The sequence below is a fragment of the Lycium ferocissimum genome, chromosome 12 (assembly GCF_029784015.1).
Source record: "Lycium ferocissimum isolate CSIRO_LF1 chromosome 12, AGI_CSIRO_Lferr_CH_V1, whole genome shotgun sequence".
Classification (NCBI taxonomy): domain Eukaryota; kingdom Viridiplantae; phylum Streptophyta; class Magnoliopsida; order Solanales; family Solanaceae; genus Lycium; species Lycium ferocissimum.
In genome coordinates, this window is record NC_081353.1 from 24,925,123 (window position 1) to 24,997,211 (window position 72,089).

A 72,089-nucleotide genomic window follows, 5' to 3' on the forward strand; every position below is an offset into this window, starting at 1 on the left:
TCTTTCATACCCTCTTGGATGTCACAACTTGCTGAAGTGATGGCAGCAAGGTCGGCCTTCCGACTTAAAACATCGGCCACGACATTACCATTCCCCGATTTGTACTCCAACTTAATCTTGTGACCTGTCTCATGCTTAGGAGGAAAGTGCTTAGGTAGCTCGTCACGCATAATATCTTTGTTCTCTTCGAGCAATTTATCTATCCAATGTGGCAGTGTCTCTTGGCTACCATTATCTTCCTCCAAACTTGCTACGAATGTTGGCTCCTCTTTCTTGAGCCCTTTGACAAGCTGCATAGCTGAAATTTGTGCATGGCCCTGTCCATGCGACATAGTCACTGTTGGCACCATGCAAGCGCTTTCTCGCTCCATGAACGTTCGAGGTAGGGATCGATCATCGCGTGACAATGTCTAAAGAATTCTTGCCCTAAAACAATGTCAAAGATATCCATAGTAGTGGCGGTAAAGTTTGTCGTACCTTTCCAATCGCCCAATTTGACACCAACTCCATTCGCTACACCATAAGTATTTTTTGGCTTAGTATTCACGGTCTTAACGAAGGCGTTAATCGGAGCGAGCTTCAACTCTGATCCTTGTGCAGCCTCGGTCACAAAATTGTGAGTCGCTCCGGCGTACCACCAACTCGAGCAAGCTTGTTGTTTATAGTGAGATCCACGTATTGATTTTTATTCTCGTCGGGTTGGATGGGTTGCTCCTTGACAGCGCCACATATGCTTATCAAACTGTGTGGTGCCTGAACTCTCTCCTTGCGTCTGCTCCTTTCGTTTACGAACCATTGCATTGATGCTCTTCAAGTCGAGGCAATTCTCGGCTTCGTGTCCTCCACATATGTAGCATCCCTTTTTCTCGATCCGCGCCTTCTTCTCGATAGCCCCCGACGACCATTTGACTTTTTGCTATCGAACTTGTTGGCATTTGAGTCGGAGTAGCATTGTTGAGACCTCCTGTTTTTACCACGGCTCTCCCCACATCGGGGCATTGCTCACCCTTGACTCATGACCTTTGCCTTTGTCGCGTTTGTCATGCTTGAAATCTATCAAAGACTCGGCCTCGACTATGGCTTGGTCTATATTACTGACTTGTTGGCGTTGCAACTCTTGCTTAGCCCAATTCTGTAACCCGTCTATAAAGTGAAACAATAAGTCATCATTGGCGAGGTTAGGAATTTGAAGCGTAAGGAGTGGCGAACTCCTTGACATAGTCTCGTATGCTCCCCGTTTGCTTCAATCCCTAAGCCCGCGCCTTGCTCGTACAAGATATTACTTGAAAACTCGGTCGTTGAACTCATTCTCAACCGATCCCACGTGTTGATTGTGTGACCTCCGTCGAAAGACGGCGACCTTTCTTCTCCACCATAGCATGACAGTCTCTGTTAGGTACAACACAACGGTGTTGATCTTTGCCTCATCATCCCTCACTTTTCCATGCCTAAAATAGTTCTCCAAGTGCCAAATAAAGTTCTCCACCTCTTATGCATCACGAACCCCTTTGAACACTGGTGACTTGGGAGCCTCGATCTTAGCCTCCTCATCATAACAACATTGTTGGTCGCCTCGCCACTCCAACATCGATGCGCTTTTTCGAGTGCCACTATCTTTGCCTTCATGGCATCGATAGTACTCAACGCTTCCATGAGTCTGCATTCTAAGGCAGTGATAGTTTGCTTTACCACAATCCCCCTTCGCATACGCCCTCCAAGTCATTTCGGATGCTTTCAATTTCTTCAAGAGTATGCCAAAAAAACGCTAAGAGTGCCTCCACCTTGCCCAAACATCGTCAAATATATCGATGGCGTCCATCCCCACATTAACCTTCATAACCCACTCTTTACCGAGCGAGGCGTCCTCGGACAGGACCTCCACATCATCCTCATTCGCCTTAGTGGTAGATGGTTTTGGGATGTAAGCCCTTCATTCGATACAACCCTCCGGTGGCACCTCTGGCTCGGTGACGCGCAATCCCGTTTTTGTTATGGCCTTTCTTGCGCCAGCATCTGGATGACGTTGGCTTGGGTTTTAACGGCCGTTGATTTCTCCGTCGTTTGTCATTCCCTTAGTCGTAACCTTCGCTCTGATACCACGTTGTCACGTGCTTAGTCTTCAACTAAGCGCACATGCGGCACTTGGAAACTCACCCTCGTTCTTGCACAACTTGCTCACGATCTTGCTATGCCAAGTCAGCCAAGATTACTACACTCAAAATCGTTAAGGGAATAGTAATTGAGAAAGACGAGAAATTTGTTAGAAGGAAGCTTTTTATTATAAGGTTCTTCCATGCAATTTCATAAGGTTCTAAGGTCTTCTATGAGAAATCTCCATATTTCTCTACAACCTTCTCACATAAACTAGCCTCCTTTCCATGTAAGCATCCACATAGGCTTCCTACATGGCAAAAATACTTCCACGTGGCGCCTAGGTGGCATGATGATGTGGCGGGTCATCACACTTAGCTGATTAAAGCAGCCGATAAACATCAAATGTTGAAATTGATTTAACTAATAAACAAGCACGTGTTTAGATAAAATTGCCTAAACTAATAATAAACAATTAATGTGTTCTGTTAAAAAGTGCTTATAAGCACATTCCAAGTTATAATGACCTTAATGTTTACTTATAAAAATATAAATCAAGAAGTATCTTAACTATGAGAAGGACGAATGACAGAAATATAGCGAAGCAGTTAGAAATTTTGTTTTTGTTTTGGGGAAGGTAATTCAGAAATTATAAAAGAATTAATTACGAATAAAATAGTAAAATTCTTGTGGAACACGAGCACCTATCGACCAGCATAGTAAAGGTCAACAAACAACCAATCAACTAAGCCTCAACTCCAAAGTAGCTAAAGCTTGGATTTTCTCAGACCAAAAAGAAAACCTTGCTATCAGCTCAAAAGAAAACAGGATTCGTAGTACAAGAAATCACATTGAGGGAAGATCATTCTTAAAATATGTCTCACTTTTTGCTGTGAGTAAGTAGAACACTTTTTACATACCAGTTGACGTTTTCCACAATGGTACTCCATCAACATTTTGCATAAAATTCTAAAGGTTTTAAAGATCTTCTTTTGATGACTAATGTGAACGTTTATTAACAGATTAGCACCCAGAAAGTGCTATGTAGTTGCAAGGAAAAAACAAAGATACTTGTCAGATAACATTCTGCCATTTTATATATTTATTTATGTTTTTCGTTTGTTTATCTGTTCTTGTGCTTAATTGTTAGTAGTAATTTTTTTTTCTTTTAGAACACATCAGATTCTATATCACTACTACAATTAATTCAATGCAACTTATATATAATCAATAAACCTGGAACTGGAAGGAGGAAAGGGCAATGATGTCACTACCTGATATTTCCTGGAACAGACCCTAATTCAGTTAACTTACCTTGAAGTGTCTACAGAAATGGAAGAATCCTAAACGGCTCCATTCTTCTTAATTAAGATAACAGCAATTCAAAGAAATACACTTCCAAGGAATAAAAAATTTAGCTTTCTAAAACCCTACCAAATTGGATAATAACCTACAAATTGTACCTCACATGCCAGAAGTTGAAGGAATACTGACACTTGTACTTCTATACTTGCTGCTTCAGAGGTCTGTGAGGCTTTGGTGCTGAAATCACAAAAACAAGAAGTACTTTTAACTTTTCGAAGAGACAAAAGCAATTTAGGTGCTTGAACTGTGAAAATGCATTGAACAGACAGATCAACTGCAAGCATGCAAAAAGAGATTGGTACAAATATGTGCAACACATCAAGAACAGATTAAAACTCATCTCACCTATTTACCTCTCTTCCGTCCTTACCAATAACCCTAGTCCCTACTGATAGCAAAATGTTGTTTGTTTGTTTGTTTGTTTTTTTTTTTTTTTTTAACTAAAGAAGGAAAATTATTTGAGTTATGCTAGCACTAATGCTCATAAAATTAACAAGTGCCACAACAGCAACAACATTAGAAAGAAACATGCAACACATAAAAAGATGAATGAATATTCATTTCTGAACTTGATGAGAACGGCCTCAGAGTCTTAGCATGTGTTTTGAATGCATATTCCCCGTATAAGACATATATTCCGAACCAATGAAGAGCCTAATTACTACTCTGTAGTTGATAACAAATGAAAAAGAATACGGAATCAAAGTATGTTCTGTCATCAAACTTAGACATACTTATGTGGTGATGTGTGAATTGAGCACCTTCTCTGCTCTTCCAAACACCCCCCCCCCCCCACCCCCAAAAAAAAAAAAAAAAATTTAAAAAGGGAAAAGAAAACATTAACCGTTTCAAAGCTTGAATGAAATGAAACCTTTATAAGCTGAAAAAGATTAATTGCAGTCCACCAGTTACGCTCATCTTTCAGAAAATGGTGCAAAACATCATTTATAAATTGTTAGGACCCCTGAAAGTCATGTCAATTGTGGTACTGAAGGGGCATCGTTTCTACAGACACAATACTATGTTTATATGCCAGGTGACAGCAATTAAACCACTCTTCTATATTGCAAGATTGGGACAAAAACCTCAGTCTTAGAACTGTAATATGTGAGAGTTTTTCTGAATTAATTAGATACGAAGCAAGTATCTAATATAAAAAACTACCACATGAATCAGCCCTGATTTCATTCCAGGGTAATTTCTATCAGGATTTCTAAATCTATTGATTCAGTTGCCAAACCATCAAATTTGATGACAATGACTGAAGAAAGCAGATATTAAGTTCCAAGCTGAAAATCCTAGTCTGTCCGTCATCGTCCACTTTCTGTATAAAGTATGTCAAAGGATTACTAGCATTACAATGTTATGGGAACAGAGGTATACCATTTGGATTTCCTTGCTCATAGAAGCTCCGAAGAAGAGAGACTGCTTCAGAAGCCATTATTCCACCAGTGCATTTGAAACCCCTTCTTGATGAGGCAAATTCACTGTTAAAAATTGCAAGTAAAATAAATACCAAAGACCAGGAGGGTGGCAATGGTAAATGAACAGGAAAATTAAAAAACACTGAAAAATGCAGCACACCAACCACCTCTTTACCCTGCTGGGAAAGGGAGAGGGGTGGCTCTCCCTGAAGAAAGCACTAAACCCTTTATTTACACCTAAATACATGATCATGCAGCAGGTCTCCCAGAAGGAGCTGCTCCCTTGTTTTCCAAAATGGCTGGCTATGTCATTTACATTATATAATGATGAGCAAACATACATCTTTAGATGGATGCATTTCACATAATTCGGCAGGTAAGAATTGCTGATGGATGAAGAAGAGAACAGCAAATGATTAGGACGATATCAGGCCGGAGCAGTGTACTAATCCATAAGTCATGCATTCAGAATTTTCATTTAAAGGAACCCAGACCCTTTCTTTTCTTACCAAGAAAACTCAAGACTCTTTCTCAATTTCTTGTTTTTCACTGTTAAAGGTCTCCATAGACAACTTTGGATATAATTATTGTTTCATTAGAGAATAACCATTTGTTTAACACAAAGTTCAAGAACTGGCCAAAATTTTCCACTTTCAAGAAATCTCATAACTTTATCTCTCTAAACTTAGGCCAACCATCTCCATAGGTTTTGCATGAGCACACAGCTCATAGGCAGAATTAACTCGTGATTTCTGCTTCTGAGCTTTAGTTCCACTAGATCTCCAGAGGATCAGGATTTATAGATCACAGATTTTTTAGTGTATCTAACAGGGGCATAAACAATTGATCTAACAAAAAGCTACCAGTTATGTTTTGTAACTTTCCATTAATTTTCCATTTGTCGCTGGATGCTTTTTCTTGAAAAGCTGAATTATCGAGAATAAAATTCAGTATATTAGTATCAGCATGAGATCAAACCTAGCAGGAAGCTCAGAGCAGCTGGTATGCAGTGATAGTATAGATCCACAACCTCCAAATTTATCATTTCCACATCCATAATATGCCTCCTTTATTCCTAGCAGAAGAAACATGTTATGCTAGAGAAAGGTGCTAACGTTATATGAAGCAAGGCCAACAGATAATGAAATGCTTCAACATACCAAGATATGACAGGGCTGCTGCACACATTATACATGGCTCACAGGTAACGTACAGAGTGCACTTTGAGAATCTTTCAGAAACTTCAAGAGGTGAAAGTCCATTTTTCTGCCACTGTTCAACTAGAAAATCAATTGCTTCCATCTCTGCATGTCTTGTAGCCTGGATTCACAGGAATGCTCAGTCAGGTTTACATGATTAGAGAATAAGTGCACCTTAACACAAAGCCTTAATTAATTAGTAAGAGCCAACAGATTTAGCAATAAGAAGCAAACAATCAGGCAAGAATCAACTGCAATAACCTAATATAAGAAATCAATTTCAAAAACATATAATGGTTATATATATTCTTCTTGGAGGGAGATAGTAAAAAATCCTTGCATTGATCAATGTTACGAAAATCTAAAGTTGAATAATCACCTACGGCATGTTATGAGGCAAACAATATGAAGATAGTTATGAAGAACAATCTTTTTCAAGGGTTAGCTTTTGATACACACACAAAAAATAATATAGCCAAGTGCATTTCTAGAAGACAGCTTTGTTTTCTTTTGGATATACCCCCCGCCGGTGTTATCAAAGGTGAAAAGCGCAAAAGAGCTCTAATGATGTTGGGGCTTTAAGCGCAAATAAAGTGTGGCCTTTGATGAAGAAAGGCACAAATGGAGAAAAAAAATACAAATATATATATGTGTAGTCCAATACTAATAATGATAAGCATTAATAAAAAATATATGGACAAACAAATTGAGAAAAAATTACGATAAAGTGAAATATCAATTCTTTAGTGTCGCTTGTTCAGGATTATGCTCATTGGCAAGGAAAGTATGCCTTAGAGCCTTGATGACGTCACCGAAGCGCCCGCTAAGGGAGGCGAGTGCTCAACATGTTATGCGCCTCGCTTTAGGGCTTAAGTCTGCTTTAAGCGCGCCCTTGATAGCACTGCCCCATGCACCCCCACCCCTAGGCCAACATTGTGGTTTTTTTTTTTTTTTTTTTTCCCCTTGGTGACTCGAATCAACCTCAAGGTTGGAGGTAAACGGTTCTTTCTACTAGGATATCCCTCTATTTTCCATTTTTTAGAAAACACTTTTTGCAAAAGTCATGCTTTCGTCCAGCCTTCTTCTGGTGCAAGTAACATGACTGAGTTTTAGGAAAAACATTGAAATGCTTTAGAGGCTATATAATAATATTTGTACAGTTGGAAAGTACCAGGGAGGGTGAGATATCACTACTGCAAATACAACCTCTTTATTACAGCACATCTTTTACTTTGATACATTCATTACAACATGCAAGTGGACAGCATAGGCATATATGATTTATACAAATGCATACAAGATTATATATAGCATACATATTGATAGATTATATATAGCATACATATTGACATCAGGCTAGCACTGATAATCCAACGAAATGGTAGAAACCTAATAACCTTATTAAGAAAAATAGAGTTTAAACTTACATTTCTGGTTTCATTCGTTCGATTTCTTCCCGAGGAAATGACTTCCCCATCCTCAACAATTACGCAACTGGAATGAGGAAAAACATAATCAAATATGCGAACCGACCAAAGCACAACTGAAGAAACTTCAGCAGACAAGGACATCGGAAACTGCATCACGAGATACATGATTTAAGGGAAAAATTTTATTGCAGCCAAATCATGTTACGCTTTCGGATATGATTAGTCATCTAGAAAACTTTCACCATCTTAACCCAACCCCTCCTCATGCGGGCATATTCGAGGGAGGTTTTAATGGGAGGGGGCTTGACATTAGCAAAAATATTCCTCTACTATAAGAATGGGAAATTTTAATATGCATTCACAATGATCAACAAAGTAACACTCAAGGAGGCACAAATGCTGATGTCAACATGGGCCTAATTGAGGATGAAACCACCAAGGCACCTGTGCGTAAGGAGAAGGTTCTGTAGATGGAGTTCCTTGAGAGCAAAACTAGATTAGACAGAATTCATTTCCAAAGTACACAAATATCTTTAACAAGAATCTCACCCAACTGGAACTTCAAGATTGTCCAATGCATCTTTTGCCTGGTTGAGGAAAGAAGTATTAGGAATGTGGGTAGAATGGCAAAGAAAGCAAAAGGAAACTTGTAACTAGGTTCTATATATGGAAGAAGAAAGAGCACACCATACAGATTGCACAGATATGTGGTATCGAGTCAAGAGTTTTGGGCTACAAAGTCCTACCTGATTATTATACAGCTATTGTTTCATCATGACCCCAAGTGAAAGCCTTTTATCTCAGCTTATACCATTGTTTGTGAAGGAGACTTGCTTAAGATTGTATTAGTGAAACAAACTGGAATACAGTAGTAGAAACAACTATAAATGAACTTTATCAGCTCCCTAAATAATTATATAAATCTGACCTCATAATTTGAGTAATATTTATGCAACCAAACTTTCTTTATCCCAACTTAAACCACCAAAGAGATATATGAATAATGCAACATTGTACAAAATCCAGGTATATAAAGAATGTGAATCCTTCAATTTTATACCTCATTATCGATCCAAATGGGAAAAAGCATAATCAAATTGCTTGCTTTAACCTCAAAATTTATTTATCTCTTGCCGAGAAGAGGAGAACCTTTAATTTATAGCAGCAAAAGTTAATCCTACTCAAGACACGTCAAAAGTCATTACAGCGCAACAACGTGATACAGAATGAAAGGCATAGATCCTAAGATTGGAAACATATCTGTGACAGTTATGAGGAGAAAATACAAATATTAGCTCTAAACTCTACTGAACTAAGATTTGAAGCTAAAATAACCAAAGAGTAACCTAATAACAAGATCCTAAAAGATCAGGAAGACATATAAAATTCCTATCACTAGTACAAGTAGTAGCTTCTGATATTCTGAAAGATGCTACTAAAGCTGTTGCCAAAATCATTGGCAAGCCCGAGTCAGTTAAGCCCCTCATTGTTTTCCCATTTGGGTTTTATATAGTTTTCATATCTCATATTGACGGTTACCTGCTTGATGAAATTTTGCCCAAGAAAAGTTTATCAACTTCTTTTACTGAAGTTTAGTGGTAAAGAAGGAGCTTTTACTTGGGCTTTTCCATTCTCTGTGTTTCATCTATTACTTTGCTCCTTCAAATCATTGGTTAAACTTTCTTTTATTTTGCCCAAAATAAATTTCCTTTCCTTTTTGTTTACTAGTGATAGGAATATACTTACATCTTTAACAAACATGACTCAATTTACTTATCAACAATATAAGAGGTCCATATACCTGTTCTAAAGCAAGCTTCATAAATTCAAATGTCTCTTCCTTATAGTCTCTTGCCATCTGCAGTCAAATAAAACAGACAAAGGGTTTACAAAATACATTAGGGAAACAACATCTCCAGCCATTATAGGCATTTTCACAAACAGATGGTGTCCTACTATGAAATGTTACATGTAAATTAAAAAAAAAAAAAAAAAAAAAAAGAAAAAGAAAAAAGAAAAAAAGAAAACGAAAAAGAATGATTTAAATGGTGATTGGTATTCCTTCTCCTTCCCACCTTCTTCTCCGACACACTGTATACTCAAAACCTACCCCATCCATATTCGAAACTTAAACGTAACACCTTTCCATAAAACTCCTACAAATATGTAACAACAGAGAATAGCCAAAAAGAGAACCCCCCAAGGAATCATCGATGGACCTTGCGGAAAAGCTCATCTCATGCGACCTCTCTCGTCAGAAGACCTGATCTCCGAGCAAAGCTGAAAGGATCCAGTCTTCTCTCTCTATCATTTTCTTGATTATGAATTTGGATTATATCACTTTTCTTTCTCCAATTTGTTGTTTTTAGTGTAAAATTGTCCTTAAAATTGTCGGGCGATTCAAGTAATTGGTTGTTGTTTATATGTTTCTTGCTCTTGAGTTCACAAAGTTTGGTGTTGTTACCAGACAACTGACCCAGAGACATAGCAATAAGAATCCCTTATTCTGCCTTGCTCAATTATTCTGTTTATTATTTCAATTCATCATATTCTATTATTTTAATCTAGCAATTTAAGATTGAGACACTGTTTAGTCATTTTAATCTGCGTGTCCTTGAACCACATAAACAAAAAATAGTTTCAACTCACAATAAATGCTCAAATACCTGAAAACAGACGATGATGGTGGGTTAAAAACTTGAAATCGTGAAACTAGATCACCAGAAAAATAAAATAGATCACGATGCCAATTAGTATCAAAATTCAGTCATTCTGCAAAGCAAATGATTCAATAATTATGGCCTTGCAGCAAGCAAATCACGGGGCAAAAAGAACCAACCAGAGAAAGAGGCGTGCTTCGGAGATGAAAGCTTTATGCAAAGAAGGAAACAACAAGCCTACTCCGGAAAATGGAATCTGTTGCAAGTACGAAAGCCTGCTGTTTGGTATGCAGTAACTACTATCACTCAAGTAGACTTTTGTTGCACTTGCATGCGGTTGGTGCATTTAGGCGTCGGCGATAGTTATGCAGAGATTATAATGCAGTAAATCATTTATAATGAAGGAATTCTTATTGACACACGTATTCTTATTCCATATTATATCCTTCATAATAATATAATGTGACCATTATTTGATACTGTCAATTACACGCTGCATAAAATTGTGCAAGAACTACTTTTTCTCATGCGACAACCAATCAATTGCATAAGTTATGCAAGGACTATTTTCTAATCTATCTAACCAAGCCTCATATTATCTTATGCAAATTTCATTTTAAGGAGAATACATAAAGACTCCCTCAACAAGTCTCTGATTTTCAATGAGACACTTAAACTTTGCGGGGGTCCTATGACACCCATGAATCCATTTTAAATTGTATTAATAGCCCATTTTACGCCTACATGATGGGAGTGCTTAGCACTTCCAAGCAGAGAAAATTTTAAGCCAGAAGTTAGTCTAATTTCCAGTTATGTCATTAAAATAGAGGTCTATTATTGAACACAATCAGTTGCAACCATATAGCATAATGCACCAAAAAGATGATCCATTGTATGATTTGCCAACAAGAATTTTCAAATCAACGCAGGGCAGCGAAGTTCATGACACAGCGCGAAGCTAACACATACCTCGACCTACTACTAGACACAACAACAACAACAACTTCAAGTGAAATCACACCGTGGGTCCAGGGGAGGGCAGAGAGTGTCACGCAGACCGACTCCCACCAAGGTAGGACTACTGCTTTCCGAAAGACCCTACTACCAATAGAAAGCATAAAAAGGTCGATAAGGCCAAGAAAATTCAAAGCGATATGGAAATGAAAATAACGAAAGCGACTAAGCCATGACGTGAAGCGCTTTGGAAAGGGGCAGTGGCTATCACAGATCAAATAAGATAATCAAAGTACAGAATAACAGATAGTAGCAGAAATCAAAGCATAAGAACTTATATCGCAATAATGTGACTACTAATATGAAAGGGTAAACGATACTATCTACTAGCCTTCTACCCTAATCTGAGTCCTCCATACCCTCCTATCTAAGGTCATGTTCTCGTAAGTCAGAATCGCGCCATGTCCCGTCTAATCACCTCTCCCCAATACTTCTTCGACCTACCCTACCCTCTTCGAAACCATCCATGGCCAACCTCTCACACCTCCGCACCGGGGCATCTCGTGCCTCTCCTCTTCACATGTCCAAACCATCTCTGGGCCTCGCTTCCCGCATCTTGTCTTCCACCGAGGCCACCCCCACCTTGTCCTCGATAGCCTCATTCCTAATCCTTGTCACCCCGGTGTGCCCACACATCCATCTCAACATTCTCATCTAGGAAACTTTCATCTTTTCGAACGTGAGAGATCTTAATTAGCCAACACTCGCCCCATACAACATAGTCGGTCTAACCACCACTTTGTAACTTGCCCTTAAGTTGCCCTTAAGTCATGCGGCACCTTCTTATCACATAGCACTCCGGAAGCGAGCCTCCATTTCATCCACCCTGCCCCAATACGATGTGTGACCTACTACTAGACACATTTATGGCAAAATCACCCCACACGACAACCAACAACCTTTGATTACTTAGACTTCACAAAATAAGCCTAAATGTCATTGTGCCATTTTCTCAAACACATGGTGGGCACTATTCTTTGAGTGCTAACAGCTAAGACAATGTTTCACCCTCCCAAATAAGTGGGAATTATAGTTCATCCCAATACAATAACAAGCGACCAAGCAATTCCATGGAATAATTCAGATTTACACGTGAAATTTTTGCCTCAATTTTGGTTACTCAACAAACAGGCCTAAATCACTGTAGCAATTAATCGAACACATGGTAGGCCCTATTTATGGAGTGTCGAGAAGAGAGAAGAGTGAATTACCTGGTGGTGAAGTTGACCGGAGATGGTAGAAACAAGCAAGGCGTAAGTGCTTATTTTATTCTCAGAGTAACCATGTATATTGCTAAAATGTGGGATGATGTTACAAAAATATTTCAATGGAGTCAGCGGTCGTTTCGTTTAGTACCAAACTAAATTATTCCTGGTAGGACTAATTTATCCCATCCCAGAGGTGGGATAAAATAATTCAAAGTTTGACGGGATAAGTGGGATGTTAACTTTGAGCTTCATTTTATTTTATACCTTTTAACAAAAGGTATATAAAATTATTCTCAAACTTATGAGATATCATACCTTATCTTGCGTACCAAATGACTAAAGAGACTTATAAAAGAAAAGGGATATTTACAAAAATATACAACCCAACATAATATATTACACGTACATACACATATTTTTAGTTTACATTCGCATAACCAACTTTTTTTTTTTTTTTCCGTAACAGTGCTTATACACACGGTATACAACTTTATACGACATTATACAACGATATACACTTACGGTAAATAATGTGTCCATATTGTATAAAAGTGTATAAGAGGTGTTTAAAGAAAAACTGGAGTAAACTGGGTAACTAAGGAAAAACTGGACTAATCCTTGTACATATTCTTTCCCAGTATTTATAGATTTTCCCAAAAAAAAGATTGGATAGCACCCTTTCCTTGAATTTATCGGGTCATACCCCACATATATAGTTCTTCCACGTTCCTTTTTTATATACTCTACTACTTTACTTGTTTACCCTTTTTTTGTTTTTAAGGTTAACCGAACATTATATTCATCTCAAAAAGTTGTTACAAGTGATTGAGGGGGTTTAATGCTACAAATTCTTCCTAGTCTAGATTGAAAGCTAGCATAATCACCCCTACACATGGTTTAAGATGAAGTAAATGCTAAAGGTTTAAGGATATTTAACATTGTCCGAATCCTGCACAATGAAATACTAGCGTATACAAAAAGTAGCTTATGGTAAACATCCTAAGGAGGATCATAGACGGTGGTTACTCTCAAAGCTGGTAATTCTGCATAGTTGTAGAATCTTGAATCCGGAGAGCTGTAACTCGGTGATGCCAATTTGTCAGCCACTTGATTAACTTCTATGTAATAACAGTGCTTGATGTTGAGATCATTAAGCTGGAGCAGTGATCTAAACCTCCTTGGATATCGGGGAAATCTTGATACGGATAGTAATGCAGTAAACAATCAACTTAGAGCCACTCTCAGCCATAATGTGATTATAGCCATTCTCTAGACTAGACATCCCTTCATCCCAAACAGTAAAGAAGCTGCCTCAGCACAGTTACTAGTCCCTTCACCAAGAACTATTGAGAAAGCCATAATGAGATGGCCATTTGTGTCATTGAAGGAATAGGTCAAATGAAGATGTTGCAGTCTCTTGACTTGTCAAGAAACCAGCTTTCAGGTCTGATCCCTCAGGGCCTTGCTAATCTGACTTTTCTAAGTGTGTTGGACTTATCGAACAACCATCAATCTATCGGGGAGAATTCTGTCAAGCACTCAACTGCTACCAAGAGAAGTAAGACCGGTAGCCAATAACTCAGAAAGAAAGGTCCCTCTCCCTGTAGGTCGAGCCTCCTTTTCAGTCGCCCTCTCACTTCGTTCGAGCTGAATGAAATCCTCCCTCGTATCGTCACGACAACTCAATTTGTCCGGTAAACTACTTGGTGCTCCCCATGGTTTAGTAAAAGGGAGGGGAGATTTTTTCTTCATCCGGGGGTTCATTCATTATGAACTAAAAAGTGGTTGGCTGATTAGTGAGGTCTTAAAAACGTCATAGAATTCATGATCGGCCATTCCAAAGTGTTGATACATCATCCTATAGTGGAAATGTTCAATTTGCACATTCTGAGCCTACGGTTCAACAAATTCTATGGCAGCATACCATCGATTATCTGTCAGCTTCAATTTCTTCAGATACTGGACCTTTCAGCAAATGGATTATCTGGGAATATTCCACAATGCTTCAACAATTTTACCTTATTGTATCAAGATGATAGTTCTGGTGAGCCAATGGAATTTATAGTCCAAGTTTTCTATGGCAAAATTCTCCGTCATTATTCGTACATTGGCGATCTATTGATTCAATGGAAAACCCAAGAGTCTGGTACAATAATCCTTTATTGTATATGAAGAGGTATTCCTGAAGAAATAGCTGAGATGAGAGGATTGAAATCTTTGAATCTTTCAAGAAATGGTCTGAATGGAACTATCATTGAAGGAATAAGTCAAATGAAGATGTTGTAATCTCTTGACTTGTCAAGAAACCAGCTTTCTAGTATGAACCTTAAGGGCCTTGCTAATTTGACTTTCTTACTGTGTTGGACTTGTCAAACAACTACTTATCGGGGAGAACTCCGTCCAGCACTCAATTGCCAAGTTTTGATACATCATCCTACAGTGGCGATGCTCAACTCCGCGGTCCTCCTCTTCAAGAATGTCCCGGATATGCTCCTCCTAGCCCCCCTATCGATCGTGGCAGCAACACCAATCTTCAAAAACATGATAACAATGATGAGTTTCCATCTCTGGGGCTTTATATGTCGATGCTGTTGGGTTTCTTTATCGCATTTTGGGGGAATCTTGGACTGTTTAATTGTCAACCATTCTTGGAGGAATGCCTCCTTCACATTCTTAACAGACATGAAGAGTTGGCTCCATATGATGTCAACAGTCTGCTCAGCAAGACTCAAGGGACAGCTAAGGAATTGAATAATGTAGAGTTTCTATGTACTTTATTTACTTTAAGAGTTAACCAATTCTCTTTATATTTTTCCTCTTTGGAGGTTCCTTTCCTGTTGTTGTGGTTTCTATGTGTAACTCTTCTCTAAGAGCAATAAGCAAACATATAAATTCTCTGTCATCCCTTTGGATTTCTAATGTTTCAATTCCACCTTGGTGAATGCAATTGAAGACATACAGAAGTTTTAGAATTCTCATAGGGAAAATGCAAATTGCTAAGTATATAAATGAGAAGGATATCGGAATTATAAGCAGTTCCCTTCTGCACTTAAGGAGTCCTAGAAGGAAACCAAAGGACAAAAACAGAAGCTAGAAATGCTTGAAGCTTCATGAATTGCCAAATTAAAACCATACTAGAACCACAACAAATCCGAAAGAGCAAAAGCAAGGAGTCATTTAAAATTAATCAATCTTAGTTTCATTTTGCTAAATTACTACAGACAATTACTTTTAGAAACTGTAACTGAAAATGTGATTTTCTATTTCAAAAAAAAAAAAAAAAAAATGGAGGAGGATGGCAGAAGGTGTCAAAATCTCAAAAAGATTGCAACTTTGTCTTGTTCTTTTCTGCAATTTTAAGGCAAATTTGGATCATAATGGCAGGATATGAATCCAACACTCAAGACACAGGAAGTAGAAAGAGTACATAGGCTTGGTTTACAAATCTTGTGGTTGACACTCCTTATTAGTTGAGGAGAATATCAGCTAGGCATGGCTTTATGTGTTTGTTCATCTTTTACTTTAAAAGCCAGATAACAACAATGAATACCTCCTATAACACCAATTGCAGATTTAAGAAAAACAGCAGACACAAGCAAAGATCCTATAAAATAATTACTATTAATAATGTGTTAACAATAATTAATTCCTGAATTGAATTGTCTTTTCTTAAAAGTTATGTTCATAACCAACTTAAGACACAGGAAGTAGAAAGAGCACATAGGTGTGGTGTGAAAATCTACTGGTTTACACTCTTATTAGTTCAGGAGAACATCAGCTAGGCATGGCTTTATTTGTTTGTTCATCTTTTACTTTAAAAGCCAGATAACAACAATGAATACCTCCTATAACACCAATTGCAGATTTAAGAAAAACAGTAGACACAAGCAAAGATCACATGAAATAAGTTAATAATGTGTTAACAACAATTAATCCTGAATTGAATTCTCTTTTCTTAGAAGTTATGCTAATTCTAATTAGAGTGGTACATAACCAACTCAAGACACAAGAAGTAGAAAGAGCAAATATGTGTGGTGATGAAATCTACTGGTTCACACTCTCTTATTAGTTCAGGAGAACATCAGCTAGCATGCTTTATCTGTTTGTTCATCTTTTACTTTAAAAGCCAGATAACAACAATGAATACCTCCTATAACCCCAATTGCAGATTTAAGAAAAACAGTAGACACAAGCAAACATCACATGAAATAAGTATTATTTATAATGTGTTAACAATAATTAATTCCTGAATTGAATTGTTATTTCTTAAAAGTTATGTTCATTCTAATTAGAGTAGTAACCAACTTATTCATTTAGTAACAAACTTTTGAATTGGCTGGGGTAAATTCTCATCTATATAAAGCCTCTCTAATCATGAACATAGGATGAGATATTATTCTTAACCATTTCCCTGACAGTTCTTCTTGATCACTAGACCAGTTTTGATATATATTGATGTTCAACTTCCTTTGATCCTTTATTCTAATTTTCAGTATCTTCTCCTTCCTATCGTTACAATTCTCTTGCACGGTTTTACTCCATTTGACTATTTTTGATATTCTCCGATCAGTATATCTACTAACTGCATCAATGAGGTTCACTACTACTATTTTCATGATTTGGTTATCCATTTTATGCTACGGAGATTGCCAACAAATAACACAGCCTCCTAATGCAACAGTAGCACTAGATGGCACGGGCAATTATACGACAACAATGGCTGCTGTTGCAGCAGCTCCAAACAACAGTGTTGCATATTACTACATCAAAATAAAACAAGGAACCTACAATGAGTATGTCCAAATTGAAAGCTGGAAAACGAACATAGTTTTCATTGGAGAAGGGATGGGCAAAACCATAATATCTGGAAATAAAAGCTATGTTGGGGGCATCGGGACAGCTTATACTGCAACAGTGGGTGCGTAATCTGTGTTCATTTTCAAAATAACTAATTTCTCGAATTATTCACTTTAACAGTAGATCATTCCTTGTTATTACGCATCACTGATTCGGTTCATTGTCTTTTCACTTTTCAGGGGTGAATGGCCAAGGCTTCATAGCCCAAGGAATCACTTTTAGGAACATAGCTGGAGCTAAAATGCTACAGGCAGTAGCATTAAGAGCGGAAGCAGAATTTCTTACCTTCTATCAGTGCCGTTTTGAGGGTTATCAAGATACTCTATACACAAAATACGGTAAACAGTTTTATAGGGACTGCAATATCTTGGGAACTATAGACTTTATGTGTGGTGACGCATCTGCAGTGTTCCAGAACTGTTTAATCGAAGTACGCGAGCCTCTGCGTGGCCAATATATTACCATCACAGCGGAACAAAAAGATCATGAGGCTGCTCGAACAGGACTAGTGTTGCAAAACTGCACCTTAAAAGCTACCCCCGACTTGGTGAAAACGGGTAACATCACTATGTATTTAGGTCGCCCATGGGGTAACTTCTCAACAACTGTGATTATGCAAAGTTATATAGAACTACTGATAAATCCAAGAGGATGGATTGAATTTGAGGGAAGGCCCCTAGTTCGCCCATTTTATATGGAATATAGAAATAGAGGACAAGGTGCAGATACAAAGGGACGTGTGAAGTGAGCAAATGCCACCGATGATTCAATGGTCGCATCAAGGTTTACTGTCAGGAATTTCATAGGCGGCGACAAATGGATACCCCCCAACAGTTCCACATTATTTGGATCTCCTGTGAATTCTGTCTTTTGTAACTCATGAATTTTCTCTGTCAGATTTGCCTCAGTTTGCAACTTCAACTCGTGTTAACATCTATACTGTTCTGCTTCTGTGGATTGGATTAGAGGTTCTGTAATCTCACTTTTCTAGTTATGTAATATGAATGGTATGCAGGAATTACTGGAATATGAGCATATAATCTCTGTTTGTGTCTACTGGTTTTCTTAAATCTGCAATTGGCTTATAGGAGGTATTCATTGTTGCTATCTGTTATTGAAAAGAGAAAAGATGAAACAGAAAATTTGGATTCATGAACCATTGTGATCCAAATTTGCCTTTGAAAAAGCTGCAGAAAAGAATAAGACAATTGCAGTCTTTTTGATATTCTGATACCTATTGCCCTCTTTTTTTGTTTTGGAAAAAAAAAATCACATTCAGTTGTTACAGTTTTTAAAGGTAAATTATCTGTAGTAATTCAGCAAAATGAAACTATTACTAACTAAATCCAAATGGCTCCTTGTTTTTTGTTCATTCGCATTTGCTATGGTTCTAGTTGTGGTGTTAGTTTGGCAATTCATGAAGCTTCAAGCATTTCCAGCTTCTCTTTTTGTCCCCATGATTTCCTTCTAGGATTACTTCTAAATGACAAGGAAACTATTAAATGCTTCTTGGAGCAAGTAGGATTCAAAGTGCAGAAGGAAGCATGAATGACTCTTCTGAATAAGCTTGAGTTGCTGCAGTATTCGTAATTACTAAACCTCTGGAAGCGGATCCAGGATTTGAATTTTATGGCTCAGGATTCTGAAACTGATGTATGTCCTCAATCATAATTTTCTACATCTTGTATTCACCAAGATGGAAATGAAACATTAAAAATCCAAAGGGAGAAGAAAAGAACTTACATGTTCCCTTATTACACAATAACAAGAGGCAAGCAGCTCTCAAAGGGAGGAAAAAGATCTAGAAAACAACTTGACTCTTGAAAGTAAACAAAGTTCATAGAAACTTTACAGTTATCAGGCCCTTATAAGCTTTCCCTGATTCCTGCACAGCAGAATCTTGATGCAATATGGAGCCAACTCTTCATGTCTGATACTGTGAAGCAGGCATTCCTCCAAGAACGGTTGACAATTAAACATCCCAAGAATCCCCAAATTGAGATAAAGAAACCTAGCACCATCGATATATAAAACTCCAGAGACGGAAACCCTCATCATAATCATGTTCTTGAGAACTGGTGTTACTGCCATGATCGATACATGGGCTAGGAGGAACAAATCCGGGACATTCTTGAAGAGGAGGACCACAGAGTTGAGCATTACCACTGTAGGATGATCTGTCAAAACTTTGCAGTTGAGTGCTTGACGGAATGCTTCCCGATAAGTAGTGGTTTGACAAGTCCAACACACTAGAGAAAGTAAAATTAGCAAGGCCCTGAGGGATCAAGCCAGAAAGCTAGTTTATTGACAAGTCCAGAGACTCCAACATCGTCATTTGACCAATTCCTTCAATGACAGTTCCATTCAGATCATTTCTTGAAAGATTCAAAGATTCAAAGATTTCAATCCTCTCATCTCAGCTAGTTCTTCAGGAACACCTCCAACCAATTCATTACTCGAAAAATAAATAGTATTCAGATATAATAAGGGATTCTTGTACTCAGACTCCTGGTTTTTCATTTGAACCAATAGATTGCCTATGTACGAGTAATGGCGATGAATTTTGCCATAGAAACCTTGGACTAAAAATTCCATTGGATCACCAGAACTATCATCTTGATACAATAAGGTCAAATTGTTGAAGCATTGTGGAATTTTTCCGGATAATCCATTTGCTGAAAGGTCCAGTATCTGAAAATTGAATGTGGAGCTTTTCCAGAGAAACTGTTATAAGCTAGATTATGCATATTCATCCAACAATCAGGAAGTTCTTCCGAGAATTGGTTGTGTGACAAGTCAAGAGAAGTGGCGGCTGTTATACTTTAACAAATGGAAGAAATGGATCCCAAAAACTGTTTTTTAGCAGGTAAAATATTTGGACATTGGTAGGAACTAGTGGTAAAGGTCCTGAAAAGTTGTTAGAGCTTAAATCTATAGCTATGACCAGTTGAACACTTCCTCCATCAGCATCTTGTATTCACAGACACACATTTTAATCAACTAAAAGCATTTTGCCACATCACCTTTATTATGAATTTGAGAGACAAAGCTTTTAAGGACCATGGGACCCATAATACAAAATTGCAATATTCCTCACCCTTTCAGAAGTTTAAGATAGAATCAATGGCTGGGACCCACGATAACACAACTAGTTTTATCACAAGTTTTGACGGATCACCAAAAGTTGAGTTGTTCATAAATTTTGTTGAATTGTCAAAACTTAGGGTAACATTTAGAACTTACAAGCAAGCTCTGGTGATTCGGTAAAAGTTGTGAACAATTGAACTTTAGCGATCCATCAAAAATTATGATGAACGCTAAAATCGTCCTATTCGTCCAAATAACCCATATGATGATCAATCAAATAGTTAACTGCAGAAACAATTTGCTTTACAAAAATGAGTAAATTCCACTTAAATAGCACCCCATTCACCTTTAGCATAAAGCATAAGTAGTAATCACAACATTTCGCACATAGTAAAATAAAGTTTGTATTACTTTCTAATTCTTTGTTTCATGACTACACTAAAGATAATGGGTCTACAAATCGTAAAGAAGGTCTAACAAACTCAATGTTACATCAATACAGTGAGAAAAATCATCACTCATTGGTTTTATTGGGAACTTGAATAAAGGACCCCTTTCGGTGAATGCCTCTTCACAAGTGACACAACAATTCCCGCCAGCAGCAACACCACTGTTTGCTGAGGAAAAGTCATTTGCATCAAAATATTTAATCGAATTTGTAAGCATAAACATAGCATTTACATACTGATCCCGACAAATTTGAAGCATTTGTTTGAGCATAGGCTCTGTAGCTTGGTTCAATAGAAATAGTATTTGACAATGAATTTTCTTAGCCTTAGCTAAAGACAATTGAAGCATAATACGTGTCAACCCTTTCTGATCAGCAAAAGAGCTTTTAGGATCAGCTCTAAGAAAGTTGACACATGATTTGTAGTCGGTGGACTTTTTGCAAACATCATCTATCAAATCACCAAATGAATGGTTCACAATAGATAGAAACATAAAAAAAATCACTATTGATGTTCTCATGGAGTTCATCATTCCTATCTTTTGTGAGTCATGATGAATTCTTATATGGTACAATATGCACATTGTGTTTCTTTTGCATTGATGGAGAAGATTATTTGGTTTTGTTACATCGAGATTGTGGTAATCTTATTTATCTTTTTTGGAAAAAAAATTAAATGCTTACAAGTAAACTATCATATATGTGGACAAAATATCACATTAGATATTCTATAAATCAAGAATCATCTTTATTATTCCAAATATGGTTTTCAGTCAATTTTTTTCCCTTCAAATGACTAATAAAACTAAACGAACCAATTAAGGAAAAGAAGCAATAATTGACTACCGGAGATGAGATGGAATTAACTTTTGTAAAATTCTTTGGATTTTTTTATTTTTTTTTTAGCATACTAAAAGTCTAAAATGTTTATAATAAGAGAATTAATACTCATAACTTATTTTTTTTACTGTTGGGAGTGATCATGAAAATATAGTTATAGAGAAAATTCAATTAGACCTCTTAACTGTTTGTTTTTTTTCAACTTTGCTTCTTCTTTTTTCTGCTAGGCCTTACTGGGATTGATGCAAAGACGTGGAATATTGTTGGCAGATACTGTTATGTTACCTTTCTAAGGTGTGTCAAATTAGGCATTAAGTCTAACACCCGAATAGCTAGCTCATGAGGGAGGATTGCCCAAGCCCATATAAGGAGATCACCCATCTCATTAACCACCGATGTGAGAGTTTTTTCATTCTTCAGCAGTTTGCAATTTATTTTGGTACAGTTAGTTAACTGGATGATGTTCATTATTTGTTTCTTTATTTTTCTTAAAACAGACTACATTGATTAGTATCTTCCAACTTCACCATTTTTAGGATCATAATTGCCGACTCCTTTCCCAACTACAAAGAAATTAGATCCATGTAGATAGGTTGGATGGCTCTCTGGTGCTATCATAGAAGTTCCTTGGAGCACTACCTGGATACTTGAATTAAACGCAACTTTGTAAACTTTTGTACCATTTTGAGTCTCCGAATTTGTTGGTGGAATGCGAGTATAGATGAAAGGGATTTCTGGATTTCAAGGAAAATCCGCAGTGTAGAATCCACTTATGTTATAATAATGTGCTTGGAGGATAGCCATCGCAGGCATCAGGAAAGTAACATTATTGATATCTGCCATGACTCTGCTCCCATTTGGGCATGTAGCACAAGGATTAACACCAATGCACATAGCTAGAAGTAGGGAATGATCGATTGTCAGTGGGACATTAGCAGGGTAGTTTTTTGAGTTTAGGCTCCTTTGGGAGTCTACAAAAATGCTGGTTAGTGGGGTAGAATCTCGAGGGGGAATAGAAGTAGGGGATAATGCCTCAGTAGTTTCTAGATAGCGCACAGTGGCAGTTGCAGGTAGGTTATCAGCGGCTACTGTGGTGTCCATGAAAAGGAGAAACGGGTATCAGATACTTGCCAGCACGCTGATCAGCAGTGAGAATGGCATTTTTTGTCTGTCCTGGAGCGATGAAAATGGTGTCCGTCTTGAAGGGATTAACATAACATGCGTCAACCTCAACAGCACTCACATTGTGCTCTGCAGTCTTCAAAAAGAGCTCTTCGTCAACGCTCCATTAATGATACGCAGCAAGTACGTCTTGCGACTCTCCACATATAGCCTGTAACCTGCATATTACCCTAATTTCACTCAGCAGATACCAATTTGATTGTATGTACTCGTATCCGGACAACAAGTCTTGTACATTAGTGAAGAGGCAGATTCTTTTAGGCTCAGAACAAAAAAACTGATCAACCTCTAATCACATCTTATTGATTTTGGCATTTTCAAAGCAGCTGAAATATATGGTCAATTTACTCTCCAGTACATTCACTTTGAGAGGAGGTATCTATAGCACATTTAATTTTATTTATACAAGATTTATAAAGAAATCCCAAGTAATCTATGATTGTGTCCTCGGAGGTGCCTTCCAGTGGATTTATTTCAAAAGTCCAGTTGACAAGAGTTGTATTATCTTCATAATCAAAGAGGGTTAGTGAATTCGTCGATCCATCGAGACCTACATTGCTTGCTTCCATTTTGTAAACATAACTATGTGATGAAGTGTCCATAGAAACTAGCCTTTCCTTGATCCACGACCTGTCTCCGTCGTTTTGGGGGAACATGAAACCAGAAACTAGGCGAACGTAGCCTGGAAATCCTTCTTCTCCACCTAAATCAGTGCATCTTTCCACCACTGGCATCCATTCAGATAGTCTACTACTTTGTGATACTAAGTTCCACACTTGGTCGATTGGAGCCTCCACTAAGCTTCCAACTGATCCACGCCATTTCTCGTCTCCTGCCTCATTCTTCTGTAGAAAAATTTGAACAGTTCCCATATGAACTTTAACTATTCTGTACAACAACAATATACCCAGTGTAATCCCACAAGTGGGGTCTGGGGAGGATAGGATGTACGTAGACCTTACCCCTACCTTTGTGGGGAAGAGAAGTTGTTTCCGATAAACCCTCGGCTCAAAGGAAAAGAAATTGAAACATGTTTGCAAGAAAAATAAAACAGCACAATAGCATTAACTATTCTGTAACAACAATAAATAGAATAAAAACAAACTCAAAAGAGGAATTAATGACATAAGAGACTGCTATTTGAAAAAAAAAAAAAAAAAAAAAAGAGAGAGAGATGGACAGAACCTGATCGTTATTGAAAAGAAATGCACACTGTTAAATGTTTTGAATTGAGGGACCAGACAATTTATTTGATTAGATTTAAAAGCAGACCTCATGTCATCTGCAAATATCTATATCTTACACTAATCATGTCGGGCTAAGGAAACCAAATGATGTGCATAATGTTATACCTTATCCATGCGTTTCTTCAAACAGTAGCTCATTCCTTTCTGGAAATCAGCAGATTATGGAATCCCTTTTTGGGGGAAAGCTTCAAATAAGCTGCCAAGAGTTGCTTCTTAATGATGATGTAATAGGTTCCAAGGTTTTCTTGTTACAGTATTCTTAGAAACAATGGGATCATTGGTGTTTGGACTGCGTTTTTACAAGGAGTTGGAAATTAAAATTAGATAATTTCAAGGCCAAGTTCCCTAGGTACTTTCAGCACTTAAATTACCTGACAAATGAAGTACGGTACTTCCAATGTTTTACAGGAAGATATCGAATGCCTACCGGGCAAGGAATTAGTAACCAAAGAATGACAAGGAAATTAACCTTGTAATTTTTACAATACCACAATCTAGTGCTTCTGTGTGAAATGACTTTAGATTAGTTGAGTCCTCTTGCTATGACATTTCATTAAGAAATGCTAACGCTGCTGGATTATATAGAAACTTCGCTCTTCTTTAGGATAAACTAGCCAAATCCATGCTTGGGATCCTCTATCCAAAGTCTCACTTGTGTATTGGTGAAAAACAAAATTAAGTTTATTAGTCAGGGGATGAAGGTGCATTAACCAAATTATGATACTTCAATATAAATTAAATGATACAGCCACAAATTGTTTTTTTTGCTCTCTTTTTGTGCCCTCCAGAATTTTAGGAGTTGTCGTACAAGGTTTCAAAAAAACAAAACCTCACCAAGAAAAATATACAGTCTGAAACACAAATGTAAGTACTTGAAAAGAAAACTGAATATTTATTGTCAAACCTTGGCATAATCAGGATTGTCAAATGTTGCTCTCAAATTCTGAAAATACTATTATTATGTGTTTGAAATAAGTTTTGTGAAATTTGTTTACTACTCAAGTTAGTCTCTCTCTCTCTTTTTTTTTTTCAAATTGATATTTGGTTTTTATTTTTGAAAAATATTTTGTTTTGATTATTGAGAATCAAACTCCGTTTTTAATCTGACTACTGTTGTTTTTGGTTTAAATTTCTTTTCTTGTATACAAAAATTTTAAAACTAATATCATGCTTGCTTTCGGTAAGTTTACACTTGATGGAATTATTCAATGTATGTATAGAGCTATAGAAACATAGTTTCTACGTGTGAAATGTGAAGATGAATGTGTGAGGAGAGCGGAGAAACATAGACACAAAGTAAAGTGAAGGGAAAAAGAGAGAGTAGAGAAAGTAGTAGTTGATCGATTAGCACAACGCGTGGGATAAAGATTTTCCGTCCATTATATTAGCACAATGCTGTTTGACGGTTGTTCCTTGATTTAGATAAAATCAATGAAATTGAGCCCCCTTACGAAAAATAATACAAATAGATTTTATAAATCATTGATTTGTTTCTGAAAGAAAATCAGAAAATTGGATCGAATGGCAGGGAAATGACCTGTGTGGGAGACTCACAAATGAAGAACCTCAGAAAGAATAACAGATCAAGAATAACCAATAACCAGATTTGGAAAGTGAGCGATTTTGTGCCAGTCTTCTCCTATTCCCTCCTCACACTGTTCTTCCAGTTCTGGATAGCCAGTAACTCTTCTTGTGAGGGCTGTTAGGTGCTTCAATCCCTCTGGTAAAGATTTGAGCATCTCACAGTACTGAACAGATAACTCTGCGAGTGAAGTTAAACCTTCCAGTCCTTCCTCAGGGAGACTCTCTAGTATGTAACAACAACGAATTTCCATATGCTTCAAGGCATTGAGACTAGTCAAGCTGGTAGGCAGGTCTTTGAGATTCTGGAAAGTATAGATACTAAAGTGTTCGAGACTTTCAAGGCTTTTGAACATCTCTTCAGGGAGTGAAGTTGCTACGTGGTTACCACTAATGTGGAGGGAAGTAAGAGTGCTAAGATTAGATACGGAGCTCAAACCTATTCCATATATGGTCCCGGGAACTTCCAATTTCTTGACAGTAGAAAGGGCTGGAAAAACAAACATCGGGCAATTCCAAATCATCATCTCTTCAAGCATGGGGAATTGCTCTTCTCCTTCCTTCCTCAACAATCCTTTCAGATTATTGAAGCCCCTTATATGAAGTTTTTTCAAGGATGGAAATCGGAATCCAGAATGAACATCATCCTCTTCAACGTACTCCACCTCCGCAGAACCATTCCATAACTCTAGACTTTCAAGACAAGGCAGCTCGCCAAAGGGTGGTAAGCACGAGTAGTTATTGCAGTATCTGATATTAATAGAGACGATCTTTTCCCAAACTGATTGATTCATCCAGTCTGGGAAATGGAATCCTCTGAAGCCAATGATTTTTAAAGATTTCAGATTGGGGTGTGGTTTGAGGGCTTCAAGCTCTTTAACTTCTTTGATTCATATCTATATGGTCCATCTATATCCCATTTCATGTTTAACGAGTGCAGATTTTCTTTTGCACATAAATTGGATTCTTTTGCATCCATTCATCCTTCACTCTCTCAAGGTGTTTAATTGAAATTGAACTACGTAGGTTTAAGTTTTTAGTTCACCAACTTGATTACCTTTCTTCCTTCCCACAACAAAGCAACCTAGAGTCTTAAGGCATGTCAAAGATCCTATTCGTAGTGGCATAGAAGTCAATCTATAGCACTGATCATGTAAAAGATTTCGGAGACTACAAAGTTTACTTGTTTGTTTTGGTAAATAAGAAAGCGACTAGCAATTATTTAGAGCAAGTGTTTGCAAATTTTGAAGCTTGCATAACCTTTTTGGAAGACTACAAATGCTATTATTGTGAGATAGGTCCAAGTATCTTAAATGTACTAGATCTCCAATGGAAGAAGGTAACTGCTTAAATCTTGAGTTACTTAGATTAAGCACCCTTAACGAGACAAACTTTGTCAAGAGAGAAGGAGACTAAGAAGATACCTGTTACACCTCGCATTTTCATACGTTGAGTTTTACCGAATGCAAGTTGTCCTAGTCTTGGGAAGTAGGACAAATTTTTCGAGGTCATTAGGATAGAATATGTCCATCTTGGGTATATAATGGAGTAAAACCATGTTTAGTAAGCCTCAGGAAGGTTTAAGACTCGTTGGATCATCGGAGTTAAGTTTCGGTGGAAGTTCGGTAAAATGTCACATTATGGCGCACTTTGTGGCGCAACATGCTAGCAGCAAAGCACGCTTTGCGGTAACGCAGTTGCTTAGCAAAGTGTGACAGTGAAATTTTGGTGATGTTGCGAGACTTGCGACACAACATGCGTCTAGCAAAGCACGCTTTGCGTCTAGCAAAGCTCGCAAAGTTGTGTCGGTCCGGTAATTTTACGGACCACTATAAATAGACCAAATTCGACCCAAAATCATATTTTCACCATTTTTGGACATAGAAACCTCTAGAAACTCTCTCAACAAGTCTTCTTATGAGCTAAGACCAAAATCAAGAGCAAATCCAAGAGAAATCAAAGATCAAACACCAAGAATCAGGAGACTCAAGTGCAAAGAGGCTCACTAGGGTTAGTGGAAGTCAAGAAAATCTTTTGGTATTGGAGTGGGCGTTTTTCTCAAGCAAAGTATCTTCATCCAAAGATCATTCCTACATAATCAAAGGTGAGTTTTACATCTAGCTCATGTTATTCAAAGTATTGAGTAGTTGAAAGACTTGGATTAGAGAAGAAAGTAGAATATGAGCTCAAATAGGGAAATAATGGTATTTTGAGTAGTAAGTTGAAATGAGCCATGATTTTTAGTATGAGATGAGTATAATCTTGTTATGAATGATGCTAATGACATTGAGGAAATATTATGGGAAGAATGAATATGTTGTTATATTGTAGTCATGGTTATGGATGACTTTGAAAGTGAATTTGAGAAGTGAAAAATGTTTAGCTAGAGAAATCTATTGATTATGATATTATGGGGATTGCTATTGCTATTTGGGAGTTGTTTTATTACATGGAGAAAGTCGTTGAAACAAAGAAAATGCTACCCAATTTTCTTTAGCTTTAGTTGTGCATGTTCATGTGATTGATTAGCTAATATTAACACGAACTCTCTTGAAGGTAGAAACGTGAACATTGGAGGAGAACGATCAAGCGACAGAGTAGCTAAATGAAAAGGTATGTAAGGCTAGTCCTTTCTTTCTAAGGCATGACTCCATGGCATGAATTCTCCTATATTTCCGACTTTCCTACACACCGTAAAGTATAAGTCTATGATTATAAAGAGCTTTCATAAGATAAAGATAAGAGATACGATGTGAGTACGATAATGATAACCATGAGTTGATCCTAAAAGTTCTAAAGTTCATGATATGCCAATTCCATGAAGTTCTTGCTATGGATACGATATGATGCTTCTGCAATCTAATGACCCTGTTTACGATCCCTTGAGGTCGTTCGTTGTGTTGCACTCACCTTAAAATGTTAGTTCCTTCAAGGTGAGATATGATGAATATGATCACTCCATAATGTAATCGGGGGTTCTCGACCTTATGTCACCCCGATATTGTTATAGATTGTCTATAAGCTCTAATGCATGTCCTATGACCAATGTTTCGAAAAATTACGAGCCTATGTTCATAGGGGCTTTCATATGAGGTAAAGATAAGAGATATGCCATAGATACGATAATGGTAATGAAGAACCTAAGTTTAGAGACTATAAAGCCTATCATACGACATTTTTATGAAGTTCATGCTACGAATACAATATGATTTTCATAGATTGTCTTTAAATTCAAATGCATGCTCTATGAAAAGTTATGATAAGCTTATGAGATGTATGTGATGATAAAAGATTTCCGTAGTGATGGCAATGATGATGATGAGATATACCGAGCCTTGTTATGGCTGGGTACGGAAGACATGTATGTGATATTGTTGAGCCACTACGTGGCCGAATACGCATATTGTCGAGCCACTACGTGGCCGAATACGCATATTGTCGAGCCACTACGTGGCCGAATACGCATATTGTCGAGCCACTACGTGGCCGAATACGGATAAGGTTTAATGTGTATGAGCAAATACGGTACTATGATATGTATATGTATGTGCATTCCGCGACCCTTAAGAAAAGGTAAAGTAAGCATGACAAACATCTCAAAAAGGTATTTGATCTTTCATTTTATGCTGCCCTTCACGTTTACTTACGTTACTACTCATGCTTTACATACTCAGTACATATTTCGTACTGACGTCCTTTTCTTTGGACGCTGTGTTCAAGCCCACAGGTAGACAGGGAGGTGACCCATATTCCTAGGAGTTACTCAGCAGGCTTACAGAAGCACTCCATTACTTCGGAGGTGCTATGTTGAATTGTTATTTTGTGTATATATTTGGGCATGACGGGGTCTTATCCCGTCTTTATGTTAGTACTCCACTAGAGGCTCGTAGCTACGTATGTGTGGGTAGTATGGTCACACGATGTCCTTATTGTATGTACATTATTTTGATAGCCGAAGGGCTTATGTATAAAAAGGTAATTATGTTTCGAAGTGAAAAAAAATGATTTTTCCTATGAATTGAGTATAAGATTAATGAATGAACGCTTAATGAGTACGATGGGTAATGGCATGAGCGGTGCTCGGTGGTTAGCCTCGAGAACCCGTCATGGCCCCTAGTTGGGTCGTGACAAAAGTGGTATCAGAGCAGTTCAGTCCTAGGAAGTGTCTACGAGCCGTGTCTAGTAGAGTCTTGTTTACGGTGTGTTGCGTGCCACATTCATAAACAGGAGGCTACATGGCATTTTAGGAATAAATGACCTTCTTTTTTTATAAGATCGTGCGATAGAGCTATGATATAAGGACTTCCTTCTCCTTAACCGTGTGTTATGATTTCAGAAATGCCGCCAAAGGGAAAAGCTACAGCCGCCTAGAAGGGCAAGACTATGATGAAAAAGCGGGTAGAAAGAGAGCCACTAATGAATGTAGAAGAGGGTGAATCACATAATGAGGCTACATCTAATACTTCTCCTACCCCACCTATTATAGAAGAACAAGAAAGGACTTCAGCTCCAGCTCCTATGCCTCCAGTTCCTCCATCGGCTACTTCGAGTCATTAAGTGACCGAGGCTATCCACTTATTGACATAGTTAGTTGCCGCCCAGGCACAGCGGCAGGGTTCGGGTTTAAGTGACAGGGCCGTTAGTACTAGAGCCCGCGATTTCATGAGTTTGAATCCTCCGGAGTTTTTCGGGTCAAAGCCGGATGAAGACCCTCAAGATTTTATTGATGAAATGTTGAGAACATTGAAGATTATTCATGCCTCTGAAACCGAATCTGTGGAGTTAGCATCTTATAGACTCCGGGGTGTGGCGGTCTTATGGTATAATAATTTGATATCATCAAAAAAAGAGAATGCGCCTCCTCCGGTTTGGCAAGAATTTGTAGATGCCTTCATCCGCCACTTTTTGCCACCCGATGTCCGCCGAGCTAGAGCGGATAGGTTCTTAAATTTGAAACAAGGAAATATGAGTGCCCGGGAGTATAGCCTTCAGTTTAATTCACTGGCCAGATATGCTCCAGCCATGGTGGCCGACATGGAAGATGGGGTGCACAGGTTTGTGAATGGCTTAGGGCCACATTTATTTAAAGATTGTTTAACGGCTTCATTGCAAGACGGGATGGATATTTCCTGCATTCAAGCCCATGCCCAGAATTTAGAAGAGCAACAACATCCGTAAAAGGGCGAGCGTAATATTGATAAGGGGAAAAGTAAGACGGCCAGATCCATAGGTGCCGATAGAGACTATAGAGGAGGATTAAGGCAGTCATATTCTAGACACTCAGGCCAATCGGCGACTAGTATATCTCCATGAGTTGTAGGCCAGAAGTCTGATTGCTCTATTCATTTCGGACAGGATCAGAGTTTTAGAGAGTCGGGCTCTCGGTATAGGAATGATTCAGGCCAGATGAGATCATCTATACCACAATGTATCTAGTACGGTAAGATACATTGGGGACCGCACTGATTGGGTTTGGATGTTTGCTATGTTTGCTGCCAGTCAGGTCATATTATGAGAGAGTGCCCATTTTCGAGGCAGTAGGCGTGCGGTTCAACCCACAGGATCCGCAGCCAGTTCTTCGTCATCCATGCGCCCTCCGGGGCAAGACTCCCAGACACTAGCAGGTCAGGGTAGGGGCAGGGGGAGAGTGCTTATTTCGAGTGGTCCTCAGCATCGTACGTATGCATTAGCTGAGCGACAGGATCTAGAGTCACTCCCCGATGTCGTCACAGGTGTATCTGCACTTTTGATAATGTGTTAAAGGAGGAATGAATATTTGTATTATTAAGCAAGTATGAATTGAGAGGTTTTATGCTATGTAGCGACGGAAATCGGTAAAGTATGATATGTGGTATTAATAATGTTTGTACATCCTTGAGGACAGTATTAATCCACCACCTGTAATCTTCATGAAATACCTTTTAAAGTACTACCGATAAGACTTAAAAAAAATGGGTTGTAAGGATGATGGTACTCAAGTTTTAAGGAAGTAAGGTATGAAGAGTAGAACTTCCAAAATAGTAGTTGCTGAATGATAGAGAAAAGATAGGGTCGATTAGAAAAAGTAAGAGAGTGACGTACGCTACCGAGTAAGTTAGTTATTAATGAAAGCTTCCTTATCGTGTAGACTATATTGTCAATATGTTTTATAAAGATGTGAGTGTAAAGAAAATATACGAGACATGAGTTATAGCACTTTAGAAGTTTACCGTTACAGGATTATTGAGCTAGTAGTACAAGGCTGCATAATCAACGAAGGAAATGAGAGGTATCCTAGAGGAATTAACTGTATGGTAGAAAGGGAAAGGGAAAGGGAAAGGTATAGGCAGATATAAAAATGCATCCTTAATTGACAAGATAAACTTGTAGTTTAAGAGAGACCTGCCTAAAGAAAGAGTGTTCAGGTAATGGAGAAGAGAGAGGATATTAATAACCAGACAAATTTGGTTTAGAAAATAGAGTTAGGTACTAAATACTACTACGGTGATGAATGAGAATATGGATGACAGGAAGGGGGTAGTGAAGAGGCCAACAAGGAAGTAGTAAAGAAGGATTGAATAGGGAGATACTTGAAGGAAATAATGAACTAAGACGGGAGGATAGGTGGGATAGCTGCCGCAAGTTAATTGAAATGAGGATAAACTATTTGAAAGCACACGAAATTTTGACGACAGTGACCCTCGGTATCACATTATTGAGATGCAAAATTTCTTTTTGAAAGGGTCATAAAAATTATTAAGAGATTTCCTGAGAATAGACGCAAGGTGATTTAGAGAGCTCAGTTAACTTATCTCCAGAATTGAAATTGGTAAATTCGGACTCTCATATGTTTATGCATTGTAAGTGCACTGATAATTTCCCATAGTTGTGCTGAGTAATGATATTACAAGACAGTTATCATACGAGAAGTTCCTACTGCCGTCCTGTTACACCTTGGAAAATTTCGCGATATCAAGACTGTGGACGGCTTAGTATGAGCTCAAGGGAGAGCAGAGTTACACAAGGATTATGGATGAAGATTATATTATCTGAGCATAAGAACATATATATGACATTTGGAGAGTGTATGGAGTAAATCGGTTAACATGATCACTCGATGATAGCCCTCGAAACCATGAGTTAAGGTGGGGCCCACATGTCGGGATTTTGTAAAGGATATATTATAAGTGATACAAGTAGTACATGGAAAGTTGAGCAAGTCCTAAGAAGGACCCATAAGCCAAATATGGACATAAGCCCTCCAAAAGGACGATTTAAGGAAATGTTTTCGGATGAGTTGACTCGGAGGGGCAAAAACGGCATTATAAAAGTTTGGAATTTGGAAAAACACCAAGAATAAAAGTTGTATATAATTGAAAGATATTTCCAACCATAGGTCGTGGGCCCTCACACGATGTCGGAATCAAGAGTTATGGCCATTTTAAGAGCAAGACCCTAAGCTGCCAAATGGCTCCGCGGGTCCCACATGAATAAGTCGGTGGAACCGACCTAGGGGGGATATAAATACCCCATCAGCCCCTTTTTTTCAGCATATTAACATTCCAAAGAGTCCTAGAAGCCTCTCAAAACATCTCCCAAATATTATAGTCCGATAAATCAAGAATTTGACAAGATTACGCCAAACTAGTCGTGAAAGGTGATTGTTCTTGCTTCTACTTAAGCTTGGTGTTGGAAAAGGTTGATGTGGCTGAGTTTTTTTCAATTATAAGGTATGTTATTTATCCCATCTTTTATGTTGAGTTTATTTGAAGGTCTAGCAAGCCTTAAAAATGAAACTAGTTATGGAGAAAAGGTCATGGAGTGTTGTACTGTAGTTGTTGTGTTTATGGGCTGTTTTGAACGTGTTGTGGCCATGTGGATGGACTGATTTGCGCATATAAAAATGGTATCTAAAATGGTTGGCGTATTGATGAGATTATACTCCCTGATTGGGATGGAAGAAAGTACATATTGTTGTTGTATGTTGAAAAACGTCGTGTGGGACGTTTATGGAATATGTTGGTATGAATAATAGTGTTGTTGATATTGGTATTATTGTTGTTGTTGATTGATTGCTGAATTGTAATTTTGGGCTAGGCATATAAACGGGGGAGATGCTGCCCGATTTTCGACGAGAATATAGAGTAGTTTGATTTGAAATTTGGAACAAGTGTGCAATAAAGAGTCTAACGTTAGTGTGAATCCTTTTAAGTGTAGGCTTATGAGCTTGGACGAATAAGCATAGCTAATAAGAGGTGGAACAGATATGTAAAGCCTATCCTTCTTTCTTTTGGCATGTCTTAGACGTAAGTAAGATATGATATGTTACGAGCCTTGGGGTAACTCCATTCCTAAGATCCGAGTATGTCTACGATTCTTATTCACTTCTTGATGTTAGCATTCCTAATATAGTCGAGCTATGGCCCTTGTGTCCTTGGTATGATTGGATAGTAAATGTTGCATAAAGAGTTCTTGTTCCTAAAGGATTCTATGTTGAATAATGTCCGTAACTTTCATGAACGAGCTCGGATTGCTTTGATATGTTCGTAAAGTGTTCTCTAATGAATAATGTCCGTAAATTTCATAGGCGGGCTCAGATTGGTTTGGTACATGACCATGACCCCCGAGACGTTATTTGATATAGTCCATAATGATATTCAAAGAGTACTGAGTATGGCTATCATTCTAATACTCGAGCATTGATTTGTCTACTTATCTATCGAGTCCTAAAAGATGATTTATATGCATATGGTTTCTCACTACTCTGCTCGTGCTAGCTGTTATTAAATCTTTCACCGAGTCCGGGCCGGGTATGTATTCGTGCACGGTTCACCGCATCACCACCGAGTCCCTCACTAGAGGGCCGGGTACGGTATATGTATATGATGATATGATGGTACGATGATGGCGTCGAGCCCACAGGATGGGCCGAGTATGGTATATATGATGGAGACAGGATCTCCTCCACCGAGTCCCTCATTAGAGGGTCGGGACACGTTATTCTCCGCACTAGAGGGCCGGGTACGGTATATATATATGATGATATGATGATTTTACTTACCGAGTCCCTCACTAGAGGGCCGGGACACGTTATATATATGCATATGTACATGATGACTATTTACTTATGACCCTCAGTCCCATAATGGGCTGGATATGATATTGATACGCATGATTTATGTTTCAGAGGCAAGCCTTATGAGTTTCTATACTCCTTATTTCAGTATGATCTTATTTACTGTATTTCATGCTTTACATACTCAGTACATATTCCGTACTGACCCCCTTTCTTCGGGGGGCTGCGTTTCATGCCACGCAGGTACATACAGATGAGTAGAGGACATTAGCAGAAGATGTTCCAGCTGGATTGGCGAGCTCCATTTCCTTCCGGAGTGTTGCCGAGTCAGAGCATCTATGTTATGATATCTTGTTTTATGTTAGAGACTTTGCAGACAGAGTCACGTATATAACATATCAGTCTTGTAAGCGGCTCTGTAAGCCGATGTATCATTATGCATTATGTTACAGATTTCATATGATTACAGATGTTATTTGATTTGAGAAGGACGAAAAGCATGTTTTTTTGAAAGGCTTACATTATGCATTCATTTCATGATTTAAGAATCCAGTAAGATTATGAGTATCGCGAGGATCAGCGAGTTCGCTCGGCCCTAAGTAAGGGTCGGGTGCCCATCATGCCCTATCAAGTTGGGGTGTGACACGTCCCAAATAGCCCCAGGTTGTGAGTTAAGAACTAGAAGTGTAAGCTTGATAAAAGTATTATAAAAGAATGCGAAGATGAAAGAGACCCCCCTGAAAAGAAACAAAAGAGGATATGCAGTTAGGTACCCGTACTTATTTCATCCCCCGGAAGAGATCCATGATGAAACATCAATATTATGAGGTATGTATGTTTTCTTTTTATGCATATGGGTCGTGTGTGGCCAACTTATATTGCTATCGTGTTGTGGCCCTATGAGGCAACGTTATTGTGGGCTGTTGTGACAGGATGGTAGTGCCATATTACGAGGGAAACTCTGGTAAAATTTTTATAGGATTCCTAAGAGTTTAACATTCGAGGACGAATGTTTTCAAGGGGGGAAGGATGTTACACCTCGCATTTTCATACGTTGAGTTTTACCGAATGCTAGTTGTCCTAGTCTTGGGAAGTAAGACAAATTTTTCGAGCTCATTAGGATAGAATATGTCCATATTAGGTATATAATGGAGTAAAACCATGATTAGTAAGCCTCGGGAAGGTTTAAGACTCGTTGGATCATCGGAGTTAAGTTTCGGTGGAAGTTCGGTAAAATGTCACATTATGGCGCACTTTGTGGCGCAACATGCTAGCAGCAAAGCACGCTTTGCGATAAAGCAGTTGCTTAGCAAAGTGTGACAGTGAAATTTTGGTGATGTTGCGAGACTTGCGACACAACATGCGTCTAGCAAAGCACGCTTTGCGTCTAGCAAAGCTCGCAGCATGTTGTGTCGGTCCAGAATTTTCTGGACCACTATAAATAGACCAAATTCGACCCAAAATCATATTTTCATCATTTTTGGACATAGAAACCTCTAGAAACTCTCTCAACAAGTCTTCTTATGAGCTAAGACCAAAATCAAGAGCAAATCCAAGAGAAATCAAAGATCAAACACCAAGAATCGGGAGACTCCAAGTGCAAAGAGGCTCACTAGGGTTAGTGGAAGTCAAGAAAATCCTTTGGTATTGGAGTGGGGGTTTTTCTCAAGCAAAGTATCTTCATCCAAAGATCATTCCTACATAATCAAAGGTGAGTTTTACATCTAGCTCATGTTATTCAAAGTATTGAGTAGTTGAAAGGCTTGGATTAGAGAAGAAAGTAGAATATGAGCTCAAATAGGGAAATAATGGTATTTTGAGTAGTAAGTTGAAATGAGCCATGATTTTTAGTATGAGATGAGTATAATCTTGTTATGAATGATGCTACTGACGCTGAGGAAATATTATGGGAAGAATGAATATGTTGTTATATTGTAGTCATGGTTATGGATGACTTTGAAAGTGAATTTGAGAAGTGAACAATGTTTAGCTAGAGAAATCTATTGATTATGATATTATGGGGATTGCTATTGCTATTTGGGAGTTGTTTTATTACATGGAGAAAGTCGATGAAACAAAGGAAATGCTACCCAATTTTCTCTAGCTTTAGTTGTGCATGTTCATGTGATTGATTAGCTAATGTTAACACAAACTCTCTTGAAGGTAGAAATGTGAACATTGGAGGAGAACGATCAAGCGACAGAGTAGCTAAATGAAAAGGTATGTAAGGCTAGTCCTTTCTTTCTAAGGCATGACTCCATGGCATGAATTCTCCTATATTTCCATGACTTTCCTACACACCAGAAAGTATAAGTCTATGATTATAAAGAGCTTTCATAAGATAAAGATAAGAGATACGATGCGAGTACGATAATGATAACCATGAGTTGATCCTAAAAGTTCTAAAGTTCATGATATGCCAATTCCATGAAGTTCTTGCTATGGATACGATATGATGCTTCTGCAATCTAATGACCCTGTTTACGATCCCTTGAGGTCGTTCGTTGTGTTGCACTCACCTTAAAATGTTAGTTCCTTCAAGGTGAGACATGATGAATATGATCACTCCATAATGTAATCAGGGGTTCTCGACCTTATGTCACCCCGATATTGTTATAGATTGTCTATAAGCTCTAATGCATGTCCTATGACCAATGTTTCAAAAAATTACGAGCCTATGTTCATAGGGGCTTTCATATGAGGTAAAGATAAGAGATATGCCATAGATACGATAATGGTAATGAAGAACCTAAGTTTAGAGACTATAAAGCCTATCATACGACATTTTTATGAAGTTCATGCTACGAATATAATATGATATTCATAGATTGTCTTTAAATTCAAATGCATGCTCTATGAAAAGTTATGATAAGCTTATGAGATGTATGTGATGATAAAAGATTTCCGTAGTGATGGCAATGATGATGATGAGATATACCGAGCCTTGTTATGGCCGGGTACGGAAGACATGTATGTGATATTGTCGAGCCACTACGTGGCCGAATACGCATATTGTCGAGCCACTACGTGGCCGAATACAGATAAAGTTTAATGTGTATGAGCAAATACGGTACTATGATATGTATATGTATGTGCATTCCGCGACCCTTAAGAAAAGGTAAAGTAAGCATGACAAACATCTCAAAAAGGTATTTGATCTTTCATTTTATGCTGCCCTTCACGTTTACTTACGTTACTACTCATGCTTTACATACTCAGTACATATTTCGTACTGACGTCCTTTTCTTTGGACGCTGTGTTCATGCCCACAGGTAGACAGGGAGGTGACCCAGATTCCTAGGAGTTACTCAGCAGGCTTACAGAAGCACTCCATTACTTCGGAGGGGCTATGTTGAATTGTTATTTTGTGTATATATTTGGGCACGACGGGGTCCTATCCCGTCTTTATGTTAGTACTCCACTAGAGGCTCGTAGATACGTATGTGTGGGTAGTGTGGTCACACGATGTCCTTATTGTATGTACATTATTTTGATAGCCGAAGGGCTTATGTATATAAAGGTAATTATGTTTCGAAGTGAAAAAAAATGGTTTTTCCTATGAATTGAGTATAAGATTAATGAATGAACGCTTAATGAGTACGATGGGTAATTGCATGAGCGGTGCTCGGTGGTTAGCCTCGGGAACCCGTCATGGCCCCTAGTTGGGTCGTGACAATACCACTTCAGCAAAACCAATAGATATGATACTTTTCCTTACTACTTCGCGGATATTGCTTTTCAACGTGTTTCTTTGAAAACAAAGATGTAGCCAAATCATGGATAAGATCATGCATCTTGAAATAAGTATTACCACTAGATTTATTTTTTTCAACCTCCTGGAAGAAAGACCTCAATTATATTTCCTTCCATACTTCATTACCCACATCCTTTGGCTCCAATTTTCCTTTCGATAAAAGAAAACCGTGTGCCATCCAGAGAATGATGAGATTTTCCTTTTCCATTTTAGTATCTTTTGGGAATACCACACAATACGCAAAGCACTGTCTCAAATCAAGTGGAAGGTGATGGTAACTCAGTCTCAGGGCAGGCAAAATAGAATTTTCTTCTACAGGTAAATTCCAAATCTCACTGTCTTTCACATGTCTCCATTCACTTTCTTCTCTCTTGGAGCGTAAAAGACCTCCAAGCGTCGTCGCTAATAAAGGCACATTTCTGGTGACACGAAAGCTGTGCTCGATGCTCTCTTTCCTATTCCAGTGCGCTAACCACATTTTTTCACAATCTCCTTTCCAATAGCCACAAGGTTAGAATTTATTTCTTCTTTGTACCCAAAAGCACGTTGCATGAACAACAACCAACAATCTTCTTGAGACAGATTTGACAATTCATATGGTTGCAAAGTTCCCATGATTTTTCCAACCTTTTCAAGACGAGTAGTGGTTAGAACAGAAGCACCACTTGCTCCAACCTTCAAGATTGCTCCTAACTTAGCCCACTTTTCTTGATCTTCATTCCAAACATCATCTAAAACAAGCAAATATTTTTTTCCATTCAGTAACTCCTGAAGCTTTTTTTGAAAGGGTGCTAAGTCCATGTCACCAAGTGACTTTCCTAAAATAAATTCTACAATTGCCTTTATCAACCTTTTCTCATCAAAATCATCTTAGATATAAACCCATATCCTTGGATTGAAATGGTTAGTCACTCTCTCATCATTGAAGACCATTTGGGCAAGTGTCGTCTTTCCTAGTCCCCTCATACCTATTAATGGGAGCACTGAAAGTTCTTGTGCATCACTAAAATTATTTATGATAATTTTCACAATCTCATCCTCCTCTTTATCCCCTCCATGACTTCTGGTTCAGTTAACACAAAACCTGTTTCACCGCAATGTCCACACAAGAATGTTGTCACATTTGAGTCAACAGGAAATAGAGAACAATTTAGCAAAACAAAGAGAATGTTAAAGGATTTCCTACCACTTCTTTTCAATGAAATTACTTTGTACTTATATTATGGTAAAAAGGTTATGTATTCCTTAATAGTTGCTCTTATGAGAAATTAAACTTTACTTGAAATAGACTTTCAAATCATAACTTTAAAAACTAGAATTTGAAAATTTTATAAAGTTGTGCATAAAAAACTCAAAATAAAAAATTTCAGAACATTATTTGTAGAGTTTAAAAACCCACAAATGCCACCAAGCTTTTCCGAGTTCTGAACCGAAATGAGTTTTTTTTTTCCTCAAAAGTACAGGCATAATGTGCAAAAAAGAAAAAAGGCGACTTAATTTGCTATTGCGCATATTTCATGCGCTATGTTCGTGTTTTTTTCTACACATTAGTCCCGTACTTTTGAAAAAAAAAACACCTCATTTCGGTTCATAACTCAGCTTTTCCTCACCCTAAAAGGCACATGGAATGATTTGCACCCCTAACGTTTATCCTTTTTTGTGACTCACACGCAAATCGAAAAACAATCCAAGCTATTATAATGATCTTTTTTTTCAATTTATGTGACATTTTTTCTTTTTTCAGTATGTCCAAAAGAAAGAAGGATACATTTCAATATTTTGAAATAAACTAGCTTTAAACTACATATTTTACCGTTAATGGGATAGATTTATAGTCATAGAATTGTCTATGATATGTTTTAGACTACAAATTCCCAAAAAAAAAAAAAAAACCTTAACTCCTTGCTCAATCAAATACCCTCACATAAACAGGGATGAGAGAGTACTATTCTATCTAAAGATTGTTTAAGAGTACCTGTTTCACATGTAGCAACTTGTCTCTCAGCTATTATTTCGAGCAAATGAAACATCCTTCGTTCCTCAGCGATTGCATCTAGTTTCTCCATCATTTCTTTCATTCTTTTCCCCACTTTGTGACGAAAAGCGATAATCCTTGGATGGTGACGCCCTAATATAGCATGCTTGAATCTTGATGCCTCAGTTTTACATTCGTCCAAGATGTCATCGACTTTATATACAGCAACATTCAGTTTCTGTAACCAGTTCTTTATCGCCTTGTCCTTCAATTGCTTCTCCTGAGCATCTTCTAGGACTGCTTGGATTGTAGAAAACATGCTCGAAAGCAGTTCGAAATCATTCTCAAAACCGAAAAACAATCCAAGTTCACCTTGGATGAAAGAACTTAGATTATCTAGCAGAACTTGAAGGAAAGCTTCAGCCATATGTTGAATATATTCACTATAACGTACTATACTATTAGATATGTGGAAGGAGTCTAGGTTACTGGAATTGTAACAAAAAATTATGTGAGTAATACTATGAATTTATATTTTTGAAACAAATTAAGTAGGCATTTGGCCACAATTTTTTTCGAAGTTGGAGTTGAAGATGGAGTTGTGTTTAGTTTTAGTTGTTGCAAGGAATATTTGATTTTTTTGTCCAAAAATTACTAATCACCTGATTAGGAAACACGCGGGGCCTTTGGTATTTTTAAAAACTTTGGGGTTTAGTTTTAAACTAACAAAAAACTTACAATTTAGGCTCCACCTACATCTTTCCTTCACCGTCATCTTCCCCCCATTCCCATTGTTTGATCTTCCTGCTTCTCGAAAACAACCAACTGAAAAAATCATAAAAACATCCTAAGTTCTAGGTTCTAAGTTCTTGAATATCTCCTTCTTCAACTTCCTTCATTGCTGCGACTTCAGGATTTACTGTACCTTCAAGATATAGGTATGGAACCCTAACTTTATCCTTTTTTTATTTATTTTTGGGATATCTGTTTTTCATATTTCCCATTTTTGTTCACACTTTTGTATATTTGAAAAATTATAGTCATGCCTAGGACCAAAAACCATGAAGAATTTGAGAAAGGTGAATCGACAAGTAAAACATATGTTGGGAAAGTTAAATCGGCGGTGAAGTCCGCTGGAAATAATAGGTAAGGTTGGAAAAAAAGGTTGAGAGTGGAGGAAGAAGGAGATGAAGACTTTGCGTTGCGTAATTACATGGATAAAAAAAAGTTCTAATAAACGATTACAAAAAGAAAAGAATGCTGATATTCATGAAGAAGAAGAAATAGTGGAAAATAGTGTTCAAAATGAAGGGGAAAATGATGATGATGATGATGATGTTGAAGAAGAAAAGAAAAAAATGATGATGATGATGTTCAAGAAGAAGAAGAAGAAGAAGAAGAAAATGACGATGATGAGGTTAATGAAGAAGAAGAAGAAGAAGAAGAAAATGAGGAGGATGAAGAAGAAGAACAAGAAGACGAGGAGGAAGAAGAAGATGATTATGTAGAAGAACAAGAAGAAGAAAAGGAAGAAGTGGAAGAAGAAGTACAAGAAGCTGATGAGATGACCATAGACCTCGAAAGTTATGGATTGATGACTTGGAGGGCTAAGATTGGTGGTACTTTCCTTGAAAGATCTCAGTAAGGTCTAAGATGAATGTTTTTTTTCGAATTGCTAGATATTAAGATCAAGGACTCAATGAAGATTTTGAACACTCTTGTTTTGGCCACTTTGTGACATTGTCAAAGTCATGGAATGTATTCAATGGAAAATTTATTCATTCTCTTCTTCTTCGTCAAGTTACAAAAAATGAGAAGAAGCATTAGATGTGGTTCATAGTGGAGGGAGTGCCCTGTTGTTTTGGGTTGAGGGAGTTTGCACTAGTCACGGGTTTGAATTGCGGAGCTTTTCCCAGAGAGGAAATGAGGAAGGTTATTTTCTCAAGAGGTTTGGGTTTTTATAAAAAAAAATAAAAAAGCTTAACGGATCCACGGGGTTGACCACTGCTGCGCTGCTGAAATTGGTTCAGTCAAATGGTAAATTGAGCAAATTAGAGAAGTTTAAGACTGTAATGGTTGTATTTGTCCATACCGTCTTGTTGGCTCACGATGTTTCGAAAAAAGTTGATCAGAAGTGGATCACCATGGCGGATAGTATTAATTTCTTTCAGAAATTTCCATGGGGCAAGGAATGAACATTCCGAAGATGTATAAACTATAACATTCCGAAGATGTATAAACTATCTTGTGAACAAAGTCAACCACCACAGTATGCTCTCTATGGCTACTCTTAGGCCTTCGTTGTAAGTATTTTATTACGAACCAATATGGAGATTATATTATTATAGATTAGTGGTGACATTATTACTGCTTATTCTACTTATTTGTTTATTCCTTTTTACTACAGGCATGGGCATACGAAGCTCTGTCATTTGCTGGAAAAACTACTGCCCCATTTAAACAACGTCCTTTGCCGATGTCAAGGATTTTGAGATGGCGAACGCAGGAGAAGCCCGAAGCTGTTGATCCTTTCAAAAACGCAATTGACAGTCGTGCGGTAATGATACAAAACTATTAATGCATTAGAACTTAGGTTGGTGAATAATGTATATTTTTATTTAATCTGTTATTTTTTGTTTACTTGAGGTGGTGAGACCTTTTCTACACCCTGATGATGCGGAGAAGAGGAAGGACTACATTAAAAATCTTGTTGATTATGACGATGAAGTACCAGACCCGAATATTGATGCCCTAAAGAGGGAGATTGGGGATACTCGTCAATTTCGCGTGAAAGCAGAACTTGCATCTACATCTGGGCACCAACATGATCATGATGAAGACCAAGTTCAAGATCGAGATCTTGGAGGACTGGGTAAAGAGAGGTGCAGCCATTGTGGTCGTGGGTCGGGTGTCATTGCAAATAGATTGACATCAATTGAGGAAGAACTAGTTAGCATTCGCAAATTGCTTGAGGGAAAACCAAGAAGGCATTCTAAATGTGTTTCTCCTTCAGTTAGGTCCAGTACGAAGAGGATCAGGAAGGCATTGCAATTTGCCAATGCTAAGAAGAAGCCCAAAGGTAATTTGCCAACTTCTGTGACATTCAAGTTAGTTAGTAGTAATTTTTATGGTCTATTCTTACTAACCTTTGTTAATTTTGACCCAGTGAATGCTCTTGCTGGTTCTCCTTTGAGTGATCCTGCCTATGTCAGCAATGTTGATGGCTCTTCTAGTCCTCTACTTGATCATGCTGATGATCCCAATTGCAAGACTCTTCCTTGTTCTCATTTGAGTGGTCCTGCTGATGTCCCCAATGTTGATGGCACTTCTAGTCCTTTGAGTGATCCGCCCATTTGTCCCCGATGTCTTAATGGCACTTCTAATTTGATCAGATTGATGGCACTTCTAGTCCTGATGTCCCTAATGTTGATGGCACTTCTAGTCTTTTGAGTGATCCGCTCATGTCCCCCGATGCTAATGGATCAAGTTTGATCACAATTATGGTGATGTTCCTGTTGTTGTTGCTAGTGAAGATAGATCACCTGATAGAAGAATAGCTGATGTCTTAGAAACACTAAATTACAAGATTGACGTTGGACAAAATGGGTATGAGATAGCTAGTGAAGATCAAGTTTGAACAATTACTTTGGAACAATTATTTAGGTTTATTTTTTGAACAATTATTTAAGTTACTTTTTTGTATAAGTGCAAATATTGGTTTTCAGTTTTTTACGTTAAATATCACAATTTTCGATGGTCACCATTAACTGGTTATTATCATGGTTAAACAAATTTTCATTTAAATATTATTAACGCACCAGTTATAATAACGTATGCTCTGTGTAGTGGTCTATGGTTAAACAAATTTTCATTTAAATATTATTAACGCACCAGTTATAATAACGTATGCTTTGGGTAGTGGTCTATGGTTAAACAAATTTTCATTTAAATATTATTAACGCACCAGTTATAATAACGTATGCTTTGGGTAGTAAGTCTAGTGATTGGCTTTATCAGTTTGGTTTGTTTATACTTTAAATATAAAAAATTTCCTGTAGAATAATTAACGCACCAGTTATAATAACGTATGCTTTGGGTAGTAAGTCTAGTGATTGACTTTATTAGTTTGGTTTGTTTATAATTTAAATATAAAAAAATTTGTAAATATAATTAACGCACCAGTTATAATAGGGTATGCTTTGGGTAGTAAGTCTAGTGATTGGCTTTATTAGTTTGGTTTGTTTATACTTTAAATATCAAAAGTTTTCTGTAAATATAATTAACGCACCAGTTATAATAATATATGCTCTGTGTAGTGGTCTATGGTTAAACAAATTTTCATTTAAATATTATTAATATTATAATAATGTATGCTTTGAGTAGTAAGTCTATGGTTAAACAAATTTTCTTGTAAATATAATTAATGCGCCAGTTATAACGTATGCTTTGGGTAGTAAGTCTAGTGATTGGCTTTATCAGTTTGCTTGTTTATAATTTAAATATCAAAATTTTCTTGTAAATAATATTAATGCACCAGTTATAATAACGAATGCTCTGTGTAGTGGTCTATGGTTAAAAAAAATTCATTTAAATATTATTAACGCACCAGTTATAATAACGTATGGTCTGTGTAATGGTCTATGGTTAAACAAATTTGTGGTCTATGGTTAAACAAATTTTCCTATTTGGTTTGTTTATACTTCAAACGATAAAAATCAAAAGTTTCCTATAAATTTGCCTAACGATAACATATGCAAACGAGATAATTCAACAGGAACAAAACATAAAATCACCAAAATATTTATATATATTATATTCATATATTTAACATAACAAAAAGTAAATACATAAAAATACTTAAACATGAGGAGGGGAGTTTTTTTTTTTTTGTGGGGGGGGGGGGGGGGGGGTTATGAAATCATCCATGTCTATTTACAAAAGACATATGACCCTCAGCATGCGAGCAATGCGCCTAATGTTCATCTCTTGGCGCCGATCATCCTCGTTGATGCGTTGAGTAAGCCGATTCAGATCGGTTATGAAGTTTATACAGTCAGGACAGAGGTGGTTTCTCCTTGGCGGCATTTTGGATGAAGATTAAGAAAAGATGAAAATATTTTTATAAAGATTGCAAGTGAGAAGAGGAAGAAGTGTGGGTGTTGAATTTATAGGAGTGAAAAGGTGTAGAGGTGTGGTTTCGTGCTGCAGTGATCCATTGCGTCGATTGGTGCAGTGATTAATTAAATCACTTCGGTTTACGAGTTGATTTGATGTGGGGAAGATGAACAGCTGGGGTCTATTAATAATCGGTGTTAGGATATTAGTGTAGCATGTCATTATAATATAATAAATTACACGTATACAATAACACTTAAATTTGTAAAAACTTAAAATGGTGACTTAAAATTATGTTAACGACATGAAATTGGTGACTTGATGTATGAATTATTAAAAGTAATGTGTAATTACACATTAACTACGACATAAACTACACTTCAAACATTACATTATCTAAGGATTACTCTTTACAAACTTGAAATGTTGATATTAATATTGATGTTTTTGTAATATTTCACCAATAATGATTTTTTTTTTTTTTGGTAATATTTCAACAATATTGATGTTTTTGGTCATGTATAAACAAAATTCCATGAGATTAATATTTTAATAATCATATTTTTTAATTAATAAGAGACAATTTATGTATTAATTTGGGGTTTTGTGTTTGTGATCTGGACTATTCTACTAAACTGTTCGTCTGGATACAATAAATCCAGCTGCACGCCTAATTATTACATATATTAATGAGTAGACGGATTTCTCAGGTCCCAAAGCACCTCATTAAGTAGTTTCAACTATTACCAAACACAATTATTGATTTAAAAGATAAATACCATAATTATCCGTAGACTAAGCTTATTTTGAAATACCATAATTAATACATAGTTGGTTTTTTTTGGGGGGAAATTAGAATAGCAATGGTCCTTGTGGTGTAGTAGAATCAAAATACAGTGTATTAGAAGACACACTTATGAAACCTCTCCTGATAAGGTGTGGTGTAGTAGAATCAAAATACAGTGTATTAGAAGACACACTTAAAATTGATGTTTTTGTAATATTTCAACAATATTGATGTTTTTGGTCGTGTATAAACAAAATTCCATGAGATTAATATTTTGATAATCATGTTTTTTAATTAACAAGAGACTAATTTTGGGGTTTTGTGTTTGTGATCTCCCTATTCTACTAAACTGTTCGTCTGGATACAATAAATCGAGCTACACGCCTAATCATAGCATCTATTAATTTGTCAACGGCTTTCTCAGGTCCCAAAGCACCTCATTAAGTAGTTTCAACTATTACCAATACCCAAATATTGATTTAAAAGATAAATACCATAATTATCCGTAGACTAAGCTTATTTTGAAATACCATAATTAATACATAATTGGTTTTTTTGGGGGGAAATTAGAATAGCAATGGTCCTTGTGGTGTAGTAGAATCAAAATACAGTGTATTGGAAGACACACTCATGAAACCTCCCCTAATAAGGTGATAAGGTGTGGTGTAGTAGAATCAAAATACAGTGTATTAGAAGACACACCTATGAAACCTTTACTGATAAGGTGCTGCTTCAAGTAATTACAATGTCAAATATAGGATACGTATTCAAATACACATTTTAAGGCACATTTTCAAGATGCCTTTTCACCTTTCAAGGTGCCTTTTGGCCATTACCCAAAAGACCGGACAACGGTAGAAAAGATGTGTAACATCCCGTATCTTTAAACTAGGCTATATTCATGATTTTAGACTTAGAAAACCAGATAAAAAATGTGGGAATTGGAAATTTCTCTTCAATTGTCAGATGGGGATTTACGCACCAGAATACAGACCGTATTTCAGTATACGACCCGTATTTCAAATCTTAATTTGGCATCTAAATCACTGTGCATTCTAGAATTTGGCTTGGGGAATATATATTGTTAAATACGGACGTATTTTGAAATACGGCCCGTATTTGATGGTCGTATTTGGGAAGGAGGTGCTACAGTGTTTTTGTTTTGAAATATGCTTAATTACGGTCCAGGTTTACGGATCGTAATTCAGAATACGGACCGTATTTTGGTCAATATTTCCCACGTCGCACCAGAAAATATAAATACTTGGTTTCAGTTCTAATATTTACTTTTACAAGTCCCTAAACCCTAGAACGACCTATTCCTCTCCTCCAACACCAAGAGCATCAAGGTAAGTCAATCCAAGCCCTTCTAAATCAATTCTAACATGTGTTCTCATAATCTAACAATGAAATCATTGTTCTTAACATAGGGTTTTCAAGAAAACTCAGTTAAAGGACTCAAGACTTATACCTTGGAATTCTTATTCCAAGTTCAGATTTTTATTTCAAGTTTGGAGCATTACCAGGTATGTAGGGTTGCTATCTATGTGTGGAGACATCATTGTTCTTCGCCACGCTTCTTCTTCCATAAAGTATGAAGCTTTACGAAAACTAGGGTTTTTAACCATGTCCATGATAACCCTAGGTCCATTCCCCATGTTATATTATGTAGGAAATTGTTATAAATTCTTCATAGTGTTCTTGATACATCATTTTGATTATTGAGAATCAGTCCGTAATCCATGAAAACCCATACTTTGCATTCCATGGGTTCTTACATGCAAGTTATAATTTATTATGTTTATTTTCAAGAAAATACTCTACATGCTTTATACATTTTCATGCAAGTATATTATGTAACTATATCCATGTATAATGCAAGTCATGTTTTATGGAAAACCATTTTCATGTTCATGTTTTTGGGAATTGCACAGATTACCGAGAAGGCTCAAGCAGCCTGAAACTACGTTAGCCACCGTAGGATAAGGATCGCTCCGCCCAGTTAGGACGATTCCTTCATGTTATATTGATTGGATCCTTTCATGTCACGTTTTCATCTCATACCCTTGGTAAGGTGTGGGAGCTCTGCTGGTCTGACAAGGTATCAGACTCCATCTGCCCATGTGGCGATATCATGTTGTTGGTTTATGCAATGCTCTTCCTACTTATAATGTTTTTTACTCATGTTATATCTATATGTATTCATGTTCATGACCAGACTTCAGTTCCAGACTTCAGTTCCAGTTTCAGTTTTCATGATGTATTTCCATGTCCCATGTTATTTCATTCAGTTGCTTTACATACCAGTACATTCAATGTGCTGACGTCCCCTTTTTATTGCTCGGGGGCCTGCATTTCACGATGCAGGTACGGATTTACAGGACGACGCATCTGCTCAGTAGGATTTGCTCGTATCAGCCTATTGGTGAGCCCCATCTCATTCGGGGTTTTAGTCAGTTATCTTTATTTTATCGGTTATGCATTTAAAGGTATCTTCGGGGGCCTTGTCCCAACAAGTATGTTTTCATTTAAGACTCATGGTTAGAGGTTTCATAGACTAGCCGGTTTAGTTATGTCAAATGTTCGCAAGTTGTTTAGCCATTTTGGCTCGATTCATGGTATTTCCGCATTCATGTTTTTAAATGAGTATTTTATTTATTATTATGACTTCATGTTTTTTCTTAAAGCCCATCATGTTTCATGTTATATTCCGCTCATGTACGCTTCAAGATGATTCAGCAAGCCATGTGGTTCGCTCAGTCATATGCAGTAAGGCACTGAGTGCCGTGTTTCGCCCAGCCATGGTTCGGGGGGTGGCAAAGCTTGGTATCAGAGCCTAGGTTCAAGTGTCTTTAGGGAGTCTATGAAACCGTGTCCAGTGGGGTCACTTTTATATGTGTGAGGGCCCCATACATATAAACAGTTGACCACCAAGACATTTAGGATTGTCTCACTTCTTTCATACTCTAGATCGTGCAGTTAGAGCAGTACTCTCAGGATGCCTTTCTAATTCGTGCGTGTACGTATTTTCAGAATCATGCCTGTAAAGAGGAAGACTTCTAACACCCAAAGAGAAACTGCTAATGCTGCTAGGACAGAGGCTATCCGAGCCACTTCGGATCAGGCACCTCTGCCAGAGACTACGCATCAATGACTACTACTCCACCAGAGACTCCAGTTCCTCCACCCGGAACTAATGATACTAATGTTAGAAGCGCCATTAACATGCTCACTCAGTTGGTAGCAGCTCAGGCCCAGCTTCAGGAATCTGGGTCAAGTTTAGGGAATAATGGAGAGTCTTCTAAGACTAAGGACTTTCTCAGGATGAATCCCCCAGTCTTCACGGGGACAAAGAAAGATGAGGACCCTCAGGACTACATTGATGCTCTTCAGAAAATCTTTAGGATTATGACAGTTACGGAAACCGAAGCAACTACTTTTGGAGCTCATCAGCTGCAGAGCATTGCTAACACTTGGAATGAATCTTGGGAATTATCCCGAGGTGAGGATGAACCTAATGCTACATGGAATGAATTTGCAAGCGCATTCTTAGACCACTTCATGATAATAGAAGTTAGAGAAGCTAAGGCTGAGCAATTTGTGAAGCTTAAGCAGAATGACATGCCAGTTCAGGACTATTATTTAGAATTTGTTAGTCTAGCTACGCATGCTCCACTTATGATACCAGACATGAGGGAAAGAGTGAGGAGGTTTGTTGGTGGTCTGGATCCCCATTTGTATGATAGGGCCAATATTGCTACACAGAACGGGGGAATGACTATCTCCAAGATGGTTGCTTTCTTACAAGGGAATGAGACAAGGCTAAAAGAGGAGGAAGCCTTGAAGAAAGAGAAACATAAGGAGTTCAACAAGTAGGGTCAAGTCTATTAGACAGTTCAGCGGTAATGGGAATAGAAAATTCTTTAAGAATAGGTCAGCATGACCTGCTCCATCCACAGCAAGTGCCCCAGTCCCAAAGTTCCGAAATGATAAGAAGCGAAATTTCAGGCCATCAAGTTCTTACTCTCAAGCTAGTGTGGGTCATTCGACTTATACCAATCCGACATGTGGCAAGTGTAATAAGAGACACTCAGGTGAGTGTCGTGTGGGTACTGATGCATGCTTTAGATGTGGTCAGAAGGGCCATTTTCAGAAGGACTGCCTATCATCTAGGCAAGGTACTGGAGGGAACGTTGCGCAGTCCACAAATTCAACAACCCTTCGTAACAATCAAGCCTAGTAGGGGCACAATGCAACTAAGTCTGGAAAAGCTGGCGGAGGGGGAAATCGTTTGTATGCATTGACAGGTCATCAAGATACAGAAGCTCGTGTAGATGTGGTCACAGGTACATTAACAGTCTTCACATTCGATGTTTATGCCCTTATTAACCCAAGATCCACCTTATCTTATGTAACCCTATTTGTTGCTAAGAAGTTTGGTATTGAACCAGAAAAATTGCATGAACCCTTTGAGGTGTCCACCCTAGTAGGAGAGTCAGTCATATTTAGGCGTATTTATAGGGGTTGTCTAGTTCTAGTTTATCACTGCAGGACCATAGTTGACTTAGCAGAGTTAGAGGTGGTAGAATTTGATATGATCATGGGTATGGACTGGTTAGCTTCATGTTATGCCACGGTATGTTATAGAACCAAAGTTTTAAGATTCGAGTTCCCTAATGAGCCAGTCATAGAATTTGGGAGGGGGGGGGGGTAATTCAATAGTACCCAAGGGTAGATTTATTTCTTATCTAAAAGCGTAAAAATGATTTTCAAAGGTTATATCTACCACTTAGTTCGAGTCAATGATTCGGATGCCCAGACTCCAACTCTCCAGTCCGTCCTAGTTGCAAATGAGTTTCCAGAGGTCATTCCCGAAGATCTTCCAGGAGTCCCTCCTGATAGGAAGATTGACTTTGGAATTGATCTACTTCCCGGCACTAAGCCGATATTTATTTCGCCGTACAGAACGGCTCCAACAGAGTTAAAAGAGTTAAAAGCCCAGTTGAAAGATCTTCTTGATAAGGGGTTTATTAGGCCCAGTGTTTCACCTTGGGGTGCGCCAGTTTTGTTTGTCCGAAAGAAAGATGGTTCCTTACGCATGTGTATTGACTACCGCCAGTTGAACAAAGTCACCACTAGAAACAAGTACTCTCTTCCCAAAATAAATGACTTATTTGACCAACTTCAGGGTACCCAATGTTATTCCAAGATTGACCTCAGATCAGGCTACCATCAGTTAAAGGTTAAAGAAGTTGATAGTCCAAAGAAAACTTTTAGAACCCGTTATGGCCATTTTGACTTTCTTGTTATGTCATTTGGGTTAACAAATGCGCCAGTTACTTTCATGGATCGTATGAACAGGGTCTTCAAGCCTTATCTCGATTTATTCGTCATTGTCTTCATTGATGATATTTTGGTGTATTCCCGTAGTGAGACTGATCATGCAGAACATCTCAGAATAGTGTTGCAAACTCTTAAAGATCGCAAACTTTTTGCAAAATTCTCAAAGTGTGAGTTTTGGCTTAAGTCAGTGGCGTTTTTAGGCCGTGTGATCTCAGGTGAAGGTGTTGAAGTTGATTCTCAAAAGATTGATTTCGTAAGGAGTTGGCCCAGATCCACATCAGTTTCTGATATAAGAAGTTTTTTGGGTCTGGCAGGCTATTATGGACGCTTCGTAGAAGGATTTTCCTCTATTTCTGCTCCGTTGACTAATTTCACTCAGAAAAAGATTAAGTTTCAATGGTCAGATGCTTGTGAGCGAAGCCTTGAAGAGTTGAAGAAGAGACTAACTTCTGCTCCAATTTTGACGCTACCAGAAGGAACCGAAGGGTTCGTGATTTATTGTGATGCTTCGGGAGTTGGTCTCGGATGTGTCTTAATGGAGCATGGTAAGGCTGTCGATTATGTATCTAGACAACTTAAGACTCATGAAAAGAACTATCCAACCCATGACTTAGAGTTGGCAGCTGTGGTTTTTGCACTTAAGATATAGCGTCATTATTTGTATAGAGTGCATGTTGATATTTTCACAGATCATAAAAGCCTGCAGTATATCTTCAAGCAAAGGGAGTGAATCTTTAGAGGAGATGGCTCGAATTGCTTAAGGATTATGATGTGGATATTCTCTATCATCCGGGGAAAGCGAATGTTGTAGCCGATGCTATTAGTCGGTATTCAATGGAGAGTTTAGCCCACGTTGATGCTAGTGGCGGATCAAGAATTCTCACTCAGGGTGTTCGAAAAAATAAGTAGACCTAAATAAACACTGTAATATATGTTCAGGGTGTTCAAAAGTTAATATATGTACATGAACATAGAAAATTTACCCTAAATATACACTGTAATTTTTTGCCCAGGGTGTTCGGGTGAACACCCTGACCTCTTACTGCCTCCGCCCCTGGTTGATGCATATAAGAGAGTTTTGACCAAGGAAGTTGTATTCAAGCCATGTCCAGCCATATTCTTAACCATGACCCACCATTCGAGGACGAATGATCCCAAAAGGGAGATATTGTAACACCCCATACCTTTAAACTAGGCTATATTCATGATTATAGACTTAGAAAACCAGATAAAGAATGTGGGAATTGGAAATTTCTCTTCAGTTGTCAGATGGGGATTTACGCCCCGGAATACGGACCGTATTTCAAGATATACGTCCCGTATTTGAAATCGTAATTTGGCGGAATTTGGCTTGGGGAATATATATTGTTAAATACGGACCGTATTTTGAAATATGTCCCGTATTTGATGGTCGTATTTGGAAAGGAGGTGCTACAATGTTTATGTTTTGAAATATGCTTAATTACGGTCTAGGTTCACGGGCCGTAATTCAGAATACGGACCGTATTTTGGTCCGTATTCTCAAAAACTATAAATACCTGGTTTCAGTTCTAATTTTTATTGTTACAAGTCCCTAAACCTTAGAATGACTTGTTCCTCTCCTCCAACACCAAGAACATCAAGGTAAGTCAATTCACACCTTCCAAATCAATTCTAAAATGTGTTCTCATAATCTAACAATGAAATCATTGTTCTTAACATAGGGTTTTCAAGAAACCCATTTAAAGGACTCAAGACTTAAACCTTGGAATTCTTATTCCAAGTTCAGATTTTTATTTCAAGTTTGGAGCATTACCAGGTATGTAGGGTTGCTATCTACGTGTGGGGACATCATTGTTCTTCCCCACGCTTCTTCTTCCATAAAGTATGAAGCTTTACGAAAACTAGGGTTTTTAACCATGTCCATGATAACCCTAGGTCCATGCCCCATGTTATATTATGTATTAAATTGTTATAAATTCTTCATTGTGTTCTTGATACATCATTTTGATTATTGAGAATCGGTCCGTAATCCATGAAAACACATACTTTGCATTCCATGGGTTCTTACAAGCAAGTTATAATTTATTATGTTTATTTTCAAGAAAATACTCTACATGCTTTATACGTTTTCATGCAAGTATATTATGTAACTATATCCTGGTATAATACAAGTCATGTTTTATGGAAAACCATGGGCTCAGATGCCACCTATTTTCATGTTCATATTTTTGGGAGTTGCACAGATTACCGAGAAGGCTCAAGTAGCCTGAAACTATGTTAGCCACCGTAGGATAAGGATCGCTCCGCCCAGTTAGGACGATTCCTTCATGTTATATTGATTGGATCCTTTCATGTCACATTTTCATCTCATACCCTTGGCAAGGTGTGGGAGCTCTGCTGGTCTGGCGAGGTACTAGACTATACGTGCCCACGTAGTGATATCATGTTGTCGGTTTATGCAATGCTCTCCCTACTTATAATGTTTTTACTCATGTCATATCTATATGTATTCATGTTCATGACCAGGCTTCAGTTCCAGTTTCAGTTTTCATGATGTATTTCCATGTCCCATGTTATTTCATTTAGTTGCTTTATATACCAGTATATTCAATGCGCTAAAGTCCCTTTTTTACTGCCTCGGGGCCTGCATTACACGATGCAGGTACGGATTTACAGGACGACGCATCTGCTCAGTAGGATTTGCTCGTATCAGCCTATTGGTGAGTCCCATCTCATTCGGGGTTTCAGTTAGTTATCTTTATTTTATCAGTTATGCATTTAAAGGTATGCTGGGGCCCTTGTCCCAGCAAGTACGTTTTCCAATTAAGACTCATGATTAGAGGTTTCATAGACTAGCCAGTTTAGTTACGTCAGACAAGCAAGTTGTTTAGCCATCTTTGGCTCAATTCATGGTATTTCCGCATTCATGTTTTTAAACGAGTATTTTATTAATTATTACGACTTCATGTGTTTTCTTAAAGCCCATCATGTTTCATGTTATATTCTGCTCATGTATGCCTCATAATGATTCAGCAAGCCATGTGGTTCGCTCGGTCATATGCAGTAAGGCACCGAGTGCCGTGTTTCGCCTAAGCCATGGTTCGGGGCTGTTACACCTCGAAAATTTGGGTTGTCATACTGTGAGTAGACTAGAGTAAGCATAAGGTGAACATGGAGCTCTTATGACCATAAGAAGGATATTTGGTAGCTTTAAAGTGTATACGATAAGAATTTGGAGTTATATGAATTGGTGAGACTAAGTTCGTCAGAGGAAAGTGAAGTATAAGTTGTGTTTGGGGATGCTTTTGCGATTATCGAGGTAACGATTGTTTAGTAATGTCTTGGGAAGGAGTTACAGGGCTCTTTAAATATTTAATGAAGTGTTAAACAAGTGTCAAGAAGGTTCCGCAAGGATTGGAGGTTGAACGAAGTAGCCAGAGCAAGTTTCGGGAAATTCATAATTGTACGGCCATTTGCACGGACCGTGTAATTTATACGGCCCGTAGAATACTTCCAGAGGAGAGTGACCCCTGGTAGGATTATACGGTCCAATTGTACGGACTATATAATTTATACGGCCCGTATAACCGGGTCGAGTCACTTTTTTCTCTTTCCATATATGCACGACCCTTGTTCCAAATTTTCATTTCCTCACTTCTCCCAAACTCTTGAAAGCTCTAGAACATTCCACACACAATATTAACACAAACCCAAGGGAAATCAAGGATTATTTACCAAGAATCAAGAGAATTAAGTGTGGAGAGGCTCTCAGGTTTGTAGAGTTCAAGATTTCTTTGGGTAGTGAAGTTGGAGTTCCATTCAAGTGAGATACTTTGATCCAAAGTTCATCCCTACACAATAAAAGGTGAGTTTTACATCTATTTCATGTTAGTAAGAGTATCTGGTGGTGGAGTAAATTGGATGAAGGAAGGAAGAAGAATATGAAGCTCAAACATAGATTTAATGATATTCTTGAATAGTAACTTGACTTGAGTCATAGTTCTTGATATGCCATGAGTATAATCTTGTTGTAAATGACACTAGTGATGTTCAAGAAGTATTATATGAAAGGGGCTATGATGTGTGTTGTAGCTATTATTATGGATGATTTTGAAAGGGAATTGTGAGGATTGAATAATGTTTAACTTGAAGAAATTTATTGGTTATGATATCATAGGTGTTGTTATTGATGTTTGGGAGTTGTTATTATATGGAGGAAGTTTTTGAAACAAAGGAAATGCTGCCCAATTTTCGTTAGCCTTTTAGTCGCTTTAGTCTAGATTTAAGCATGTTCTCAATGAGCTACTTTTGTACGAATTCTCTTGAATGTAGAATCGTGAGCTTGGAAGGAGAACTCTTAGTCATTAAGAAGACATAAAGGTATGTAATGCTAGTCCCTTCTTTCCTAAGGCATGATTTCTATAACATGATTCCCTCTATCTTCCCATGATTTTCTTACATTCCGGAAATTACGAGTCCATGATTACTAAGAGCTTCTCATGAGATAAAGCTAAGAGATGTGTTATGAATATGATAATGATAATGATGAATCTATGTCCAGACATTTTAAAGCTCATGATATGATGATATTATGATGTTCATGATTTTTACATGATTCCTTGATGTTATTCATTGTTGGTAGTCTCTCCTTATAATGCTAGTTCCTTCAAGGTGGAACATGATGATTATGATTATTGCATAATATAACCTTAAGGAAGTTACGAGCTTTTATGCATGCTTCATGTTAAGTAAATGATGATGATTACACCGTGTCTATATGGCACGAGCAGCATAGGCGGGCGGTTACGGCTTGATTACAAAGACCACTAGTGGGCGGCGTGAGCTTTTATGCATGCTTCTTTATGTAGGTATGTGTGATTTGTTTTAAGTAAAATGATGATGATTACACCAGTGACCCTTGTTCCATTTAGACGCTTCAAAAGGATCATTTCTATTCCACTTAGACACTTTTTGCACCGTTATCGGAGCAAAACCAACACCAAAGGGGGCGGCTTATGGATGATCAAAAGCCCCAATTTTTAATGGTCAAAACTCCACGAATTTAATTGAGTTGGCACAATTTAAATGAGGGACACAATTTAATTGAGCACAATTTAAATCCGACACAATTTAATTGGCCACTTAATCCACATAGGAGACGCTGGTGTTAATGATGTTATGGAATAGCCCACCCGAAGTGTTAAATGGTACTTTAGGTGGTATGTGTGATTTGTTTTAAAGGTAAAAGTGAGCATGCATGATTCCGCCTCAAGAGGCAAGCAGTTACAGTTATCCTTTCTTCTTATGAAGTTATAGTTATCCTCTTTTCTTATGCTTTCTTTACTTCCTTATTATGTTATCATATATGCCTTACATACTCAGTACATTGTTCGTACTGATGTCCTTTTTCTTTTATGGACGTTGTGTTCATGCCCACATGTAGATGGGGAGACGGTGCGGATCCTTAGGAGTCATATCAGCATACCTAGGAGCACTCCACTACTCCAGAGTTGCCGCTATCGATATATTCTTTTGTGTATATATTTGGGCATGGCGGGGTCCTGTCTCGTCCTTATGTCTCAGTACTCCAGTAGAGGCTCGTAGATATATATATGTGGGGTAGTAGATGTCTCATGATCACCTCAGTGTATATTTTGTATAGTATTTTGTAGCCTTGTGGGCTTATACGTATATATACATATTTTGGGAGATTCGGAAATTGGCTTTTGACAAGTCCTATGTTGAAAATGATATATGTCCAGGTTGGGTATGATAGATAGCAATATGAGTGGTGCTCAGTAGCCAGCTCTGGGTACCCGTCATGGCCCACTAGTTGGGTCGTGACAGGGGCGTGACAGTATGGATCAAGGGGAAGGCTTACCAAATAGACTACCAAACGGTGCACCAAATGGACTACAAAATGGTGCACCGAATGCACAACAAAATTGTTATGTACGACGAAAGATAAGCTGCTTGTTGTGGGATTTCTACAGTCTAGAAACTGATTTAAGGGATCTAAACCATGAAATTAATCGCTGCAACACTAAACATTGGGGTTACGAGGGACGGTTTGAAGAACTAAGCGAGGCCGTCAGAAGAATAGAGAGGATTCTCACTATTCTTCTCGAGGAAAGAGGACACACTCTTGCAGAATTCAACAGCCCTCCTAACAGCCCTACCAATTCACCCCCTAACACCCCTACCAATTCACCCCCTCATAATGCCTAGTTAATTTTTTTTTATTATATGGCATATCTACTAATTTTCCCCGGATGTTATAGTTCATAGTATATTAATGCTAATGATATTAATGTCTTTTTCTATTTCCTATTACTTCCAATGTTCAGTACAAATTTATTTTTCCCATGTTCAAGTCCAGTTTACAGTTCTGAATTGGTCCAGTCTTAATTCTGAATGTTGAATATCTGCACTTCTAATAACTGTAAAGGCGGTCAGTTTGCCTATCATCAAGTTTGAAATCTAAAAATCTAATATTTGAGTTCTAAATATGTAACATAACAGGAACACTAAATAGTGTAGTTAATTAAATATCTTGACAATACAATAGAAGTTCCAAGTTCACAACACAACACTACTAATTCAAGAAGTTCAAACTAAAAAATCAGAACACTTATTACAACAAATTGAAGGAAAACAAATCAGTCTCCATTGCGTGACAAAGCTTTTGGGCAGGTCGTCTTCTTGTGGCCATAGATTTTGCACATTGAGCATTTATATCTCCTCTTCCTGGATATAGATGCTTCCCCTGTATCCATAGTATGGCTTTGACACCTTTTTAGCGATCGATGATTTATTTTCATGAAAGCTAGCATCAATGCATTTACAAATGCCTTTGTGATCATTGATGTTTGCCCACCAAAAAAACCACTGTCATCGATAAGGTTTTGGCTGGGCTGTGTTGTAGCATACTTTGATGAGCAATATTAGTTTAAACTAATGGCAAAATCGTCGTAATTTTCTTGACAAGGATTATTCCTGGATTCTTCAACAAATAATGATGGTGGTGGTGGGGGTGATGTTGTCGCCGTGGCATTTGAACCTCCAACAAAACTCTCAGCCACATTTATCCTTAGAATGGACCTAGAATCATCACACGCAATATCAAGAAAATACAGTCTTTATGAATGCAGGAGCTATTTTTTCCCTACTAGACGCAACACTAATCATATAACTAATCGTCACGTCCATATGTGAGCATTTCAGCTGACCATTTACAATGATGCTTTCAACCAACTGCTTATATGTACATGGCCTTTGAATTTCAATTGGTATCGTCACATTTTTGTTCTGGATTGCCAAGTCCAGCAATCTGAAGTCTCCACCCATTCACCATAATACTCTCCGCCTACTGCAATACCATCTTCCATAACAACTAAACTAGGCTTAAAAGAACAACTCGTCAAAAATAACTTTAACTAGACTAATAAACGAACAGCTTGTCTAAAATAAACTACACTAATAAACGAACCGCTCATCTAATATAACTTCAACTAGACTAATAAAATTACAGATCGTCTAAAATAAATTCGATCAAATTAATCTTGTACGGTAGAGCTGATTAACCAGGATATAACTGCAAAAAAAAAAATTAATTGTTTACTAAAACAAAATTTGTAGAGATTTGGAGAACCACAAAATCAAATCATCAAAAATGAAACAGCGGATTCTACAACATATAGGTGACTACATCTATTGCGATTAATGCACAAGATGATTTGAATGAAAATTATCGAAATAGAAATGGAGGAATCCGACCAAGATGAATAGAAGGAGCTTAGGGTGATGAATCCGAGCAAGACGAAGGGGCAGGGTTGTATATTAACAATTTTACAATCAGGAACGAGCTAAGGGAAGGGAATTAATGGCAGCAGTCGTGAAGAAGAAGTAGTTGGGGCAGCTAGGATGTTTGCTATTTTGGAGAAATTATTAATAATTTGATTCAGAGAAAAGTGTACTTTTTAAACTTTGGGGCTGTTTTGAAAGCTTAGAATAGTCGTAATTTTATTTTATTATTATTTTTTTATTTTTGTATCGTTGGACTAAAATGTATTTTTAAAACTTGAAGGTTAGTTTTGACGATCTGCTAACTTGTCTCTACTTAATTAGCACTAATCATAAAAAAAGTCCAAATACCTAATAATTAAAACTTAAGGTCTGGATACCAAATAAAAACTTAATTGAGGCCCCGTCACCACACCGCCCCAAGTTACCAAACAGATAACACAAAACGTTGACTTCAGCAGCGCGTGCGGACTTGAGCAATTACAAACTCAATTATATCCAGGTCTATGGCTGCCTACCACAAAGATTTTTTGTTCGCCTTAATTTTTCTAACACTTTTTTTTTGTTTTTTGGGAATTAAAGTAATTTATCTTACACTGGACCAAAAAACACACCTTTTCTTTAATATAATATCTCTAGTTGTACCGGGGATTGGGTGAGTGGTTTCCAAATGAGAGATCTGAGATCGATTCCCCCTCACCAGCAGCCTTTTCAGTCAGATCAGCTCGTCGCACCGAGCTTGCCTAGTGCGGTTTACATCTCTTGTGTAGTTTGCGATCTATTACATAGTGAGCAGGTTATCCAGTGTGCACCCGAAGGGTAGCGGCTGCAACTATTGCACAGTGAGTAGATTGTCCAGTGCGCATCAGGAAGGTAGCAACTGCAGTTTCCTGGCATTTCCAAAAAATATCTCAAGTTGTAAGCCTTGGTGCTTCCATTCCTTTGAGCATTTGTGTTTGACAAAACTAAGTTAATGAAAAATACTCCATATTGATTTGAAGTAATCTTTTCGAATATGATTGTTAATTGGCCGAACCCATCGGGAGACATCTAGGGTTGACAAGATCTTTCACTTAGACACCTAAACTCAGGGATGTTTCTATTGAACACTTATACTGTCCTAAATCTGTTCCAATTAGACATTTTTTATACAATCAACTAAATATATAAAGTGAGTTTAAGACACTCGCGATGACGTGTCAATAGGCACATGGCAGATATACCAAAATATAATTATTAAAGAATGCATTGCTTCTTCTCCCACGAGTTAACGCCGGAGCTCTGACCAATCCAGGCAACGACACCACTGCCAATGACAATCAACAGCTCAAAGTCATCAATCCCAACTTTATGCCTCTGCAATCTCATATTGAATCCCAACCGGTGAAAAAACAGTGAATTCAGGTTCCAAATTATTGAAAACTCGATCAGGCTGGGTAAAACCCCTAATTTCACAACTCCCATCACTAGCAGCACCCTCCATCTCCATTGATAAAAAATCAAGATTATCCCAGATCAAAATAGAAGGGGAACAAAGACTATACACAAGAAAAATAAACTCAAATGATTGGTGGGTATGTATTATTTTCATAGTAGTACAAGAATGGTGACAGTTATGGAGTGGGAAATATAAGGGAGAAGATGGTAATGGAAAGGCTGTCAGTGTCAGCAGGTGATGTAGAAAGTTAAAGAGTTGTCCTTTGAATCTCCATTGTTGAATCAAATTTGGTGAATTTGTTCTTCATATCCTTCCTTCAATAATGTTCCTAAAAATGGTAGGAGTAAAAGAAAGAGATTGGAGAAAAGTTGGCCATTTTAGTAAGAAAGAAATGAAGGAGAAGGTTGGGTGGCGGTAGTAGGGTGGTGGTTTATGGTGGAGGAAGTGTTGGAAGGAGAGATAAGGAAGGAGAAGAGATTAAAAAAAAAATTGTATAATTAAGTCCTTTACGTGCCTGGTTCGTGTGATAATCACTCAACTTGTCAAGTCAGCCAAAAATGTCTAAATGGAACAATCGAACCCTACTACAAGTGTCTAAATGGTACAAGTCTTAATTGAGGTGTCTAAGTGAAAGATCTTATCAACCACAGGTGTCTCCCGATGGGTTCGGCCTTGTTAATTATACTCAAGTTAATCATTTTAAATATCTACTTTTTAATTGTTTTTATTTTTAAGAATATTTTATTTGATATTTTGAGAATCACACTCCATTATTCAGTTAATCCGACATCCTTTACTTCTTCCTTCCCAATTTGTTTGACATTTTTTTACTTTTTATGAGCCAAACGAGTTGTTCTTTGACCGTAATTTTTTCATACTCATATGTCTTTTAAATATTTTAAATTATTAATTGTGGTGACTTATAGTACTTTTTACGTAGTTTCCAAATATGTAAATTTTATTTCGAAAAATTTAACTATTCTATGTTCAAACACACAATCAAAATTAAGAAGTTTGACTTTCGAAAAATGAAAAGTTTCAAACAAATTGGGAAAGAGAGAGCTGAAATTAATTTGTTTTGTAACCCATATTATGATTTTCGAAACAAAGTACGAGAGTAATAGTTGGACTGAAATTTGTTCGGGGGCGGGGGTGGGGTTACTACTTAGTACTTTCCGACCCATAATGTGTGTGTGTGTTTTAAGGTTTTGGAACACTCGTTAAGAAGATCAATTAATAACATCAATTATAAAGGTTACTTAACCAATTACCCTTCATCCATTCTCAAGCATGAAAAGAATTTTCACAAAGTTGTATATATAAATCGTCCAGGTAGTAAAAGTGAATAACTGATAGTTGAGGTGTGTTTTGATAAATAATTGGTGATAGTTCAGATAGAAAACTCACGAAAAAGTGATATTTCAAGTGTGTTTTTTATTATTATCTTTTTACTTTTAATGAGAAGTTTATATAACCACACAAATGCTATATGATAAGGCCACTAAGCTTCATGTTAGATTCAAACTATGTCACGTAAGGAAACACCAAACTAATTTCTCACCTTTCTATCTAAATATAATTAAATGTGTAACGCTGCACTAGAATTCTAAACGCTGGTGTGTATATGAAGACATCAATACAACTGCATATCCAAGCCATACAAAAATATAATTCACTTAAATATCAGCTAATGGTGGCTTTATTTGGTTGTTCGACTTTCCTTTTTCCCTATGACTCAAGCTCAACTGGCAATCAGGGGCGAAGTTATGGTATTAGGTACGGGATTGGACAAACCCAATTGTTTTTGTTTAAACCTTATATGTATCAGGAAATCCAAAACATATGTATAAATATTTAACCGCAAATCCAGTAACTAAAACGAGCTATAGGTCCGGTGGCAAGTTCAAAACCCATAAACTTCAAATCTTGGCTCCGTCTCTACTGGCAATCAATGTCTGCAAGGCCAACAACAGTTCTCTCCCGTTAGTAATGGAGTATGAAAATCTTAAGCTGCATACTAAAGAAAAACAGTAGGCACCAACAGAGATCATGTGCTCATATCCCAGTAATTCCAGCATACCATTCATGTTAAGAAGCAAGAAAGTGAGATTACAAGATTACAGAACCTCTCCTCCGATCCACAGAAACAAAACAGTATAGATGTTAATGCGAGTTGAAGTTACAACTTGAGGCAAATTTGACAGAGACCTAAAACTAAGAGAGAAAGCAGAATGAATGAGAAGCAAAAGTCAATGTTCCTGACATTATTGTCTGTGAGGCAAACCATAACAAGAAATATAAATACAATATGACACAGTACATATACGATATAACTTAGTCACTCTGTTCTTTTATATCCGCAACAGAAAGACTACACTCCCTCAATATGTAGCCAAAAATTAAGAAGAACAAAACATTCAAGACACAACAATCTAATAAGCTGGTCGCAACATCAATCATCAACCTCTTCCCTGATTTCCCTTACAAGTTCTGCTTTGTACTCATCAAATGTATCAGGGAACTTTTCAACAGTTCCATTCTCAACTATCCAAATTTCACTTCTTTCTTCATCATCACAAACCCTCGATATGAGCCTCGAGTCGTGACTGACTAACACAACTCCGCCGGTGAATTCATCAAGTGCATCTGCCAAAGCATCAATACTTTGCATATCCAAATGGTTTGTAGGCTCATCTAATAGCAAGATATGAGGCTTTGACATGGAAATAGATGTAAACACAACTCTAGCTTTTTGCCCCCCAGACAACTTTAAAATGGGGGTAAGATGGTTATGGCTGGGAAGTCCAAATTTTCCTAGCTTTGCACGAACAGCTTCTTGCTTACTAGGCCCCACTTGATCTGGGTGAAGACGAAGCAGGTACTGGACAGGTGTTTCATCCATTGTGAGAAGATCAACAAAATGCTGTGAGTACCGTCCAATCCTCAACTTTTGACTCCTGCGGACTTCACCTTCTGTAGGAACTAAATCACCTGCCAAGAGGTTAAGCAAGGTCGATTTGCCTGCTCCATTGGGCCCAACAATAGCAACTCGAGTTCCCATATCAATTCCAACATCAACATCAGAAAGCCTGAAGTCTGGTCGATTAGGGTAACTGAAGCTGACCTCAATTAGCTGCAGAAGTGGAGGTGTCAGTTCAGTAGGCTCAGGGAAATGGAACTCCACGGTGTAGTCTCTCCACTTCTGAGGGGCTTCGGGTGGAGTTTCATCTTCATCAACCCTATCCTTGCCCTTTTTCTTTGATTCTTTGGAAGCTACAAATTTGGCTCGGTCTTTTACCTTCTCCTGTTGTGCTCGATTTCCAGATCTCTTAGCAGCTTTTAACTGCTTATCATAAATCTCAAATTTCTTGTTCATCTCTTTGCGACGCTGTTCATATCCACTTTCAAAATCATCGAAGTTACCCCGATAGAAGTGCAGTTTCAGGTCATGGAGATGAATGATCTCACTGCAAACAGTGTTCAGAAAGTCTCGGTCATGTGAAACAACGACTAGAGTTTTCTTCCATCTGCACAGGTACTCCTCTAACCATAGAACAGCCCGAAGGTCAAGATGATTAGTAGGTTCATCCAACAGCAATAGAGTAGGCTGAACAAAAAGAGCCCGTGCTAAAGAAATTCTCATCCTCCAACCACCACTAAAAGACCGGGTAGCACGCCCCTGCATTTCCTTGGTGAAACCCAGTCCAGCGAGAATTTTGGATGCTTGAGCCTCAGCAGCATCTGATCCCATCAGCTGCAACCTTTCGTAAAGTTCAGAAAGTTTTTCTACAACGTCGTCCCCATCAGCATCATCTTCATTCTCACCAACAGATGCAGCAGCATTCTGTAAAGATGCAGCCTCTTCTCGGAGCTTGACGAGTTCCTCGTTAGCTGAAACAACAGCTTCAATGGCAGTCCTATCATCACCAACTATCTCTTGTTCAACCAAAAGTACGTCAATGTTTTTTGGTACAGGAATCTTTCTCCAGGCAAGGAGCTTTAGTAGGGTGGACTTGCCCATTCCATTAGGACCAACTAAACCATATCTCTTCCCATGAGATATCTTAACTGATGTGTTCTTTAGAAGTTCTTTTCCGCGAGCTGCTACGGAGAAATTCTCTATAGTAATATCCTTGACATTTGCATCAGCATCATCTTGACCTTCAAGAACAGACGCCCTGCTACCAATAACAACAGTAAAAGCATCATGATCATCCCTAAGGGCCTCCCTTTTTGCCACCTCAACTGCCTGAACAGCAAGCATATCCTTCTTTTCTCGTTTCTTTAGCTCTTTATAACTTATGGAAGTATCGATTGGACCTGCTTCATTCCTTCTATGCCTTCTATGACCATCGACCTGTTCTTCCACTCCTTCCGGGGGAGGAAGTATCTCCTCTTCCTCGTCATCAGAGGGAGGAAGATCAATACCATCAGTGTAAGTTGATGCTTTTGGAGCTGCTTTAGGCTTGGGCTTACTAGCACCAGCGCCAGAAGATCCTTTGTTGGGCTTCTCAGGTTTCTGGTCCATGCTGGCAAGCATGGCAGAGACAGAAAGCTTCTCCTTTTTCCCTTCCTTGGAATCTTTGCTGCTTCCCTTAGCCTTCCCACTTACACCAGCCTCATCTGTTTTTTTCTTCCCCATTGTATTTACAATCTGTTGTAACCAAAGAGAGCAATTAGAAATTTTGAACAAATAGATCGTCAGTACACCAGTCAGCTCAGCCAATTGAACATGAAACAACACAACTAAAATAGTAATGAAGAGGCTTCACACAAAAGATTAAGCACATTATAGCAAGATATTAGAACAGCAGCATAAATAGTGAAGAAAGCAGCATGAAGTGACATTGAAAGAAGTAAGAGAGAAAAATTATCGCCACAGGATATTTGAATGAACCAGGAAAAAACGAAAAGCTTAAGGTCATTATACAGATTCAAGCACTGGAACAAGGGTTACAGGAAAAGAGAGAGCGACACAATGACATATCTAATTGTTCCAAAAGCCAACGGACTGTTGGGACACCCTAACAACAAAACCAATTAATTAAAAACTTTAGGGAACATTTGTTTCCTTGATTTGGCACATTACATTAACCAGCAAAGAAGACAAGAAGGTTCCGGGATACAATTTAAATCATACCCCTCCTATATTCCCCGTAGTAAATAAATTAAACAAAAGCTAAAACCAATTACAAATATTAAGTCCATTTATTCTTTCCCCCAAAAAACAAATAATTAAGTTTTTTTCTTATTCTTTCCAAATTGAATCTTAGCTGTTTGTATCTAAAGAACAATGTGCAGTTTTTATCCTGGAAACTAGATGGCATAGGCTACATGGATCCTCTTTATCCATTCCACTTCAATAAATTCATCATAGTTAGCTATTTCTATATAACAGTGTCCTTTGTATCAATCTATTTGAAATGCCAAGATTAAATTATTTAAGCATCAGTTCCCTTGATTCAGTTCCATCACTCAGATAAAATAGGAATCGATAAATATCCTGAAACCACTTTAATCCCAAGGACTGAAAACCCAGAAATGAAAACAACATGATAAAAAAAAAATTAAAAAATACATATATAGAGCAACAATTCACACCCAAAAAAAAAAAAAAAAAGGGAAAAAAACAAACAAATTAAACACAACAAGACTTCCTAAAGTAAACAAAAAACAGATAACCATTTTGGCCTTAATCTGTTCCCTCTGAAACCCAACATTCATAGTTTTGTATTGAGCAGCTAAAAATCCCAATGTTAATATAAATATCTCATCTTTATCACACTCTAGAAACAAAAAACAAAAAACAAAAGAATAATAATTAAGCAGGAAAAAAAAAAAGTCATAGTTCATAACTTGTTTTCATTTGTTTTTACATAATCTGATAGTCCAACAAAATTGATCAGTACTCCCTCCGTTCCAATTTGTTTGTCTGGTTTTGACTTGGCACGGAGTACTTTTAAATCTTGTGGTTGTTAACTAAAGATGTGTAGAACGCACCAAAATGCCACTTTAATTTGTAATCTTAAACATGTCATGTGAAAAGTTGGAATTAAAGAGTTGCCAAGAAAGTAAAGCGACATTCTTTTTTAAACGGACCAAAAAGGAAAGTAAAACAAACAAATTGAAATGGAGGAAGTAATTTTTTCTTACTTATTTTGACAGAATCTGATAGTCCAATAAAATTGAAAAGCACATGCCAGTCAATCAAAACCCAATTCATAATTCATAATTGTATATCACTAAAAGTTAGTAATTCACAAAATGAATTAAGATTATGTTTTAAAAAAAAGAATAAAAAGTCGAAAAATAGGGATGTATACATAACAAAGAAGAAGCTTACTGTAATATTTATACATAGAAGGAAAAAAAAAAAGACCAAAAAGAAATAATCTAGGAGGAAAAAAATAAATAACTCATAGTTCATAATTCATTTTTACTTGTTTTGACATAATCTGATAGTCCAAAAAAAATTGATTAGTAATTCATAATCATATCACTAAAAACTAAGTCACAAGATGAATTAAGATTCAGTTTTATTTAAACAAAGACTAAAAAAGTTGGAACTTACGAAAATGAATTCGCCGGAAAAGGTGGTGGTTGACGATTAGAGTTAAACGAATTTGGATTCGAAGGAAGAAATCGACTTATATATATAATATTGGGCCTTGGGCTTGGGCTTTTTGTGAAATTTTACAACTTACAAAAACAGCACCGTTTTCTTTACAGTGACAGGAAAACAGTAATTTGACTGAGAGAAACTCCAATTTCTCTATCTGATTTGAATTTCAGTAATGGGTCTTGAGGGGAGTTGGAAGAATAATTTAAAGTTATCAGGTCTAATAAAACCTAAATTTGTTCAGGATTTGCATTGGTTAGTTTATTTAATTTAGGGAAAAGGTGCAAATATATATCAACTTTGCGATTTAGAGCAGATATATCTCCATTATAAAAGTGATATAAATATATCCCGATCGTTATAAAATGGTGCAAATATACCTTTTTTGCTGACGGATAAAATTATTTAGTTTATTTTTAATTAAAAAAATACCACGTGGCTTAAAAAAAAGTCTACCCATTTTTTTGTTAGTAGACATATTTTTTTAAAGCCAGATAATAATTTTTTTCCAGGTGGGTTGGGTCTGGTTCGATTAAAAAAATGAGTAGACTTATTTGTTTTAAAGCCACGGAGATATTTGTTTAAACGAACCTGACCCGATCCACCAGAAAAAAATATACCATGTGGCGTTAACAAAAATTGTCTACTCAAAAAAAAAAAAAAATGAGTAGGCTTTTTTTAAAGCCACATGACATTTTTTTTAAAGAAAATTAAGCTAAATGATTTTTAAAAAAAATTCTGTTAGCGAAAAGTGTATATTTGCACTATTTGTGTAAGGGCAAGGTATATTTGCACCATTTTATAACGGTAAAGGTATATGTACACCACTTTTTTAGCGGGGGTATATATCTTTCTATATCGCAAAGTTGAGGGATATATTTGCACTTTTGCCCTTTGATTTATCTCTATATAGGACTTGTAATTAAAATTATACTATAAGAATACTTTTGGTTCAAATTATCTGTCGTGATTTCTAAAAATAATAATCTCAAATTATATGTAGTTTTAGACGTTCAAGATAATATTAATTAGTTTTTCCTTATTTTATCCTTGATAGTAATTGTTCTTGTAGACTACAAATGCCTTGTCATTGGGGTAATGTTATAACTATTCAAATACAAATGAAGGATATAAACTAATTTAAAAAGCCCTCCTAATTGATACTCCCTCGGGTCTATTTTACTAGTCATATTTTTTTTGCACGCCAACATTAACTTTAAGGGTAATTTGACTAAATTATTCTTATTTGTTCTTTGATCTCAATTTCATACTACTCTATTTTTCACCACATTAATTTCTCTCCATATTTATTGAGTAAGGCTAAACATGCGTGGAAACTAATAGTTAATTATCTTAGTTTTCTAAAATGACAACTATTTTAGGCCATATCTTTTTAGTTAGAACGATAAGTAAAGTGGACCGGAGAGAGTATCTCTTAAGGGACGTGTATTCTTTGACCGTAGTTATTTCATATATCTTTTAAATCTTTTGAATTATCAAATATTATGACTTTAGAGTACTTTTTACGTAGTTTCATTTATTTCCAAAAACTTAACGATTCCATGCCTGAATTTACGATCAAAATTAAACAGTTTGACTCTCAAAATTCGAACTGTGACACGTAAATTGGGACAGGGGAGCAGTTTGAAGTACGTTAGTAAAGTAATCTAGAGTGGCACAAAGTTCCCTGAATAAAAACTTTCTATTATGCATTTATGAGTCACTCCCTCAGTCCCAATTTATGTAATTTTTTTAGCTTTTCGATAGTCACTTTGAGTAAATTTTGATGCTAAACTGTATTAGATTAACTCAATTTTTTAAGATTAAAATTTATATATTTGAAAACTACATGAAAAGTACTATAAGTTACAATGGTAAAAAATATATCTTAGAATATTGGTCAAAATTTATACAATTTGAATCTTGGAAAGCGAAAAGTATCACGTAAGACAGAGGGAATATATATTTGACGACCAATTAAATTTCGAGCTTCGCAGCAGTACTATATAGTATATTAATTTTGAACAGACATGAATTATAGTTTTAGTAAAAAGATGCTTTTGAAAATTTTCTTGAGCAACCAAATTTTAACAATGTGAGCTCGATGAAGTCATGTATAATTCTCTACATCTTGCATACACCAAGATGGAAAATGAAATATTAGAATCCAAAGGGATGACAGAGAGAATATACATGTTTTGCATATTGCTTGTAGAGGAAAGCTGCTTTCAAAGGGGGGAAAAAGATCAATAAAACAACTTAGCTCTTGAAAGTATACAAAGTACATAGAAACTTTACATTTATCAGCCCCTTAGCTTTCCCTTAAGTCTTTCATAGTAGACTCTTGATGTCATATGGAGCCAACTCTTCATATCCGTTAAGAATGTGAAGTAGGCATTCCTCCAAGAACGGTTGATAATTAAAGAGCCCAAGAATCCCCAGAAAGCGATAGAGAAACCTACCATAGATATATAAAACTCCAGAGATGGAAAATCCTCATCGTCATCATGTTCTTGGGGATTGCTATTACTGCCATGATCGATACGTGGGCTAGGAGGAGCATATCCAGGGCATTCTTGAAGAGGAGGACCACAGAGTTGAGCATTACCACTGTAAGATGATCTATCAAAACTTTGCAGTTGAGTGCTTGACGGAATTCTCCCTGATAAGTGATTGTTTGACAAGTCCAACACACTAAGAAAAGTCAAATTAGCCAGATCCTGAGGGATCAAACCAGAAAGCTGGTTTCTTGACAAGTCAAGAGACTCCAACATCTTCATTTGACCAATTCCTTGAACAATAGTTCCATTCAGATCATTTCTCGAGAGGTTCAAAGATCTCAATCCCCGCATTTCAGCTATCTCTAGAGGGACACCTCCAACCAATTTATTACTTGAAAGATCAATACTCTTCAGATACAATAAAGGATTCTTGTACTCAGACTCCTGGTTTTTCCATTGAACCAATAGGTCACCAATGTACGAGTAATGACGAGGATATTTACCATCGAAACCTTGGACTATAAAGTCCATTGGGTCACCAGAACTATCATCTTGATACAATAAGGTAAAATTGTTGAAGCATTGAGGAATTTTCCCTGATAATCCATTTGCTGAAAGGTCCAGTATCTGAAGAAATTGAAGCTGACAGATAACTGATGGTATGCTGCCATAGAATTTGTTGAAACGTAGGCTTAGGATGCGCAACTTGAGTAGGTCAGTCCCTATCCATGCTGGGATTCTTCCTGTCAACTTATTCCCTCCAAGATCCATGACTTGCAACAGCTGACATTGTGAAAAAGAAGGCAACATTCCACTAAAACTGTTCTGCCGTATATATAAAGCCTTCAAACTTGTCAAGGAGGCCAATGAATGTGGAACTTTTCCAGAGAAATTGTTATAGGCTAGATTAATAACAGCTAGATTACTCATATTCATCCAACAATCTGGAAGTTCTCCAGAGAATTGGTTGCGTGACAAATCAAGAGAAGTGGCGGATGTTTTACTTTGACAAATGGAAGAGATGGATCCAAAAAACTGATTTTTATGCAGGTAGAATATTCGAGCATTGGTAGGAACTAGTGGCAAAGGTCCTGAAAAGTTGTTAGAGCTTAAATCAATAGCCATGTAATCATATGTATTTGCTATTAAGTCAGACACTCTTCCACTGATTTGATTGTTGGAGAGATTCAAAATCCTTAGATCGGGGGGAAAACCAGAGAACCAACTTGGAAGTGTGTCTGAAATACAAGGGAGATATCAAGAACAGTATAGTTGTTTTGATTTTGAAGCCATTTGGGGAAAGAAGGTCCCAAATTGCAAGATGGAAGGCTTATAACTTCTAGCTGAAAAGGAGGAACCCAATCGGAGTTCATCTTCAACGCCAACGAGTTGAATGACAAGTCCAAATCTACTAAACTGGAGAGGTTTGAAAGGTGGGACTCAGTGATTGTACCCTTCAGGACATTATAAGATGCATCAAAGCTTTCCAGGCTCGATAGTTGCCCCATACTTTCTGGTAATCCTTCCAATCTATTGGACGAGACATCCAAAACTCTAAGCTGTGAAAGTTTTCCAATACCTTGCGGTATCCTCCCATTGAAGTGATTAGACCTTAGATGCAGCTCTCTCAATGATGGAAACAATGCTAAGTCTGGTAATACCCCTCTCATTTGGTTATTAGACAAATCCAGATACTTAAGGCTAGAAACTTGTCCCGGTCTTTCCATGAAAAAGCCATTCAGCACATTCTTCTGCAGGTATAATTTCTTCAAGCATGAAAATCTTGTGACATTAAGCAATGAACCAAACAATGAGTTGTCGTTCAACCCCAAAACCTCAAGTGAATTCATACTGCCTGATAGCCTGAGAAACAACTCAGGAAGCCATTGGTATGTCTGAGTGTTTGACACGTCCAGATGACGTAAACGTGTCAAATTCCCAAAAGAACTGGGAACCCCACCTTTTAGATTAGACTGGTAAGCAAGATTAAGATGTTCAAGATACATCAAGCTCCCAAATTGATCATCAATTTGAATGAATTGGTTATGGGAGAGGTCTATGCTAGTTAGGCTTGTGCTAAAATT

General features: G+C 37.4%; 5 protein-coding genes and 1 pseudogene across 9 annotated transcripts in view; 1 reads left to right on the plus strand and 5 right to left on the minus strand.

Annotated features, from left to right (window-relative positions):
* Positions 1–3,293: 3,293 nt before the first annotated feature.
* Positions 3,294–12,611, minus strand: LOC132040108 (tRNA-specific adenosine deaminase TAD2). 5 transcript variants are annotated; one of them, XM_059430724.1, is made up of 10 exons: positions 12,395–12,611; positions 10,176–10,281; positions 9,710–9,789; positions 9,311–9,367; positions 8,059–8,096; positions 7,507–7,573; positions 6,041–6,200; positions 5,859–5,955; positions 4,840–4,943; positions 3,294–3,633 (listed from the first exon to the last, which is right to left on the minus strand). In XM_059430724.1, exons 3-10 carry the CDS (start codon positions 9,743–9,745, stop codon positions 3,596–3,598), a joined length of 597 nt encoding a protein of 198 aa, XP_059286707.1. In that variant the 5' UTR covers positions 9,746–9,789; positions 10,176–10,281; positions 12,395–12,611; the 3' UTR covers positions 3,294–3,595. The 5 variants fall into 5 exon arrangements, with proteins under 5 accessions (XP_059286707.1, XP_059286709.1, XP_059286710.1 ...); XM_059430726.1 differs by lacking the exon at positions 10,176–10,281; XM_059430727.1 differs by lacking the exon at positions 9,710–9,789 and having other exon boundaries at positions 12,395–12,606.
* Positions 12,612–17,107: 4,496 nt separating this feature from the next.
* Positions 17,108–18,796, plus strand: LOC132039146 (pectinesterase-like). The gene is made up of 5 exons (XM_059429688.1): positions 17,108–17,309; positions 17,428–17,805; positions 18,146–18,221; positions 18,337–18,339; positions 18,643–18,796. Exons 1-5 carry the CDS (start codon positions 17,108–17,110, stop codon positions 18,794–18,796), a joined length of 813 nt encoding a protein of 270 aa, XP_059285671.1.
* A 4,293-nt stretch (positions 18,797–23,089) lies between these two features.
* LOC132039602 (uncharacterized) lies at positions 23,090–23,822 on the minus strand. The gene has a single exon (XM_059430100.1). It carries the CDS (start codon positions 23,675–23,677, stop codon positions 23,150–23,152), a length of 528 nt encoding a protein of 175 aa, XP_059286083.1. The 5' UTR covers positions 23,678–23,822; the 3' UTR covers positions 23,090–23,149.
* A 44-nt stretch (positions 23,823–23,866) lies between these two features.
* On the minus strand, positions 23,867–40,993 carry LOC132039601 (putative disease resistance protein RGA3; annotated as a pseudogene).
* Positions 40,994–63,117: 22,124 nt separating this feature from the next.
* LOC132039600 (ABC transporter F family member 4-like) lies at positions 63,118–67,613 on the minus strand. Its single transcript, XM_059430098.1, has 2 exons — positions 67,457–67,613; positions 63,118–65,539 (listed from the first exon to the last, which is right to left on the minus strand). Exon 2 carries the CDS (start codon positions 65,525–65,527, stop codon positions 63,338–63,340), a length of 2,190 nt encoding a protein of 729 aa, XP_059286081.1. The 5' UTR covers positions 65,528–65,539; positions 67,457–67,613; the 3' UTR covers positions 63,118–63,337.
* Positions 67,614–69,614: 2,001 nt separating this feature from the next.
* Positions 69,615–72,089, minus strand: part of LOC132039599 (receptor-like protein EIX1) — a 3,519-nt gene continuing 1,044 nt past the window's right edge. Inside the window, 2 exon segments of the mRNA XM_059430097.1 lie at positions 69,615–71,252; positions 71,255–72,089. The exon segment at positions 71,255–72,089 is cut by the window's right edge and continues 217 nt beyond it. Of these exon segments, the coding sequence (XP_059286080.1) occupies positions 69,808–71,252; positions 71,255–72,089 (2,280 nt within the window). The 3' untranslated portion in view covers positions 69,615–69,807.

Bases quoted from the DNA above. Each gene is read 5' to 3' on its own strand.
- LOC132040108 (XM_059430726.1), bottom strand. From the start codon at position 9,745: ATGAGCTTTTCCGCAAGGTCCATCGATGATTCCTTG. The intron at 7,574-8,058 runs GTGAGATTCTTG...TCCTCATTCCAG, and splicing joins AATCTTGAAGTTCCAGTTGG to TTGCGTAATTGTTGAGGATG. The intron at 4,944-5,858 runs GTTTGATCTCAT...AATTTTTAACAG, and splicing joins TGCTCTGAGCTTCCTGCTAG to TGAATTTGCCTCATCAAGAA.
- LOC132039146 (XM_059429688.1), top strand. From the start codon at position 17,108: ATGGCTGCTGTTGCAGCAGCTCCAAACAACAGTGTTGCATATTACTAC. The intron at 17,310-17,427 runs GTGCGTAATCTG...TTCACTTTTCAG, and splicing joins AGCTTATACTGCAACAGTGG to GGGTGAATGGCCAAGGCTTC. The intron at 17,806-18,145 runs GTAACATCACTA...TTTCTCTGTCAG, and splicing joins CCCCGACTTGGTGAAAACGG to ATTTGCCTCAGTTTGCAACT.
- LOC132039602 (XM_059430100.1), bottom strand. From the start codon at position 23,677: ATGGGAACTGTTCAAATTTTTCTACAGAAGAATGAGGCAGGAGACGAG.
- LOC132039600 (XM_059430098.1), bottom strand. From the start codon at position 65,527: ATGGGGAAGAAAAAAACAGATGAGGCTGGTGTAAGTGGGAAGGCTAAG.